We start from the raw sequence: 72,089 nt of genomic DNA, 5'->3' as shown, positions 1-72,089 counted from the left end.
GAGTATCGAGAACCACCTCGAGCCACAAGGGCTCAAGAGTGCACCGGCCATTATTGACCAAGCATACTTGGCCATCGAGGACCAGTCTTGGTCTTCGTGTCGTAAATCGATTATCGACCCGTGCGCTTGAGGCGCTAGGACATAAACGCTAAAAAATTTCCACAAACGGAAAATGGGACGTGCAATTTGGCTAAGCAAACCACTCGACTTTAGGCCAAGGGCATAAATTGGCTAATAACTGATAATCACATCGATAGATTAAGAACGAGTGGCTGTGCCCTTTTTAAATTAAAATTTTCCAAATTACCGAGACGCATGGTCCGATGTGGCATGGGATCCGAGGTAGACTCGCATATCCTGACATGAGGACGTGCCTAATTTCAAGTCGCTCAGGTCGTGATACTGGAGTCTTCTTCGGATATCTCCTAGGTAGACCGACCGCTCTTTTGGCTCTCTTGGGGCTTAATCATAACCCTGAAAGATCCAAGGTAGCCCGCATCACGTAATCTCACCATTTTCGCAAACTTCTTTTAAAATGTAAGGGCAATGTCATCGGTTCTTGATTTACCGACACTCCTGGGTTAGCATAAATGAAACACTGCTGATTGGGAGTAGTCGGGCAGCCTATGCAGGCGTAGGTTCATCTGCATTGTCCGTTTCACCCAACTGAAGTGTTTATGTTATCCTAGCACAGCTCCAAGAGCTTAAGGAATCGGACAAGAGACACGAGCGGGGACGGCCCGTGAAAGGCTCTCCAGTCCTCACGGGTGAAGATAGAAGCCTTGGTGCACTCGTGGCATTCCGTGCCCCCGTTTCCTTAAGTTTATGCGTAGAACGGGTTCTCTTGTCATAAAACACTGGATTTGACTAATTGTGCACCCGGCATAACCGAACACAGGCAATTAGGCAAAAGGGGTTAGATTTTGAATTTTCCGATAAAAATATGTTTCTGACATAATCCGTAAGAGCGATATCGTCACCATGCAGAACAGTCTAAAACAGACTCACACACAAAAGTTGACTTAGCACTGCGCATGCATTTTGGTTCTGTTTAGGCTAGGAAATTGTTTGCCAATTAATCCTGGTTCATAATTGGTTAATCACGTAAAAATGGCTTAACACACCACTTATCTACTTTTGTCAGTTTTTATATGTTTTCCTTTGCATTTATTTGTTTTTTGATGTTTGATCGCAGTTCGAGTCTAAGCCCATAGGAAACGTTTTGCACATGGTCCAACTCCCCAAAACATCGCTCATGGGTCCAACACCTATACACATTGAGCACGTGCAACCCGAGTGCGGAATAAGGTCTAGCCTTGAGTCATTGTCTTGCTTCGAGTAGTGTCTATGTGGAAGACTTGGATCGGGTGCATGAATCATGATTAGACAATCACCCGGGAGCTTGAACGATTATACGATTGTCTCGGGAGTCATGCGACTCTTCTGACATCTGTCAGTCTAGTCAAACCCGACCCCCAACTCTTTGAGCTCGCGTTACCTTAATTTCTTTTATGGTCGTTCAAAAATTTACGGTGAGGCTGAGCGAAATAATTGGCCTTATGCAAACTGACCGTGTCCATGTACTATATCGCGTCTTTATTTTGCATTTATTTGAGGGCATATTATAAGGATGTCTTTTTGTAATTTCATTCAGTCGTTGTAACGACCCCGGTCGGTGAGCAGAAGGTATGAGCGTTTCATCGAATTTATGGTGTCAAAACGGGCAAGGAGTGTGCAACCTAATACACTATGTAAATAAGTAAAAACGGCAAGCCCTAGACAAACAGAGTACCGAAAGAGTGTGCGGGATATAGGCCCGTACTTAATAGAACCCCCGCATTCGGAACTTTGAGTTCCACAAGACCATATGCCTTAGCATACTAGGTGTATCAACTACCCCTAGACCTGTGTACTTACCATCCCTCGACTTTCGGGTCGAAAAATGCTAAGTGGCCACTCCTTCTCACGCATGTCCGTCACGCGTTCCCACGGGAAGGTAGACACTCCTAAACCGTGCGATCAGCTTGCACGCATGCGTGCCCCGACGAGAGCAAATTCGGGTTCGCACAACCGCCCAGCGGATATGTTCCAAGATGATTGAGACATCCCCGCTAAGCATAGACAACCGGTCGTAACAGAAACAGAGACGACCCAATGTCATCTCTCCAAGCAAACCCAACGCCAAGCAAATCAAAATTGATTCTTTTCTGTGTCTGACGCAACTCCTTAGCACATTCGCGTTTCCTGCACATCCGAGCCATGCCCCAATATTTACTTCCTTGCCCGCACTTCCTGTGCACCTAGGATCATCTGAGTCCCATCTCTGCTTTCCTGCCAGGCCCAGTCCCACCTTTGCTTTTTTGTCGGGCCCATTCCCACATTTACTTTCCTGCTGGGCTCAGTCCCACTTTACTTTCCTGCTGGGCCAATCCCACATTTTTACTTTCTTGTTGGTCTCAGTCCAATATTTACCTTCTTACCAGGCCCAGTCCTACATTCACTTTCTTGTCAGGTCTAATCCCAACTTTTATTTTCCTGTCGGGCCTAGTCCCAACCCTAAACTCCCTTTCCTCGGTCTGTCTTGATCTTTACTTCCTTTTTTCATACACCTCTAATTCCTTTGCGCATTCTCACTATCCGTCATGATCTTTACGATTTTGATATGGCTTCACACACCCTTTCCTTCTTCCTCGTGCCTGTCACGGACTTCCCACACTCCCATCTGCTTGGTGTCGGGGGCACCCTTGACTTGCGAGAACTAAGCTCCGTGTCCTTGCACGGTCTTCCCTGAAATAATCCAAAAATGAGGAGAGGAAATGGCTATTAGAGGTCCCACGGTAATTGCCGGGTCTAAACTGGGATTCTTCTCAAAATCTTTGGTTGCATCACCTACCCGAGCATCCAGCCAAAAAGGAACAAGTTGTCAGCACCTCGTTTTGGTCCACCAGCGCTCGAGGACCATTAAGGAGGACCCAACTACATTTGCATTACCCATCACCATTCATTCTCCTAATCTTCTCTTACCTCTATTTCCTTCATCACCATCTCTTCTCATCCTCGGATCACCACCCTCTTCCTCGGCCTCTTCCTCACATTCCTTTTCTTCATCCTCTACTTCTTCCTTCTATATCACCGCCACCAACACCGTCTCATCAACACTAGCAGCTCACTATCCTCTCAATAGTTCCATCACCATCACCTTCCATCTCCTTCACTCACTCTTGTTCCCAGCTTCCCTCAATCTCCTTCTGTTATCCCCAACACTCTTGCTCTCATTTCCATCACTCTCTTTCCTTTCTTCTCCCTCTTCCATCACTCTATTACCAATCCTCCATCTTTCTTCTCCCCTTCATCTTCCTTACACAGCTGCCTCATCGCCTCCTTCATCTTCGTTCCACGGATTATTGGCCAAACGCGAACTGATGGGATCCGTTTGATGTAATTTGCATTTATTTAAGATTACATTGTGAGAAATTTATTTGTACATTCATTCTTGTATTGATCTTAGTCAGCTAGAGAGAGGTCCGAGTGTCGAAGTCGGTCAAGTCGGTTTACGGGTCCCTGAGATTAGTGAGACCGCCTGAGTCACGGGCTCGGTCCACGTAGTAAACCTGTTTCATGGTCAGGTTAACCGAGACGCAAGGACAGTGGACCGATCCATCGATACGTTTCCACTCTTCTTTTAGCCATTTAGTCCAACTCAATTGTAACTAGGAATTTACGGTGTAAAACCGAGCAAGACGAGCGATACCTAATCAAGCGGTAAAGAAATTAAAAATGGCAAATCCTAGACAAACTAAAGTACCGACAGAGCGTGCGGGATATTGGCCCACACATAACAGAATCCCCAAACTCGAAACTCCTTATTTCGTAAGACCATATGCCTTAGCAAACTAGGTATATCCCTTACCCCTAGACTTGAGCAACGCACCAGCTCTTGACCTCTAGGTCGTAAACAGGCAGTGGAGATTTCTTTTCACGCGTCTCTCCAGAAGGTGGATGCTCCCAAGCCGTGTGATTGTGCACACATAAGCGTGTCTCGGCGAGACAAAATTCGGATCCATACATGCTCGATGAAGCACGCCATCTATTTGGATCGTGAGGCTTGGGAGTGTCCACCTTCCCGGGGATGTGTGACGGACACGCGTGAGAAGGAGTCGCCACTTATCATTTTACAACCCGAAGGTCGAGGGCCGATAAGTTACCCAGGTCTAGGGGTATGAAACACTTAGGGTGTGTTTGGATTGAGAGTTGAGTTGAGTTGAGTTTTGATTTTAATTGATTTGTAATGATTGTATTGTTGAATTATAAGAAAAAGTGTGAAAAAATAATAAATAATTGAGAGAAAAATAATGATTAAGTAATGATTGTGTTGATGAATTGTGAAAAAGTAATGAATAGTTGAAATAATTTGATATTAAAAATTGAATTGAATAGTTAAAAATATTTAAAAAATAAAAAAAGTAATAATTGTGATGTTGAATTGAAGATAAATGGAGTTGAGTTGAGTTGAGTTGAAAATTATTGCGAATCCAAACACACTCTTAGTTTTGCTAAGGCATTGGTCATGTGGAATCGGAAAGTCCGAGTTCGGGGGTTCATGTTACGTGTGGGCCTATATCCCACACGCCATTTCGATACTCTAGTTTACTAAGTTTGCATGTTTTAATTATTTACCACGTGAATTAAGCTACACTCGACTCGCACGTATTGACACCGAAAATTTGATGAATTAAACGATGTCGGTTGAGTAGCCGAGAGAAAAGTAAGCCCGTATGTCGGGGAATTGGTTCACAATCTTGTGTTACAGTTCATCAAACCATGACGGTTGAGTTCCTGCGTGAACCAAAACCACGAGATCTCGGGTTTACTTTCCTTTGGACAAGCAAGAAGCCGATTCGAATGATTCGACTCTCGGACCATTTGCTTACCGACTGAGATTCTTACAAATTGAATGTACAAGATAATATCCTTACAATGCGCTCTTAAAAATAATACAACAAAACATAATTACAAATTATTGAATCTCAGTTAGTTTGCATTCGGTTATTATTCCGCTCTAACTCACCGTGAGTTTATGGAGAAACCAAAAAAACTGAAATTCAATATGCGCTCTTATTGAATAGGGCATTGGACCATGTGAGTGTTGATCAAGGCGTTAGATCCTATGATCGATGAATAGGGTGTTAGACCATGTAATGTTCGTCCTAGGGATAAGGCTCATCCCGCATGACAAGCAAGTGTAGAAAGGTAACACGCATCATGTTATTAACAGACAAAGTGTTTGTTATTGTCAAGTGTACGTGTTTTAACAAGTTGTTAATCCGGGGTATTTTGGCATGCAAATCCTATCCTAGACAAACAAGCGCGTGCTAATGTTTTTAGCATTCAGCTTTGGTTAGAGAATTTGACATCTCGGGTATCCGTAGTCAAATCTCATGTGTGTGGATTGATTTTACAATGATTCGGTGTTGTGACACTGAAGTTACACTAAATTCATCCAAACTTGTATTTTGACTCTAGATTTGGAACCTAGAGTTCCACCTAGCCATTTCTAGTGTTCGGTTAGGTCGAGATGAATAATTATTCAAGTAATTATATTTTGATACAGAATACCTAACTAACGCTCTAAACTACGCTAGTATGATAGAAACTCATCAGTGGGAATAAGAAGGAGCTATGCAGATGAACCTGCACCTAAACAGGTAGTCCGTTCTTATTCCGATACCATCGTGTTTCTATCAAACTAACCCTAGGATGTCGCCAAATCACAAATTGACGTTCTTACCCTCGATTTGAAAGTTTGTTTTTAGAAAAACGGGAACAATGCAACACGAGCCATCTCGACCTGTAACCGGCGCTGACCAATTCCTTGGATCTTTTAAGGTTGTGTGAGAACCCCATAAAAGCCAAAGACTTGGTCGATCTATCCGGAAGTGATCTAAAAGGAACTTCTATATTCCAATCTAAATTACTTGAAATCAGGTGAAACTCAAGTCAAAACATACAAGTCTATCCTAGACGTCCATGTTATTTTGTATTGCATGTTTCGAGTTTGGAAATGTGCGTATTTTGAAAATGGCATTAACACCGTTTTGTAATTCGTCGACACGAGTTACAAATTAATGTCTAATTCGTGCAAAGTTGATTAAAGTTGAATGAATTAATCGTGTGAACGTCCCGATTAATCCGTTCGTGAAATTAATGCTTAAGGTTATTACTGAATGCATTAATTATGAAAACGATTCGTGACTCGACGACCAAGACAATTCCATAAGGATCGAGGATAATTTGGTCCAATGACCGAAAATGCCCTCATAACCGAATGGACCCGAATGAGTTATCGATACCCGAATCCATGCATGTTTTGTTTAAAAAGACATTTTCTATGCGAGATTGCGATGATAACGTAAATTACAATTACACATAATCCGAGAACGGACTTAAAACGGGAAAAGAAAGCCTCATGGAACCCAAATAAGCTCATGAAGCTCTCGGCCATTATTCCTTGGAGAGGGCTGATTGGTCCCATGGCCCGAATAGGGTTCCACGAGGTTTCCCTGTCTAGTTTCGAATCATTTCTCGCATGCTCAAATAAAAAACACGATAAATGACACGATTTTTAACAAAGTCGGTATTGCCATGATTTGAATAACACATTCAAACATGCAAACATGCACAAACATGTTATTTAAGGAATCGATAAAACAATACCGACTTCATGCACGTGAGAAAACACGATGAAACTCGGGAATCGAACTTGGATCGGGTCAAGAAGATCGTTCCTTGCCCGAAAATAGCAAGAGAGCATTCAAACATGCAAACATGCACAAACATATTATTTAAGGAATCGATAAAACAATACCGACTTCATGCACGTGAGAAAACACGATGAAACTCGGGAATCGAACTTGGATCGGGTCAAGAAGATCGTTCCTTGCCCGAAAATAGTAAGAGAGCATTCGGTCACCTCCCTTGGAGGCAAACCCATGAGCTCTCATGCCTTTCCCGGGTTGGGATGTTCTTCTTGACTACAATCCAAGTGTTTCCCGACATGCTAGCACGTAAATCAAGGATAAATATGCACGATGTAACATAAAATTGCATAAAAATGTAAACTTGCAAGCAAAGCATGCTTAAAGCACCATATTACTCCATAAACACGCAATAAATATAAGGAGCCCTAACTCCTCTAAGTCGAGAATATTTTACCTAGCCTCGGGATACGAGGAAAGAGCCGGGGAAGGGTTTGAGAGTCAGGTGACTCGGTGGAATCCTCAGAAGGATGTTCGGATGCAAGGGGTGCACGTTCGAGTGAGCTAGGCGCGAGGGGAGGACGTGCGCAGGCGTGCACAAGCACGGCTAGACACGCGGGTAAATGCGGAGATGGGCGTGCAGGGGCGCTGGTGATGAGCCTATGCGGCAGGCGGACGTGCGAGAGTGTCGACGTGCATGCATGCACGCTGAGGGACGTCCAGGGCGCACGAGCGCGCGGTGACGAGCGCTAAGCGCACGCAGGAGCAGACGAGCACGCCGGCGTGCGCAGGTGTGGTGACGCCGAGCGTCTGGCGCTGGAACTGGTGACGGGTGTACTGTTCACCAGAGAGCACGATCTTCGCCCGAAACAACGAAATCGACTTGAAATGATGAGCAAATGACTTCAAACCGAAAATCTGAGTTCAGAAATGAACTCCTTGGGTCCAAAACATGTGTTCCATGGAGTTTGGGAATTTTTGGATATAAGTCGGAATAGTGACAGCCATGGATTCCGACTTAAACTGCGGTTTTGCTGCTAGAGAGAGCATGCAAGAGGAGATGTGATTAGCTTAATCACTTTATGCAATATATAGGCAAGCTTAATGAGCAATTAAGCAAAAACAAAGCACAATTACCCCCTTGATTAGCAAAAGTCAGTTTTGCTAATGAGGATGGGGATGAATATGAGCCAAGTATTCTTGATGAATAAGCGTTAAAAGCATTAATGGCATAGAAGTGAAGCGTGAATATTGTCTTCAACCTCTCCAAGATATTTTGATCTTAGAGTGAGCAAGAGAATAGAAGAAGAAGACAAGGGCGGTTCGGCAAAGGGGATGGCTGCCCTTGGGCAGCCCGTGGACCCCACGGCTCAAGAGGAAAAACTAGGAGAAAGCTCGGGTCTCGATTGGTCACGTATTCAAAGCTCGTGGTTCAAATTGAACATCGAATTGTTGATATATACGGGAAAACAGATTTAACAAGCCCAAGATTGACACTTTTCGTGGAAAAATGCTCCGAGTCCGTATGAGGCTCGGAAACCGGTTTTGCTCATTACAGGTGACCAGAGCGAAGTTGATCGCTTCTGACAGCGCTTCTTGTATCTGCATCTCACGTTGGTTATTTTGACACAAATTGTCAGACAACGTGAACAATTGACCCTTAAGCTGGTAATGCAAATGTGGTGCCGGAAACATCCTAGGAGTCCGAAGCTGGATTTCTCAGATTGCTTTCTGAGTTGCTTGGGTGCTCAGGAGATCACTATGATCTCTATTTGTCGAGATTGGATCTCTAAGGACTTGAAAAGTGCATCTGAGACCTTTAAAGCACTGCTCGAGAGGTCTAGATGAGTTGTGTAATTCATTTCGACGATTCCACAGTGAGCCTTGGGAAGGGTAGCATTGTGTAAGGTAGGCATCCAGCGTCAAGTTTCCTCAAAAAGGACTTCTGGATATGAATTTCCACTAAAAACGACCTTTTATGCTTTTCGGAGGTTACTCGGGAAACTGAAAAGGGTTTTGTTGTCTGTTTTGCCCAATTGCGTCTGTCCGCTGGAGTTTTCAGGGCAATACAGGGTCAACTTCGTTTGCCGTTATTCCATCAGACCGGTCTCCGGTTATACACTTCCGAAGAAGGGTATGCCTGTTTTGTCATTTGGAAGTCATTTAAAGTGTCTGTATGGCTTCCAAGAGACAATCTGAAGCACTGTTTATGCTCTGTATGCTTGTGGGGCATGGCCGCGTCTGACATTTGGATTTAACTTTTTTCCGGAAAACAAGTATTTTTTGACTTCCATTGAAAAATTGTCTATATACAGAAAGTTATTCCGTATAAAACAGATGATGTTCAGTAGACGAGCTATGTACATATGTAATATGCCTGGGCTAACCCAAAACTTTGGTCGGCCAAACCACAGTTTTGCTCACCCAAATTGGGTCGGCCCAATTCCCATTAGCCAATCCAAAATTTAGGGTCAACCCAAGTTCGCTTTAGCTGACCAATACTTATCGACCCATTTTTTGGGTCGCCTTTGGTCGGGTCTATGGCGACCCTTTTTGAATGGATCGTCGAACTTATCCCAACTGTACGTTAGGCGACCCTTTTAGTTGGGTCAGGAGACCTAGGGCGACCATCCAAAAGGGTTGCCCCAGGTCCCCTTCTTGTTGTGGGGTGTGTGTGTGCGCGCGTATATATATATATATATATATATATATATATATATGAATAATCTCGACATATTTAGGTTAATGATGTAATAATAATAGCCTTCACACTCTCCACTCAAGTTCAAATCCCTTTGATGCCACCTACATGGCTTGTGGCTGGTTTACCTGTATTGTAAGATTGTTGCCGTTCAAGTGGACAAAGGGCGAATGAAATCCGAGCACCTTCTCCATATTAAAAATATATATACATATATTTATGAATAAATAAACATGATATATCCATGCCATCTTCAAATACAATATCTATTTCTTCTTTTTTTTTATTACTAGGGAAACCAACTCGTGCCGCAATAAATTAATTTTAAAGGTATTATAATTTTAGTTCACATTTAATTATTAAATATTAAGTTTCTTATAATCTTTTTGACATTTTATTTCTTAGTATTCGTAACATAACCTCTTTTAGGATTTTCTTTTAATTTTCTCATACTCATACCACATCCTATATAGTCCAAAAAAGTATTAAAAAAATCTAAGTAAATGAAAATATACTTTTAATCTAAAAACGAACTATTAGGAAATCACTTAGGGAGATCATGTGATTCTCAATTATAAGTTCCCACTCTTAAGTGGTTCACTTAGATAGTGCTTGTGAGACATAAATTAATCTCCACTTTGTTCGATTTTTCGTGCTATAATGAAGCTCTAGGAGAACTTATATGTGCTATACACAGAGCTCAAGTTTCAATCTTTACTCCAAGCAATATGATTTTATCGATCTTATTCACACTCGCGCAATAATATCACGTGCATCAACAGATGCGATATCGTCAAGTTATTTCGAGCTCCCATTGGTTAAAATAAAATTATGAGCTCCATTGGTGCACAGAAAGCACCTAATAAGTCTAGGCATCAAGTAATATATAATATCTCAAAGTTGGGTTGTAATTAAATTAGCAATTGTCTCATTCCTTAATTGATCAATAGTTGTGGCCTTCCCATGACCTCTTGGTGGTTGCGTCCCACCATATATATATATATATATGTATGCCTTTTCATCCTCTACAGCAGCTCAAAAGCCGAATTCCGTGACAGAGGTCGACCAATTCGCTAATGGGGAATCGCAGATCAAGGAATCAGAATACCCATCCGATTTCACCACTGTAAGTAATCGGCTTTCTATAAACGTATGACAACTGGCTGCGTAAAAGCATTATAATTTGAAGTGTGTATTTATTATAATTTGCAGCTGCTGGGGGAGGAGCTCTGCAAAGGATCGGGAAGTTGAGACGAAGAAGAGTGCTTGATTAGAAGAATAATATCAGAGGCTCACTTGGACAATATTTACACTCAACGCCATAAGCCTTGAGAGTTGAGTTTGAGCCTTAAAATTAGCATTTTAATTAGATTCAAATTTTATGGCATGCCTTCCAATATTAGTGAAGTTAATCTAATATATGTTGTGCATTATATTATATATATGTATGTATATGCGTAGTATGTATGTTAGTAGGTGTCTAATTTCTCTAGCTAGATTCCTCAGATATATGTTCTGTGATACCCCAGGAATTTGAGATAGACGTTAATCTAATATAGTCACATTTGGTACGATAATATAAAAATGTATATATATGTATATATGTATATATGAAAGAGAGATTACTAAGTTTGCTTGGAGAATCTCAAAATATATGGCACAAACAAGCCGATAATAATATTTCCGGGATATTGTTGTAAGCACAAGAAATACTTGTGGTTTGTCTCCTCCAAGAAAGCCTTTGTGTACAATATATATATGATTTCACATTGTGTGTGATAAGACTCAATAAGGAAGTTCATTTATTTATTAATTTTGGATGAATAAAATTTAGTGATTTATTTATTTGGTGAAAAGTTTATTTATTTTTTTAAATAACATTATGTCATATATCAGAAGTCCTCTGTGTGAATGTGTTTAACACTTATTGATTTGTGATATATATACCGCGTAGTATATTCATTACATCTGAAACTTTCTCATCCTCAAGACTCAAACCATCATTCTTTAAATAATGCTTTCGTTGAGTGAAATTGACGCAAGAATGAATCTTTAATCTCTGATACTCGCTTTGAGCTCTTGCAAACAGGGGAAAGTGGGATTTTGATCCCGGTTTCCTTTTCAAGGCTTAATTCAGTAATTTTACAATAAGCTCTAACCGATCAGTATCCTTACAATGTAACTTACTTGAAATCTATTTTCCAACTTCCAAAGTGTGTATTGCGGTACAGCCATGTCTTCTTCCATCCCACAAATAATTCCTTTTTTATTTTATTTTTTTGCCCTTTTTGCATTGTTTGTGATAATGCATAATCTGATTGAATGACTTAGGTCGATCCTACAAGAATTTCAATGTTAAAGTCTTTCATTTCCTTCTATATTTACGGGAAGTTCTGTTCTCTTAGGTCATGTCCTGCTAAATCTTTTCTTCTTGTGATGATCGATCAGAGGATCAAGATCAACCTCCTCTCTCCTTAACAAGTTTAAAAAGAGAGAGAGAGAGAGAGAGAGAGAGAGAGAGAGAGAGATTTTGTACGATTCTGGGAGGATGCTTGGATATTGGAGAGCACTACCCTGTCGTTTCATACGATGGTGCCTATTGATCCAGCCTATGTAATTGGGTTGTTGCGGGATTTGTTAGAGCTGATGGCTTTTGGAACTGGCCTACTTTTAGTACGTTCCTGGACGATGAATCAATGTTGCGTTCCGTGGCCTCTGTTCGTCCTCCCCAAGCAGCTGCACCTCCTGATAGACTCTATTGATCGAGGAAGCTTCGGGTCTCTTTTCAGCATCGTCTGCTTATCGATTGCTCGTTGAACACTCACTAGAAGATAGGGATCCTATATGGCATGTAATATGGAAATGGCTAGGTCCGCGAAGGATTCGTCAATTTATGTAGCTTGCTACGCATACTCGTCTTCTTAAAAATGAGTATCGTGTTCATATACGAATGGCTTCCATGGCTCACTGCTCGGTCTGTCCTGGCCAAGTGGAATTGACCCTCCATGTTCTTCGAGATTGTCGGAAGGCTCGAATGGTTTGGTTGAGGTTTGTACCTCCTCATCTATGTGACACATTTTTCTCGTTGCCACTATAATCCTGGTTACTCGTAAATTTGCAGAAAGATTTGCTAGGTAATAAAAGCTCGTTAGGCTGTTACTTTCGGAACGGGTTGTTGATTGTTAAGGAATTGGAGAAATGGAAGTTTGTTTGATGATTGGTCCTCTCCACCGGCTGATTCAGCTACAGCTGTGCATCATGTTTCGGCTACAGCTGTCCCCTTCGCTGCGAGTCGTTGAAGCCATCCTTGAGAGCTTCTTTCCCTGGGTGCGAGTCAGAACAAGCATACAATCACTGCAACCGATGGGTCCCATCAGGAGTGCCAAAAAGTTATTCCGGTTGAAATGTTTCGTAAGAACTCTCCAGCACACGCCCGTGGCAGTTAGGTTGCCAGGCATGTCAGGATGCAGTCCCAAGGTCGTGAGGTGACGGAACCACCAGCCGTCCTCACCAGTCTAGTGCGTAGCACCTTGGTTCATGAGATCCTATAATTGCCCTCATCGAGATTGAAATCTCTATATGATCAACTCTTTTTTTCGGTGTGAATCATGGTATTCGAAAGCTCAATTCAACCCCGATTATTCCAGTCAAATCAAGTCGGCTCACTAAAGGGTAAAGCTATCCTAACGTGAATTTTCTACGTTCACAAGGACTCGAACCCGAAACCTTACTTAAAGGAAACAAATATCAAACCGCTTGAACCGATCCACATTGGATATACAATCAACTCTTTGTCAATATTGGCAAATTCTTCTCTTTCAATATAATAAACTAAACAACCATTCATAAGGGCATTTCCCTTTCGGCTCCGCTACCTATTCTTCATATTATTAATCCCTAGAAAGAACTCTCTCCATGGTTTCGAATCTCAAGTGGACTTCCTTTTATAATTTCTCTCCATAATATATTAAAGGGATTTTTACCCCAAATGGTTCATGGTTTCTGCGTTTTGTCAAATTTATCATATGTTTTTTTTGTCAAATATATATCATGGTTTACATTTTGCTCGAAATCTATCCCGCCGTTTTTATTATCCGTTAATGAAACGTTAGTAAGCTCCAAATATGTCATATGGTTTCAATTTTCTTCCAAATTTATCCCATGGTTTTAATTTTTTCTTAAATTTATCCCAAATAAAAGGGGTTATTACAACAAAACCGTTAGACGTTGACGAAGATATAATGGCGGGATAGATTTGAAGTAAAATATAAACCATGGGATATATCTAACAAAAAAAACATAGGATAGATTTGACAAAACGCGTAAACCATTGGCCATTTGAGATAAAAACCCAATATTAAAAAATGACATGAAATTAGTGCCTTTATATTAGGGTTTCAATTAGTCAATGGAGAGAGTCCACAAAATAAAGTCTTTATAATTGTTTATTCTATCTATGTTCTAGATAGTCAATACGATAAAAATAGCTACAATAGTATCATTGAAAACAATTATTTGTAAATTAAAGAGTCATGAGAGATAGATCGATCAAGATTGATAAAAATTAAAAGGAGAAAATATACATGCGTTAGAAGACTGCACCGTGTTCGAATTGCTCTCGCCTATGAATTTTTTTAGCCGATTCCTATCACCAATATTTTTTGGATGCACCCTAAAATTCCACATCGTGTCACCGTTATTTTTTTGGACCTAAGGGTGTATTTAGGAGTTGGATTTCAAGGAAGAGGGAGGGAGAGGATTTGGAGGAAGATTGTTTACCTTGTACTTGTTGATCGGCTAATGGTTTTTTGTCACAGCTACAAGATCAGTTGCAGCCCACCGAGCATTCTTGACACTTGGCTGATCATGTCGGGCAATAGCTTCAAGTCCAACTACCACCCCCGAACGTTCTTGAAACTCGGCTGATGATCCCTGGTCATACTCAGTTGTGTTGGAGATGTGGATCAGCTACTGTTTAATTTACCTGTGTATTAGTTTGTGTCTTTAAGACTTATGTTGTCTGTCTTGTGTTGTTGATTAACTGTAATTTAGCAGTTAAGTTAGACAGGTTATATTTTGAATTTCAAATGTTCTCCAGTGGGAAACATTTATCTTCAATCAGTTATGACTTTATATGTAAGGGTCAATGATGTAAGTTAGTGTGTTATGTGTTAATGAAGTCTTTTTCTTTCTCAATCCTCTTATGTCCATCTCTCTGTTGTTATGTATGTGCGTAAGTGCAGTTCTGCAACAACTTGCAGACAAGAGTGCATATACTGAGTGAAAGTGAGAGTTTTTCTTGTTCTGCAATACTTGCAGACTTTAAGAAACTGTTGAATCAGTGAGTTTAGGAAGCATCAGTGGTATCAGAGCTGTGAAGAATCTTAAGGGATCTGTGGAGCAGGAGGAGAAACGCAAGAAGGAAATCAGTTGAAGATGGAGGCTGCTACTTTAGCATCGGGATTCTCCACCATAACACCACATGTGTTTGATGGAGAGAATTACCACGTGTAGGCTATGAAGATGCAAACATACATGAAAGGGGCTGATCGGTGGGAAGCAGTAGAAGAAGATTATCAAGTGGCTGCTCTTCCAGACAACCCCAGGGTGAATCAGATAAGATATCACAAGGAAAGAGTAACGAGGAAGGCTAAGGCAAAATCATGCCTTTATGCTGCTGTAACAGCCACTCTCTTCACCAGAATAATGAAGCTTCAGTCTGCTAAGGCAATATGGGATTACTTGAAGACCGAGTATGAAGGAGATGAGAAGATCAGAGGTATGAAAGTTCTTAATCTGATGAGAGAGTTTGAACGATTGCAGATGAATGAAAGGGAAACGGTGAAACAGTTTGCAGATAAACTTGTGGAAATTGCAAATAAGATAATGGTGTTGGGAACTGAGTTGAGTGATCAAAGGTTGGTGTAGAAACTACTTGTCTCAGTACCAGAAAGGTATGAAGCAACCATTGCTTCATTAGAGAATACGAAGGAACTATCAGAATTGAAATTTGTTGAGGTTCTGAGTGCTTTGCAAGCACCAGAACAGAGAAGAATGATGAGAAAAGAACAACCTATAGAAGCAGCTTTGCAGGCAAGGTTGAAGTTTAATAGTGAAGCAAAAGGGAAGAAGGCTTATCAGCTGAGAAAGCAAGGAGAAGCATCTTCAAAAACTGGAAACACTAGTACTGGTAGCCAGGAGAGAAAGTGGCAGAAGGTTCCTTGTCAGCATTGTGGGCGAAAAAGTCATCCACATTTCAAGTGTTGGAGGAGACCATATGTTAAATGCAGAAGATGTCACAAGATTGGTCATATGGAGGCAATTTGCAAAGAAAAAGGTCACCAGCAACCAGGAGAAGCACACAATGCAATAACAACAGCTGATCGTTCTGTTGTAACCAGCCTCTCCACGACCAACTCCAAAGAAGATGAAGTATTTCCTTTAATCGCCGAATTTGGACATGGGGACACATCTTACCATTAATGAGTAGCCCCTCGAGTATTATCTTCACTTCCTCAGCCGTTACGTATTGCTCGTTCTCAGGCTTTCACTTAAACAAAATAGACTTCAAGTTGGCTACTCCAACAAGCACACTAGCCAAGGCGAGGAATGGGTCCGTGTCTATCTTCATTGGCTTTTCAATAATGGGGAATATTTCTAGATTGATCTTGTCTTGGATGACATTGCGTGCCTCGAAGAACCATAGAAACGATAAAAGTCTTTGCTCTTTAATTCTTCTGCTGTTAGGTGCTTATGATCCAGGCCAAACTTAACCGAGCCTGGTTTAACAAGATGATCGGAAATTTCCTCAGTCTTAGAGACATCGAAGGAATAATATTTCACTTGGTCGAATGCATTTGAACTTTCATATTTTCCTCCTTTTGCTCGAACAAGAGGCAGACATGCTACGGGTTTATCGGCGATTATTTCAGCCGAGCCGATCTCATAGTCTTCATTATAGTCGTCGAAAACAGCATGGACTCTTCATTTATCCTCCAAGCGGCCATATTTCTTCTCGGAATTTTCACCAAGAAATCACCTGTAACTAGCTGCCTTTGTTGACAACTCGTAGAAGTCTCGAAAATCTACATCTTGAAACTTCATTTTTAGCCTTCGCTGGAAGTCGTTCTTACACATCCGAACAAATTCATATTTAGGTAGATAAGTTTGGCACGTCTACTTTGCCAGCTTCAATCGAGCGACATATTCCTCAACCCTCTCACCTGGCTTTTGAGAAAGGTGAAACAAGTCGTTAAGAATTGTCTCCAGTTGAGTATGGTAGAACTAGGTGTGAAACTTTGCCTCCATGTCATCCCAATTTGTAACCAATTGGGCCGGCAAGGTAGAATACCAATTAAAAGCTGTGCCGGTGAGCGAGTTAGAGAACAAACACAATTTGAGATAGCCGTCTCTAACCACCTTGCTCCACTGGCTAGTGAACCTCGCAATATGTTTGACTGACAATTGCGAGCCATCACCCGACAAAAGAATAAACTCGGGTATCTTGAAGTCTTTAGGAAATGGATGGTCTCAGTCAACCCATTTGGTAGAAGGTTGGTGATAAATTGGCTTGTCCACACTATTCAAGGCCAGCCCATTCATATCTCGACTGAGGTCTTAAAGTTAGTCCAAGTTAATTTGTGGCTGGAGCCACCTGTTGCCCCTGCAAATTATGGAACGGCACGTGTTGCGCCTACTTTTGCGAATATATAGCCGCAGCCAACGGCTGTGGCACTGATTGATATATCGCTGTCGGCTGATACTGTGGCAGTTGATTCACTGGATGATTGATTGAAGCCGGTTAATGCGATTGCAGCTGTTGTACCGGTTGTTGTATCGCAACATGTTGATTCATCGTGGCTGGCTGATTCACCGGTTGATTAGTTTGTAGCCGGCTGATGATGTTGTGGCTATTGTATAGGCTGATTAGCTGGTGCTGCCGGCGGTGTTTGTGGTGCTTGCCATTGCTTTCCAGCTGGACACATGGGTTGTTGTTGCACTGGCTGATAAGCGGCAGCAGCTGGCTAGTTTGTCCTTGCAGCTGGTGGCATAGACTGTTGCACTGATGCACTACCAGCTTACTATCCAGCAGCTGTGAGTTCAGTTAGTCTGTCTGCTAGCTTCCCCATGAATCCCAAAATGACACTGTTGGCGACGGAATCTCTGCTTTTAGCTGGGCTGTTGATCGAGGAAAGAAAGGGGCGAAGGCGGAAATGATAGCATCTGCTCGGGCATGTCGTAGGGAAGCTGAAAATCCGCTAACATGTATGAATGCTGCCCATAGGGAAGATAGTTGTAGGGATACAACGGACAATTCCATCCGCCGTTGCATGCCATGAGTGGCCAAATTGTAGTGTAGCAGCAAACCAAGGCGAATTTCCTTGCTCTATTCGCTCCACATGCTTCAGCAGCATTTGTTGTTGCGGAAAGCTTAAAGGCATGAGCTGGGTATCGGTTTCATCGACCTCTCTTGTCTTGTTTGTCCATTGCCTCCGTATTTTTCTCCATACTTTTCTCCACTCGAGATAGCCGGTCATTGAGATCTGTCGAAGCAGCTGGATGTCCGCTAGCCATTCTATCTCCAGCTGTGTTGTGTTCGACTATCTTGTCTTGGGATGGGTATTCAATACTCTTGTCGCTCAGCTCCTCTTCGCTGCAGGTTGTTGAAGCCATCTTTGAGAGCTTCTTTCCTTGGTCGCAAGTCAGAACGTGCATACAATCACTGCACTGATGGGTCCCACCAGGCATGCCAAAAAGTTATTCCATTCGAAATGTTCCGTGGGAACTCTCCGGCACATGCCCGTGGCAATCAAGTTGCCAGGCATGTCGAGGTGTTGTCCCAAGATCATGAGGTGACGGAACCACCAGTAGTCCTCACCAGTCTAGTGCGTAGCGCCTCAATCCCTAAGGTTCGAAAGACTAGCCAGTGGCTGGGATTCCTTAGAGATGAGTAAGTCAGGTGCATGATGGTTGAAATCTCTTCAGACAATGTCAAGGCCATGAGGGAAAGGCCGCTTTGGCTCCCCCAACGCGCGTGTGACTATGTAGCCCGACTTTTGAAAGGAGATGGCCCGGAAGCCGATCTCGTAGCTGGCGAGTTACAGTCCAAGGAGACCCGTGAGCTAGCGGGTTTAATCTACGAATAGACAAGATTATCAGTGAAGTCTCGCACGTGAACTTAAAACTCTAAATCAATCTCAACAATTTCATCGTTATATTGATATTTTTCGTTATGAGTAAGCAGGTTTAATTTCATGAGTTTAACATGTAATTTCATGAGAAGGAAGAGGAAGAGGAAGAGGAGAGCAGAAGATCGGAAGCCCTTTTTCATGATATATATCAACCCTTGATTAGAGATAGAGAGAGATGTATATATGTATGTTTACACTCATTTTTTGCATTTCGCGGTAAATGGGGCCCAAACGTGTAAGGCCCATGAGTTTGACCTATGAGAGGAGGATAGCTCACAATTGAAGCCGACGACAAGCCCAATCCGAATTAGCGGCAATACCCAACTCGGACCGCCGTGAAATGGGTTGGCGGCTCATGGACGGAAATTGCAGATCTTTCCAAACTTGACAACAACGAATGTGGACGATATATTGGGCCCGTACGTAAATTAAGTGTGCCACAAGTAATTTCCAGGCGATGGATCATTATAAATGGCGTCAAAATAAGCATGAAGTGGAGAGGATGATAATGTACATCATAATTTGGAAATGTCTTATTTTTTACTTCATGGCAATGGATTGCATGGAAAATATTGATGTGAGCTCTCTGTTTGGAAGTTGAATATTCTTCACATGGAAGAGATGTCCATGGACATGCTACCCCCATTTATATTCTATTTGCTTTCCTTACTTTAGTCTGCTTATTTAGGTAATAAGTGGAAGACATTTCCTTACAAAGTTCAAGGTATGACTTAGTTGCTTAAATTACTAGATTGTTTTCCCTTTTTTTAGTCGTAGGCAGCACTCATGTGTTAGCCTATTTAAGTCGATTTCATCTAACCCGACATCAATCACAAAACAGTTCTACGCCACGTACCTTTATCTTTATATTTACTTATCGCACTCGTACCTTATATATCTACTTTTCAAGCACCTTTCTTTATCATGCAATAGCATTCCGAGACAATCTCGTCGATCTTTCGGCATATTCCTTCTACCCTACTTGGATCCCGATCAAGGAGGTTTCCATGAGCTAATGTGTCTGGCCAAAGCTTACCCTTTTCAACTCCTAATAGCCGAACCAAGTGCTTCATTTTACTTCCGGCTAACTCAGCCGTGAAGCTATCCAACTCCTCACAAGCCATCTTAGGCCGTGAGCTATATCCAAGATCGGCTTCTAACCGTTTGTCAACGTCATCCGATTGTTAGCACTCATATTAGGGAGAAGCCTAGCAACTAAATCCTCAGGCCGCGTAATCATCTAACCAACATCATCAACCACTCCAATAATATCTCTCATAAATCCAGCTACCGACTAGACCTACGGACTTCTATGCCATGGAGCTGTGCTCTAACTCGATGAGGTCGGCTGGTGGTTTCGCAACCAATCCTTAGGATTGCGCCTTGGCACGCTTGGCAACACCGATCTCGTAAGAGATCCGCCAAGCATGTGTGCCGAAAGTGGGATTGCGTGATTTTACAGCGAAATAATGTACTTGGGGGGAAGCAACCTCCAAGAGGTCACATGAAGGCCAGAACTATTGATCTATTAATGAATGAGACAATTGCTAATTTAATTACAGCCCAACTTTGAGATATTATTTATTAATTGATGCCTAGACTTATTAGGTGCTTTTTGTAGCACCCATAAGAATCCTGACTCAAACAAAAATTGTAAGTAATATCTAATTTTAAATATATTTATATCTAAATTAAATATAATACCTAATTAAGATAATAATATTTTCAATTTATGGATCAAGACATCTCATCTTCCCCTTCCACATCACGAGAATATTTCCTTGATATATCCAAGATATGCTTCTTTGGGCTTGGACTTGTTGATACAGATATGGGCTGAAAATCCTCCGCGTCATTCTCCCCCACTTGTGAAAAGCTCGTCCTCGAGCTTTCGATATGCTTCGAGTATTGTAGTCACCATGAAGTTGAATCGCTCGTATGATTGGATCTTCATTCACCACAGCTTCAAATTTCATATGTGGAAATGTGAATACCGATGACACCTTTGGAAACTTCTCTTCAAAATATAAATTCTTCACAATCAACATAGGCAACTCATGTGATTTTAGAGTTAACTCGTTCTTCACCTCGATATCTTCTTTTTTAGGACTCTCAACAATCTTGGAAATTTCCTTAATCTTCTCCTCCTTGCAATCGATTGGCGTTAGTCTCTCGTCTTCCTTTTCGTTTCCATGGTTACTGTTCGGAATTTTCTCTTCCATCGCTGGATGAATATTCGCCTTATCACTAAGATTTACCTTAACCCTTTCATGATGATGTTTGGCAAAATTAGCAAAATTTTCTCGAGTTTCTGTTCTAATTTGTTCCTTGAATTGCAATTCGGCCTTAAAAGCTAAGCTGCAAGCTTCAGATAAAGTCGAAATCACCTTATTCCCTGTTCTTTCTTATATGTCAGGATTTAGGCCTTCTAGATAACGCCTGATTTTGACATCTTCACTTTCCACTAGTAGAACGCATTCAGTCAAGTGAAGGAATTCCATGGTATACTCTTCAACCGTCCTAATGCCTTGAGAACTTTGCTGGTACAATTGAAATAAGTACTCTTCATACTCCAAAGAAAGAAATCTTGCCTTTAGAAATCTCTTCATACGCCTCCATGTAAAAACTGGATCTTTGCCATCTCGAACGCGATCTTGTTGCAATCTTTCCCACCAAGAAGAAGCTTTACCTGTTAAGCGATAAACCACCCAATCTACTCAGCTTCCGTTATCAGGGATATCATAGTAATCAAAGAAACAATCCACTCAAGAAAATCCTCGTCACTTACTCTTCCATCAAAAATAGGAATTCTTGTAGGATGGTTATCTTCAGGATCCCATTGAAATCTTCCGTTGTCGCAATAATTCACAACTTGATCGTATCCTCCATCTTGATATGGTCCAGCATCGACTTGGAGTGTACGATTGGTCAAAACGTGTCGAACAACAAGCTCTTCACAAGGAACAACTCATATGCCCGATGTCTGTCTTCCACGTTTTGACCAGCACGTAAACCTAGAGCACCAAGCATGACACGCAGCTCCTCAAACCTCTGGTCTAGCCTCCGCTCCAACCTCTGTTCGAGTGTATGTTCCATCCTTTCAATCCTCTGCTCTCATGCTTGAATCGCTTCCGCCTCCTGCTCTTCGGCATTATGGTGGTTGTGAATCGCCTCGTTCGCCATGATCAGATTTAGACAACTCCTTCTCTAATACCAACTGACGCAGCGTGGATCACGATTTCTCGCGCCTAAATCTAAATTTAGACTCGAAGGGAATAGAATACGGCTAAACCCTAACGATATGCTAAAAACAAAGAGTTATAGCAAACTCAAAGTATCATTCATCAATAGCTGTTTCTGAGGTATCTTTACAATGAGGTTAATAGCCTATATATAGAGGGAACACACATTCCTTGACTCTAGAATAGGAAACTAACATCTATACTCCTCTAGATTACTTTCCTAAAATGGAACAAGGAAATAATCTGAAACGGGAAACTTTATAATCCTGACTCAAACTAAAATTGCAAGTAATATTTAATTCTAAATATATTTATATCTAAATTAAATATACGACCCAATTAAGATAATAATATTCTCAATCTATGAATCAAGACATCTCATCTCCCCATTCCACATCACGAGAATATTTCCTTGATATATCCAAGATATGCTTCTTTGGGCTTGGGCTTGTTGATACAGATATGGGCTGAAAATCCTCCGTGTCAAAAACGGCATTTCCCTCGTGGCTGCGACATCGTCTGAAGAGGGTTCAACCATCATGCAACCGACCTACTCATCTCTGAGGAAACCCAATCGTCGGTTAGTCTTTTGAAGCTCAGGGACCGAGGCACTATGCACTAGACCGGTGAGGACGGCTGGTGGTTCCGTCACCTCATGACCTTGGGACTGCATCCTGACATGCTTGGCAGGGGCGAAGCTAGGAAATTATTTCGAGGGGGCAAAATATAAAACGAAAATAGACGTATATATCTCAGGGGGGCAAATACTTTAACAAAGGCATATTTTATAATATGTGTTAAAGTATTTTATAATACTTTAACATATTACTCCTCCCCTGATGCCTGGCAATCTAATTGCCACGGGCGTGTGCCGAAGAGTTCCCGCGAAACATTTCGAACAGAATAACTTTTTGGCACTCCCGGTGAGACCCATCAATTGCAGTGATTATATGGTTGTTCTGCCTCGCACCCAGGGAAATAAGCTCTAAAAGATGGCTTCAACGCAGCGAAGAAGACAGCTATGGCCGAAACATGATGCACAGCTGTAGCTGAATCAGCCGGTGGAGAGGACCAATCATCGAACGAACTCCTATTTCTCCAATTCCGTAACAACCAACAACCTGTTAAGAAAGTAACAGCCTAAAACGAGCTTTTATTACTTGGTAGATCTTTCTGCAAATTTACGAGTAACCAAGACTACAGTGATAACGAGAAAAATGTGTCACATAGATGAGGAGGTACAAACCTCAACCAAACCATTCGAGCCTTTTGACAATCTCGCAGAACATGGAGGGCCAATTCTACTTGCCTAAGACAGACCGAGCAGTGAGCCATGGAAGCTATTCATATATGAACACGATACACATTTTTAAGAAGACGAGTATGTGTAGCAAGCCACAGAAATTGACGAATCCTTCGCGGACTTGGCCATTTCCATATCACATGCCATATAGGATCCCTATCTGCTAGGGTGTGTTCAATGAGCAATCGATAAGCAGATGATGCCGAAAATAGACCCGAAGCTTCCCTTAATCAATAGAGTCTATCAGGAGGTGCAGCTGCTTAGGGAGGACGAACAATACGCAATAATGATTCATCGTCCAGGAACCGACTAAAAGTAGGCCAATTCCAAAAATCATTAGCTCTAACAAATTCCGCAACAGCCCAATTACATAGGCTGGATCAGTAGGCACCATCATATGAGACAACAGGGTAGTGCTCTCCAATACCCAAGCATCCTCCCAAAATCGTACAACATCTCCTCGACTGACCGCCCAAACAGCACCTGCAGCAACTTTATTCCATGCACTGCTTATAGCACGACACAGAGAATTTCTAAAGGGCCTTCCTTTTTTTTTAACTTGTTAAGGTGAGAGGAGGTTGATCTTGATCCTCTGATCGATCATCACAAGAAGAAAAGATTTAGTAGGACATGACCTAAGAGAACAGAACTTCCCGTAAATATAGAAGAAAATGAAAGGCTTTAACATTGAAATTCTTGTAGGATCGACCTAAGTCATTCAATCAGATTATGCATTATCACAAACAACGCAAAAGGAGGGGATCAAAAAGATATTAAAGGTGGGGATCAAAAAGATATTTGGAAGAAGACATGGCTGTAAAGATATTAATTGGTAAGAGCTTATTGTGAAATTACTGAATTAAGCCTTCAAAAGGAAACCGGGATCAAAATCCCACTTTCCCCTGTTTGCAAGAGCTTGAAGCGAGTATCAGAGATTGAAGATTCATTCTTCCATCAATTTCACTCAACGAAAGCATTATTTAAAGCTTGACGGATGAGTGTCCTCGACGAGAAAGTCTCGGATGTAATGAATATACTACTATGTATATATATCACAAATCAATAGGTGTTAAACACATTAACACAGATGGCTACAGATATGTGACATAATATTATTTAAAAAAAAATAAACTTTTCACCAATATAAATAAATCAATAAATTTTATTCATCCAAAATAAATAAATAAACTTGCTTATTGAGTCTTATCACACTATGTGACATCATAGATATATATATATATATATGTATGTATGTATGTATGAGGCTGTCAGTTTTTCATCCGAGTCCCTGTAATGGCTTGAGCGGATTAAAGAATTAGCAGAGGCCAATATATAAATATACGAACTTAGCAGTTTTTCAACATGGTACTTAGAATGGCTTAAGCAGATTCAAGAATTAGCTATGGCCAATTTGTAAATATACCAACTTGGCAGTTTTCCATCAAGGTCCACTTCAATTATGCTTTTGTTTTCTTTCTAAAGAAATTCATATTACTAAGACTATTTATAGCTTAAATAAGCTCCAACAGACATTACAATTTGATGGAATCTGTCAGCACCCCATTTTGGCTCACCAAGTTGAACTACATTATCAGCAGTGATCCATGTCACGACTTGAGCATTATCACAGAAAACGGCTCGACAGAGCAACAAATCACTATTCATTCTCAAGTCGGCAAAATCGAGCAGATGACATATGCATATGACAGAAGGACTCCAAGGGTCACCAAAAGGCAACAAAGTGATCAGAGAGCTCAACAATATCCAAAATCGGCATTTCCAGTATACCACATGGACAATCCTATTTTCCGATAGTTCGCTCGTTCATCGGAAGATAGTCAATATTGGACTTCAAAAATCCACACCAATGCCAAACAGATGAAAAGTGTCTTTAAACGCATTTCGCAAATCATCTGCCTTATACAAAACAACTTTTTGTATACAGACAACTTTTCAGTGGAAGTCCAAAAATGCCGGTTTCTCGGAGAAAAGTTCATTCCAAATATCAAATGCGGCCATGCCCCACAAGCACACAGAGCATGAACAATGCTTCACATTGTCTTTTAGAAGCCACTTAGACACTTCATATGACTTCCGAGTGACAAAACGGACATACCCCGCTTCGAAAATGTGTAACCGGAGACTGGTCTGATAGAATTACAGCAAACGAAGTTTATACTGCATTGCCCTGAAAACTCCAGCGGACATTCGCAATTGGGCAAAACAGACAGCAAAACCCTTTTCAGTTTCCCGAGTAATCTCCGAGGAGCAGAAACGGCTATTTTCAGTGGAAATGCATATCCGAAGATCCTTTTTACGAAAACTTGACGTTGGACGTTCACCTTACACATTGATAGCCTTCTCAAGACTCAATGTGGAATCGTCGGAATGAATCACACAACTCATTTAGACCTCCCAAACAGAGCTTTAAGGGTCTCATATGCACTTTTCATGTCCTTAGAGGCTCAATCTCGACAAACAGAGATCACAATGATCTCCGGATCGCCCAAGCAACTCAGAAAGCAATTTGAGAAATTCAGTTTTGGCCTCCTAGGATATCTCCGGCTCCATATTTGCATTATCGGCTTAAGGGTCAAGGGTCCACGTGATTTGACAATTTATGTCAAAATGATCGACGTGGAATGCAGATGCAAGATATGCTGTCAGAAGTGAATAACTTCACTCTGGTCACCTACAATGAGCAAAACTGGCTTCCGAGCCTCATATAGACCCGAGACATTTCTCCACGAAAAATGCCAATCTTGGGCTCATTAAATCCGTTTCATCCCATATATCGACAATTCGACGTTCAAATCGAACCACGAGCTTCGAATGCGCGACCAATCGAAACCCGAGCTTTCTCCCGATTTCTCCTCATGGGCCGTGGGACCCACAGGCTACCCAAGGGCAGCCGCCCCTTGCCCCAAATGTTTCGGCCTTTTCCTCCTTCTCTCTTGCACTCACCTAGCCCAAAATATCTAAGGAAGTTGAAGACAACACTTCAACTCCTCTTCAATGCTCATCAATGCCCTTGGCTCTTCCTCATCAAGAACACTTGGATGACATCCATCCTCATCTTCATTAGGGCAACCGACTTTTGCTAATGAGGCCCCTAATGGTGCTTTGTTTTGCTTAATTGCTTAATTGCATATTTGTCATTAAGTTAATCACTTCTCCTCTTGCACACTTCTCACTAGCTTTCTCCCTCTAGGAAATGCTCTCAACTCCCTAGCAACCAGCAGCAAGCTCCAGCTCTAAGAACCGAAATATTCAAGCAAAAGCCAAGCCAAAAATCCTTAGAGTTTAAGTCGGAATCCATGGCGATCACTATTCCGACTTAGATCCAAAAATCTCCAAACTCCATAGACCACATGTTTTGGACCTAAGGAATTCATTTTTGAACTTATATTTTTGGTTTGAGGTCATTTGCTCATGATTTCAGGTTGTTTCTATCATTTCGGGTGAAGAACGACGTCTCGGGTGAACAGTGCACCCGTCACCCGCCCGTACACCAGTCGAGCGCCGGTCACCATGCGCATGCCCGTGCGCACGCTCGTACAGCGCCAATCACCGCGCGAGAGTCCCTGTGCCCGTCATGCATCCCGCACATTCTTCCGCGTGCATGCATGCACGCATGAGCCCGTGACGTGCCGAGCGTCTACCCGCGCATCCGCGCGCTTGTTACCGCGCGTCCGAGTGCCCTTCACCGCGCAATCGAGCGCCTGATCGAGCGTCCGCGCGTCTAACGCCTTCCCGCGCGCCCAGCCGTGCATTCCACGCTTTCCTACGTCCACTATCGTCCATCCAAGGACTCCACCGAGTCACCCGACTCTCGAACACTTCCTCGACTCTTTCCTCACATCCCAAGGCAAGGTATAACATTTTCGACTTAAAGGAGTTAAGGCTTTTCATATTTTGCATGGCTATAGAGTAATATGGTGTTTTATACATGTTTAACTTGCAAGACTTAATTTTTTATGCATTTTTATGTTATGTTATGCATGGTTACTACTTTATAACTTGCTAGTATGTCGGAAAAAGGTTTGGATCGTCGTTTGGAAGACCATCCCGACCCGAAAATAGCAAGCAAGCTTTCGGCCAAGTCTCTAAATGGGATGGCCGAGACTTAATTTGCTCTTTTCGGGTTAAGATTGGTCTCCTTAGCCGATCCAAGTTAGTTTCAGAGTTTCTTTTTATTATTCCCGTATGCATGAAGCCAGTATTATTTTATCGATTCCTTAAATAACATGTTTGTGAATATTTGCATGTTTGAATACGTTATTCAAATCATGGTAATGCCGACTTTTGTTAAAAACGTGTTATTCATCATGTTTAATGCTTGAGTATGCGAAAAACAATTAAAACCGAGGCAAGGAAACCATTTGTGACTCGAATAGAGCCATAAGAGCTTTCGGCCATCCTTGAGAGGGTGAGGCCGAGAGCCTCTTGGCCTTTCTCGAATCAAGAGTGGTTTCCTTATCTCGAGTTTGATTCGTTTTCTCGGATTGTGTGAAATTGCAATTTCAATATCATCGCAAACCCCGCGATAAATATGTCTTTATAAATGTTATTTCTCAAGCAAACATGCATGGATTCGAATATCGATAACTTAGTCGGGTTCATTCGGTTATAAGGGTATTTTTGGTTGTTCAACCAAATTATCCTCAATCATTGTGAAACCGTCTCTGTTATCGAATCACGAATCGTTTTCACAATTAATGCATTCGGCAATAACCTTGAGCATTAATTCAACGAACGGGTTAATCGGGACGCTCATACGATTAATTCATTCAATTTTAAACAACTTTGCACGAATTGGACATTAATCTGTAACTCGCGTCGACGAATTACAAAACGGTGTTAGTGCCATTTTCAAAACCCTCATACTTTCAAATCCGTATGGTGTTGTTTCCCTTTTCTGAAAACAAATTTTCAAATCAACGGCAAGAACATCATTTTGTGATTTGGCGTCATCTTAACATCGTTTAGGGTGCTAGTCGGGTATTTTGTATCGAAAATACAATTACCTAACTAATCATTTCACTCGACTTAACCAAATGCTAGAAAATGGTTAGGTGGAACTCTAGGTTCCAAATCTAGAGTCAAAATACGAGTTGGGTTAATTCAGTGGTAATTCAGTGTCACAACATCGAATCACTGTAAAAGCAATCCACACACACGAGATTTGACTCTCTTTGTTAGATTTTCAAACAAAAGCCGAATGATAAAACATTGGCACGTGTTTGGTTGTCTAGGGTAGGATTTACATGCCAAAGTACTCCCGGATCAATAATTCGTTAAAACACGTACACTTGACAATAACAAACACTTTGTCTGTTATTAACATGTCTCGTGTTATTTTCTGTACTTGTTTGTCTCGCGGGTCGAGCCTGATCCCTAGGCCGAATAATATTATGGCTCAAACGCCCTAATCATCGATCACAGGGTCCAACGCCCTAATCATCACTCACATGGTTCAATGCCCTATTCACTGAGAGCCCACTGAATTGCATTTTTCGGTTATTTCCTAAATTCACGGTGAATCGAGTGGAATATTAACCGAAAGCGAACCGAATGGGATTCAGTCATTTGTAATTTATTGTATTTATTCTGAGAGCACATTGTAAGGAGTTATTTGTACATTCATTTTCTAAGGATCCCATTCAGTGAGCAAACGGTCCGAGAGTCGAATTAATCGAATTGGTCTAATACTTGCCCAAAGAAAAGTAAATCCAAGAATTCGCGGTTCTGGTTCACGCAGGGATTCAACCTCCATGGTTCGATGAACTGTAACGCAAGATTGTAAACCAATTCCTCGACACACGGGTTTACTTCCCTCTCGGCTTCTCCACCGACATCGTTTAGTTCACCGAATCTCCAGTGTCAAAACGTGCAAGCTGAGAGCAACTTAATTCATGTGGTAAATAATAAAACAGACAAGCCTAGCAAATCAGAGTACCGAAAAGGGCGTGCAGGATATAGGCCCGCACGTAACATGAACCCCCAAACTTGGACTTTCCGGTTCCGTACAGACCAATGCCTTAACAACAACTAGGTGTTTCATACCCCTAGACCCTGGTAACTTATCCGCCCTCGACTTTCAAGTCGTAAAATGATAAGTGGCAACTCCTTCTCTCACGCATGTCCGTCACGCGTCCCCACGGGAAGGTGGACATTCCCAAGCCGCGCGATCCAAAAGTGCGCATACGGGCCCCGACGAGAGTCCACATTCGGGTCCGTACAGAACCAATATAAATAAACAGAAGAAAAGTTAGTCTTATTCTAAATATTTCTTTATATCGAACGGTTGTCATCATTGCTACATTCATTATTAATTTAGACTATAAACAGGAACAAAATATGAAGGTCGGCCGTGGCAAGTCATTCAAATAACCAAAATTAGTTTTGGTCAAAGTGTTTAAGATCAAATTTTACTATCCCAAACTAAAGAAATTTAGATCAATAATTTGTGCAGACTGAGGGGATGAATGAGAGAAATTTGAGTCATTGACACGTCGATGCCTATTTATTGACAAGGGAGAGAGGTAGAATGCCATGGAATAACATGTATTGAAGAGATGTGTCATTAATCAATGTCTTTTTGGGAGCTTGGGATTTTTATCTATTTGGGGATCAACCTCACTGATTCATTGATAGCTTGAGCCAACATCATAATTAGCCTAGGCAAGACTAAAAAAAGTATTAGACATAGAAATTGGCCATGATGTGTTACAAAATAGACCGAGGCCAATTTATGATGAGCATGTCCTACCACCAACTTACTCACAAGGAATTATTGCATGCAAGCAGCCAAATTTATATTTGTCATAATAATTATGTTAAACCATATAGTATTGAGAAATTGTAGTCTGAAACAGATTGTGCTACGCGCCTGATCCAAAAGTTATTATACTATTATAAGTTGTGTTTTTCCCTCCAAAATGGAAAGGAATCACTATTCGTAATTTCTAATGGTTCGATCAGCTCAAGCCGTGCATTCAAATATGAACCAATTTTTTAAAAATATCAAAATACAAGAGTACTTCTTATTCATTACCACTCGAGTGAACAATAGAGATTACAGAACTAGAACACTATATGTCGTCTAAGACACAGTTGAGCCCTAAAACTAGCTTATCCACTGATGCTCCCATTACACAAAGAAAAGATTTACATAGGTCGTCCTTTTTCTTCAAGTTCTCGATTAAGCAGTGACACTCCTTGATGCGGTATATGAGGGCATGCACCAGATAGTCGTATTAGGACAAATATTTCTCAAGCCTCTTCTTTTGTTCAAGTAACTTTGTTCTCTCTTGCCGAGTAGGACGTGCACCGGTCTTGCCCCGGACATTTTCCCTTCACAGTAGAGATATATATCAGTGCGAGTTATTTCCTTAAAATATCCCTTGATTTTAGGGAATAAAATCGTGAGAAGAGCCAAACATGTGGTTTAATGGATTTCATGAAGATATCCTTGATTTTAGGGAATATAACTGGGAAATTACATTGAGGGAAAGTGGAGCAAAAAAAAAAGCTGAGGGCCATATCGAGTTATTGATATACAATATTGCCTTAAGCCAATCAATGAAACCAACAAGACAAATAATACTATGATAATGATAAATTCGATTATTTTACAAGTCACCCATAGTTCACCCAAATGTAATGTGCATTAGTCTGAGCGAATAGTACAAAATAGTTTTAAAAAGAAAAATTAAATCAATACACGAATTAAATATCCTTGGAAAATATCAACTCATTGAAAAAAGGTTGCAAAATACCCCTTAATATTCAAGAATAAAATAAGGAAATCATCGTTGCCAAAAGAAAAATTGATCGGAGGCCAAAAAAAAAAGAGTTAGAAAGATCAACATGGTCCCGGCAAACTCTTCAAGAGTACAACGAAAAGTTTTGGGCCATTGCGTGGTTTGACAAAGTGAAGCAAAACACGTTGATAGGAATTGGCCATCATGATCCAAACCAATTTCTCGTCGCAACGGCCGAACGTCCGGCAGGAGGGCTAATTTCATATCGAATGAATCGCGAAATTGATGATAGAGTTGAAGTTTGAACTCCGATGAACTAAATTTTCAACTAAATACAAAGAGATGAGAAAATCGGTTGTTTGTGGTAGCAATTTGATGATCAAAAAGGCAAAAACATTTGTGTCAATTGCTAGATGATGATCGCACATGGTGATCGAAATTGAAAACGATAGAATGAACGGATGAAAGAATTGAAAAAACTGGTTAGAAAATGATATAATGAACCCATAGAAAATCGAACAAACGGGTTAATAAATAATACCAAATCCGATTTGCAAAAAAAAATCGGTCTACCAATTCGATTTTAATCCGATTAATTAGGGTCGGGTTGTGTCCATTATCCGATTACATGTTCGCTGCGTGTGGACAAGTGTAATGATTTGATTGGGCCACCTATATGACAAGGGAGGGACAAGTACAAACTATTGTGAGCAAAAGCCGCGAAATTAATAGTTGAAGGACTAGAATTTGATGGGCAAAATATGTAAATTATGAATAGTTAAGATTTCATGTTGAAATATCTAATAGATATGATTAGTATCTCACCATGAAACACCATTTAGTGTCCCGCTCTAGAAGCACTCTCCCCTGTTTGCAATAGCTCAGAGCAAGTATTGGAGATTGAAGATTTATTCCCACATCAATTTCGTTAGAAACAATATTTAAAGTATGACAATTTGAGCCTTGAGAACGAGAAAGTCTTGCATGATGGGAAGAATATTATCCATGATGGGACATATAAATCGATCGATTATAGTTGCAAAATGATTATCAAACTTTTAAACTTACTTTAATTGTAATCGAAAATTATGTAAAGTTTTTACTAAGACTTACTCTAATTTTATTGACGTTTGTTTGAAATTTGATTAATAATCGCTTGTAGCACGGGTAGTGTAGGAATCGCGCGCCTAACAGAGCAATAGTGGAAGCAACGGAAATCAGAAAATTCAAAATTTTCTACCGCGCGAAACCTAAGAACATGATCATACTAGAAGAATAGAGGCAAAAAAGCATACCTGAGCACAATCTTATCACGCAGAACTGATGTCGGCTTGCCAAACCAAGCGCTCCAAGTGTCACGCCTCTATCGGTATCCACGCCAACCGCATTGACAAAACTCCGGGACTGGCGGTGCTAACGGCCTATACATGAACGAAGGCGCTTGCACGAGATAAAATTTTAGACTAATGGACTCGAGTAGTGCCCTTGAGCAAGTTGTAATCATATTACAACTTACCGTGATCGAATCGGGTAATTCTTGAGCCCGGACATCAATACCCTTAACCAAGGCCCTAGACCCCTATTTATAGGCTTGGAGGGACCCCATGGAAGAGTTGTGGAATCAATGTGAGATAGCTAACGTTAGTTATCCTCACACCATGTGTCCGTCATTGGTCGAGTTCTCATTAGTCCACTTGTCAACACATGATTGATCCATTAAATCTAGTGATTGGAATCCAATCAAGCGGGAAGTTTAATCTCATTAAACTTCCGATGTTTCCGTCTTATGCTTAACCCCATCTAATCTCTATTAGATGAAGTCACCTTCATCATCCGTCGACTCGGTTGTTACGTGTGACCCTGTAGGTTTTCTATTGCGTTGGCAGTAATATTACAAATAGTGAGCGGCATCTAGCAATGCATCACTGTTATCCAAGCAATCGGAGAGTCAACTATTTGACGAACCTATGAACTATGTTACCGTGCAGCAATGTCCCTCTGTCCTCTATATCTCGATCGAGCTCAAGGCATGGTCGATGTCATCATTTGTATGGCTCAATCTCTTTTCTTGGTTCCGGGTGAGTCTGTCAGAGCAAATGAGCTCGATATCTATATCGACTTATTTGGGTATGCGCATACACTTCCAGACTTTTCCCACCAAGGGGCCTAGTGAGATATCGCTCCCGTTACAAAGGAGGGACAAATCATATTTTGGTCACTCACATTTCTTTCCATGCTCTGTGGCATATACCTAATAACTGTCTTTATAACCAGCATGTTACGGTGGCGTTTGACAGCATCAAAGTATACGACATTACATGTAGGAATCAATGGTGATATTAAGTCAAATGACATCTGCATCATAGTCACTATGAGAACTGTTATTGACAATCTCATAACAAGCCGTGTAGAAGTCTCATGACGGGTCAGTCCAGTATGCATTACTCCTAATGCATCCCTGTGGTGTGACTTGATGTCTCTACATCCATGACCTGTGAGACTTTGTCATCAATCACCACCACACTAGCCTTGTTGCATTATCGTCGTCCTAGTTAACGATAATACTTAGACCATGGACGTTTAGGAATAATGTTAATCATTTATAGGATCTCACAATCAGGTCATACTTGATGCCTATCGAACCTACTATCCGAGGATGTTATCGTGTAAAACGAAAGCGCAACCATACGATAACAGAAATGCCTCATGGTATATAAATGTCATAATACAGAATTGATCACAGATTGCCTCTAGGGCATACATCAATCCCAACAATCTCTCACTTGCACTATAGTCAATCTGGCATCTCACTTATGCCTATAGACCTAGTGTGAACCTTAAGCTTGCGCTATGCAAGAGGTTCCGCATGTGGGTTAATGATATTCCCATCCGTTGGTATTTTGCATATCTCCACATCTCCTCCGTTGACAATCTTACAGATGAGTGGAAGCTCCTGAGTATATATTTGGATCACTGGTGAGACTTGGGCTCTTTAGCCTGCGCAATGGCTCCATTGTTGTCACAATAGAGATCCACTAGATTTGTAATGTTAGGAATCACAGTAAGTTCTGTTACGAACTTCTTGATCTAAATAGCCTCTTTTGCGACATTAGAGGCAGCGATATACTTGGCCTCTGTGGTAGAGTCGGCTACTGTCTCCGGATTGGAACTTTTCCAACTCACAATACCTCTATTCAGGCAGAACACATACCCTAACTGCGATCTACTATCGTCTTTATTGGACTGGAAGCTAACATTGGTGTAACCTCTTACAACGAGATCTTTTTTGCCTCCATATAAAAAGGACATCTTTTTAGTCCTTCTTAAGTACTTAAGAATGTTTTTTATTGTAATACAGTGTCTCTCACTTGGATCTTATTGGTACTGACTCGTCATGCTTTGAGCATACAAGATATTAGGTCGTGTGCATAGCATAACATACATGATTGATCCGACAGTTGATGCATATGGAATCTTAATCGTGTGGTCCTTCTCCTCCTGAGTAGAAGGATTGAGCCTTCAAAAGGCATATGCCATGCAACGCAAGCAGCGATCCTTTATTGGAATCATGTATGCCAAATCACCAAAACACTTTGTTTATGTATGCACTCTGACTTAGGCCAAGCAATCTCCTAGATTTATCTCTATAGATCCTGATACCTAACACGTTGGTAGCTTTGCCTAAGTCTTTCATGGATAAATATCTGCCCAATCAGGTCTTCATAGATTGTAGGGAAGGAATGTTATTCCCAGATCCAACTCCAATCCTTTGAAGGTGAGACTACATGATGTTCAGAAAATAAATAATAAGCAGATTTTATGGAGTAGAGACCATTTGAAGGCAGTCTCCAGACCACCCGATCTTTCCCCATGCCCAAAGAACTCCTCGGGACACTACAAGAAATCTTCCAGATTCCGATGCCCAAAAAAGGTCGGAAGCAGTTGAGATTCCATCGGAAAGCACGAGTTCCCGACGATATTTCTGATGGACAGGGTGGCGTCGGAAAATGTGTTGTCAGCAAAGTTTTCGACGCCCTTTCTGGTTTGAACCCCTACTGGCACAAATGGTATTGGACACCATCAGGTGGTAGCAAGCTTCCTTTATATCGACAAGCACGATTTCCTGATCGAGATTCCATCGGAAAGCACGAGATTTCCGATTGAGATTCCATCGGAAAGCATAAGTTCCCAACGATATTTCCGATGAACAGGGTGGCGTCGGAAAATGTGTCGTGGGCAAAGTTTTTGACGCCATTTCTGGTTTGAACCCCCACTGACACAAATGGTATTGGACATCATCAGGTGGTAGCAAGCTTCCTTTATATCGACACTTCGTGCATGAACATCAAATCATTCGCTCCTCCTCAAATAAGTTCAAATTGTGACGATATTCTAAGAATTCCGTAACCTCATGCAGAAACTCTAGTTTAAGGGTCTTACGATCGGGATAAGTCCTATCATACATCTATGACCTATGTGAAGATATAACCATCTGTTTCACATGTATATAACGATTTCAAGTTACAGAGGTCAGCCACAGAAAAAACACTTTCGTGTTCCAGTAAAGGCCCCGAAACAATGCTGCGAATGGGGCTGTTGCCCACCCAAATATCCTCCCAAACATTGACATTATGACCACTCCCAATAGACCACTTAGAACCAACAGAACAAACCTCGGCCCCAGTGATCACGGCTCTTTTACCCAGAGCATTGCCCTTATTCGCTAAAGGGCCAGGTGTCTGATACTTACGCCTGATAACCCGAGCCCTCGGCCTATTATCCTCTCGAGCTCTCCATGCAAAGCCTCCAAGAAGGGCTAAATTTCGACCCTCCGTTCTCTTAATTCCCTGACCCCTCCTCTTTAGGGTGAGTCAACGTGTCCCAACTAACCAAATGGATCTTCTTGTGATGCTCAGAAGAGCTCCACAAGAAGTTCCAGTTTAGTCGATCAATGGCCTCGCATATAATTTTGAGGTAGGAGAGTACACTGATAATGTGACTGGAAATCGAACTTAATACCAAATTAATGAGAGTGATCCGACCAGCCATAGAGAGAAGGTTTGTCTTCCATCCTGTTAGGTTCTCCTTAAACTTATCAACAAGGAAGCTAAAAGAGGAGGAGCGAGCAACAGGAAAACCTAAATATTTCTCAAATCGTTCGGTTTCAGGGATTTCCAGGTCAAGAGAAATCTGATTTCTGACTAGCCTGGGAGTATTTTTAGAAAACACAAGTCTGAATTTAGCCACATTCACTTTTTGCCCTGAGATGGAACAAAGCAGATCTAGAACACGCTTGATAGAAGCACAAGTTTTTTTCATTTACCTCCCCAAAGAGAAGAATATCACCGGCAAAAAAGAGGTGAGAATTAGTTAAAGGATCCTCTAGCAAGGGAGATACCCTTCCAATCCCTTCTACTGATCTCACCATCAATCAAAATTGATAGGTACTCCATACCCAAGATGAAAAGGTAGGGTGGTCTCCCTGTCGAATACTGCGGTTGGCGAAAAATCTGGCTAATCTCCCTCCATTAAACAGGACACTAAATCGAGACGAGGAAATACAATGCATGACCAGCTTTGAAATATCAGGAGGGAAGTGAAAAAAAATCCAAAACATTACGAATAAAACTCCACTCCATTCTATCATAGGCTTTTTCAAGATCCAATTTCAAAATCGTGACCCCTTTATTCCCCTGTTTGTTACGAACTTTGATTAATGCTTCACGAAGCAAAACAACATTATCTGCAGCCCTACGAGACCCAGAATGAAACTTGAATGAAAGGGGGAGATAAAAGCTGTCCAAAAAGGGTCTGAGACGATTCACAACAGCAAAGTTTGTTTTTATGAGCCAAGGCTTGATGCTTTTGTATATTGAACGAGAACCTCTCCTTCTTCAAGGTTCTTGCTTTGCAACAGATCTGATATTGACAAATCTATCTATATCTATACATAATATATAATTGACAAGAAAATTGCCGTTACATGTCATTTGTCTAAAAACATAAAATGGGAGTTTCTCGTTCACATACTTTTCATATCCATAATAGTTTTGTAACTTCCATAAGAAAGATGACAACCACTACTATTATAATAATGTGAGTTTTGGATAATATGAATTTATATAATTTACTAGCTTATGTATCTAAAAATATCTTAAATTTTACATTAGTATATCAGATTCAAGTAATTATTATTTTAAGTTAAAAAATAAAATAATCATAAATATTTATATTATAATTAAAAAGAAATGAATTACTCAAAAATTGTGAATTTTGAATATTTTAAAGTTATATACTTTACTCTCTTATATATATATATAAAAATATGTCGAATTTTAGGTTAGTATATTAGAGTGAAATAATTTACAAATTTAAGTAAAAATTAAAATATTTTTTTCACAACTAGTTACTTGCTAAAAATATAAAGAGATTTATATAAAAGTTAATTACTTCGAGAAATTAAAAAGTCTCATTATTAAGAAAATAAAGATTCTAAGTATATTAATATTTTTTGAGTTGGAAAATTCAAATTATATAATTGATTGATAAGTATTTAGAAGATGTGAGATTTATAAAATCAAAGTGACTTTTACAATATTGACATTAAAAATTTAAAAGTCTTTATAGAATATAGAAATCTAATTATTTACCTTAATTTTAATTAAAAATAAACTTATTAATTAGATTACATTAATTTATTTAGAAAATATAAAAAAAATTTGTTATTTAAGTATTTTAATAATGTCAATTCAATGCGATATTTTAGATTCAATGTTAATTTGAAATTATTAAGAAGTAGATTTTACATAATTATAAACCAATTAATATTTTATAGTTTAATTTAATTATAGAATATACTAAAATATGTCATAAATAATAATTCCGTGCATGACATAGATGGATTGGCTAGTAATAGAATAATGACAAAAATGATGGAATCCCCATGACCAGTTGCTCATCTGTGACCCATTTTCACACCCGCAAATGAGAATTTCCAAGTATGTATGTTGGACTTGGGCCCGTAGAGAATTTCCATGGGCTATACTAAAGGGCCGAAGCAGTACACTTATAAAAAAACAAAAAGGTTTCGTTGACAAATTGAAGCATCTCTCTTTCAAAAGATTAATCTATTTGGTTTCACAAAATTTTTCAATTTTACTCCACTTTAACTCCACTTATTTTCAATTCAACTACACAATTATTACTTTTTCCTTTTTCTTTAATTTTTTTAATTATTCAATTCAATTTTTAATACTAAATTCTTTCAACTATTCATTACTTTTTCCACAATTCAACAACATAATCATCACTTTTTCTCAACTATTCATTATTTTTCATATTTTTTCTCATAATTTAACAACACAATCATTATAAACTAATTAAAACTCTATTTAACTCTAAAACCAAATACAACATCGACTTGATTTAGGAGTGTTGTTATTGAAATAAAAGTGCTGAACTACAATTGTTGAAAAATAATTGTCGATTTGATAATAAGTAAAAGGACAAAATTAACAATTTGGTCTCTGAAAGTCTTATCTCTCTAAAACTTGGTACCTTAAAGATTTTCCCTATACAATTTAGTCCCGCCATTTGAAGTTTTAGAACAAATTGATCCTTCTGTTCATGTTTTCAATAGGTCCTAATGTTAAATGCTGATGTGGCCCATTATCCGCTGATTTGGCACGTTAAGTGCCACATTGGTCATAAAGAGTCCAGAAAACAACGTCGTTTTTCAATTTTGTTAATTTTTTAAATTTTTTTAATTTTGAAATTGGAGTTCAAGGGTCGATCTGCCCCCACCTCCACTCTCTTTCTGCTATTATGAACCAGAAGAGAAAGGGGGGTAGAGGTAGAGCTATAAATAAGTAGGCACAGGTGGTTTTTCTTAAAATATTTCGGACCGATTTTTTAGAGCGAAAGGACAACCCAAAGACCAATTGATGGTATAAAAACCCGACCACTCATAGTTTCGGTTTTTCAGGGACCGAAAAATAAAAGAAAATATGTCTAAACTACTGTTAAATCTAAATTATGTTCTCCAAATCTGTAATTGTAGAGGACAGCAAAAAAGTATTTATCATATCGAAAATTATTATCTAATATACTTATACTAATTAATTGGTAGATATATACTTCAACTTATCTTGTAAAATTTTTATATTTATAATTAATTGTGTATATATTGAAATATATAATTATATTTATATGAATTTAGTAGTAATTTTTTTATTTAAAAGAATTTATTTATCATATTGAATATTATCTATGTAAAATATGATTATATTAATTAATTGAGTAGATATTTATATAGTAGTTTTTGTGTAAAAGAATTTATTTATCATACTGAGTATTATCTATGTAAAATATGCTTATATTAATTAATTGTGTAGATATTTAGGGTGTGTTTGATGGTTGGGTTAGGGATTGGATGAAATGGGATTTTAAATCCCATGGGATCACAAAATCCTAATTAAGTGTTTGGAGTATGTTTAGGTTTAGGATTAGGATTAGTATGTTGAAATAGATATTTTAAATTTAAAAAATAGAAAAACTCTTTTCTTGACCACAAAATAAAAACAAACTCTGGAAATTAAACTTAATCACAATAAGAATTAACCGGCCAAAGGAATTATTTAAAAAAAAAAACAGAATCGAAAAGATGAACAGAGGTAAGAGTAGGTGGCGGCGGCCCGGCGTTGCACACCACTACCTGGGCAAGGTCGTGGGCAACCCCAAAGGTCGCCGGTGACCTCGTCTTTGTAGTGGTGGCCGACATCGGGCCACTACCGCCCGGGATTTTCATGAAAATGCAAAGAAGAATGAGAGATGGGATCGGGGTTGTAGTGGCCTAATGCCGACCACCACTGCCCTAATCAAGGTCATCGGTGATCGGTCGGCGTCGAGCCACCACAACACCGATCTTGTCTCTCCCTCCTTTCTGCAATTTTATTAATTTTTGGGCAGTGGTGGCCCGACGTCGTCTACCATTGTCTCGGCGTAAGGTCGCCAACGGCCTCTGAGGCTGCCGGCGACCTGGCCCATGTGTTGGTGTCTAGCACTAGACCACTACTAATGCCCTCTCAGGTGAACCTCAATTCTAACCTCAAAATGGCATAATCCAAAAATTTAGAAACTAATCAAGGGCAATTTCGTCTTTTAAATAAATATCATAATCCTAATCTATCTTTATCCCACCCCTCAATGGGGTAATTCCCTTCATGTTTTATCCTACCTTATGCCAAACTCAATCCCAAACCTAGTGTGTCCCAAACATAATATAAGGATATTTAAGATCCAATCCTACCTCTTATCCTCACAATCAAACATGGCCTTATAAATTTACTTTGTTAATTTACGATTCTACTCCTATTTATTAGTTTGTAGTCAACTTTATAATATGTAATATGATGTATATATATATATGGAGTGGAACAGTGGATTTTCAATTTCATCCATTTCCATTCTATTGCTGAGTACCAAAGGGGACATAAACGAATGGGAAATCTGAGCTTGCCATTCCTGCTGTAAGAGCTTCTGAGCTCAATCTAGCAGGCCTTGAATACGTGAATGTACTCAAAATTTTTGGTTCTGGATTAATTTGAAAACGACCACGGAAGCGCCTTCAGTAATGACAGATCTATGCCCAAGTGACTAGGCAAGCTCGAGTCAAGACCAGTCTTAATACCCCAAAGCTCGGCACATACAGCGGCGGCAACGCTAATATTTTGAACAAAACCTCCAAGTCAACAGCCATTGGGATCTCTGATCAAGCCCTCGGAGCTTGCATTGCCTAGAGTGCCTCGAGCAGCCCCGTCCTTGTTTACCTTATAGCAGTATCAAATTTAGGCATGCGATTCCCAAACTATCTAACTTATAAATTAAAAATATATCGTGATCTCATTAAAAAAAAAAAAAAAGTTGTTTCTTAGATTGACGTCGGCATCCAGGTTTCCCACTTCCCGCATTCGGCCCACTAGCGATACAGCGAAAGATCATGGGCCGTGGCCCCATACGGTAAATGGGCTTTGAAGCAGGCCCAAAAGTCCCCAACTATTGAAAACCCTAGCGGCCGAAAGAGAGAGAGAGGAAAAAAATAAATTCCGCGTCCTAAGCGTATTCTACTCTCTCTCTCTCCGGTTTCGATCCTCTCTTATTTATAAAAATACGCCATTAACTCGCTAAAACCCTCACTCAAAACCCTGCTATCGTGTTTGCCGCTCTGTCCCTCCCTCCAGCCTCTCCTCCTCGCCCTCCCAAACCCTAGAGAAACCTTCGCCTGCTCTGCCATGGAGTTCTGGGGTGAGAACTCTGCCCTCTCTGACCACGTCGTTTTCGCCTCCGGGAATGCTATGCTAGATTATGCTTGGATGATAGGTGTTAGGCTATCAAGTGTCCGGTGCTGTTTCATTTGTTGCTGTTTGAGCTTCGATATGCCCATGTCTGCACACGATTACTGTCGTTTTATGAAGTGTTTTTGTATTCCTTTGTTTGTCCAGTCGCAGTTAGTAGCAGTAAACTGTGGTGTACATTTGTTTTGAGCTCGTCGCTAGTTTTGTTCTTGGATACGTCGTTTGAAGTTTGATCAATTCTGAATGGGTTTCACCTGTCGGTCTGTCTGCTGGCCTCTTCTTGTTACTTCCTCATCAGTTTTCCGAAGATGGAACAACAGGAATTGAAGCTTCTCAGTTGCTTCCATGGCTGGAGAGAAGCATGTCCTTAATTTTCTGTCTTTGGGAGGAGTTTTATATGTGCTCTGTTCGGTTGATATGTGTGGAGCCAACGTTTCTAGTTAATTTCATTACTCGGTAGAGTGTTAAACTAATTTGAATATGAACTTCGTTTTCTTTCTGTTTCGTTGCCGTGAACATACCACATCAGTGCATACGTATGTGGATGGCTCACTAATCACTTTTTCATATTTCAACGTGTCCTGTGTATTCATTGCATGATGATAGTGATGAAAGTTGGAGTGGTTCAGGGGGTGGATTCTAGTGGTCCCTTGTTTTCTAATAACTTCCTTGTGTTGAGAAATGATTCTTGCAAATTGCTTTAATCAAGGGAATGTTAATTAATTGGTTATTGCGTTTCCCCCAGGTGTTGAAGTAAAGGCTGGACAGCCCATTAAGGTTGAACCCGAAGATGATGAAATCATCCATATTTCGCAGGTTAGTACTGTTTGCAATTGATTAGTGTGGCTGCAGTTTAAAGCTTTATCAGAACCATAACAATTTTCTTTTCTCCAGGCTACCCTCGGTGAATCAAAGAAGAAGGGAGATGAATCTGTGCCTCTTTTTGTTAATTTCGACAATAAGAAGCTGGTATTGGGAACTCTGTCTGCCGATAAATTTCCTCAAATCTCTTTTGATTTGGTTTTCGAGAAGAAGTTTGAACTTTCACACAACTGGAGTGGTGGAAGTGTGTACTTCATGGGGTACAGGACAGCAATAGCGGAGGAATATCCTTTCAGAATATTTGACCTTTTGGTTCTTTTGACTTTGAATTTTAAGATTCTCATTTGTGATAATATCTTTATTAGCATGGGTCCTGAATAATCTGACCTTGGTTGACAATTTGAACTCATTCATTTTTTCTAGTCGATTGTGGGTGAAACTTCAGCGACATGCAAAATGTGCTAGCCTAAGTTAGTGCTTGGAATTTCTTTGATATGTCTATGAAACATCTGCTATCTTTTCCATATTTAATCTGTCTTTCCTTGACTTCTATGCGGTCTTCTCTTTGCACGAATGATTTTGATGGTGGGTCTTGGAATGCCTTCTTCTCAGTTTTCTCCCATTATGATTCTTTTTAAGGGCATTTTGCTCAATATCTGTTTTTACTGACTGGCAATGTATGATTTTTCCAGATATGGGAACTGATTCAGAAGAAGAGGATGATTTCCCGATGAGCCTCGAACGGAATGGTACTTATTTGGAATTGATTGTGTTTGTTCACTCCTTTTTTTTTTTATTTAAATCCAGCAATGAATAATTCATATGGTTTTAATATTTTGATTCAGGCAAGGTCGGTCCCGGACCTGTGGCAGCAAAGCCAGCCTTAGGTAATGCTAATGCTGCTAAGCCTAAGTCTGCAGAGAAGCCAAAGGCTGCAGAAGCAGCTAAGGGTAAGGGAAAGGAGAAGGATGGTGATAGTGATGAGGATGAGGACGAGTCAGCTGAGGATGACTCTGACGAGGAGGTAAATTCTACCCGAGTTCTTTTGAGACCTTTCAGAAACGAGTTCTTTTAATATTTTGGGTACAAGTATCAATCTTGCCATGGTTATATCTCGGGATGTTCTTAGACGTCATCTTAGAACTTGCACATAGGTTCCATATTAGTTGATATATAGATGACATATAGCATAATGAGTCTTAAAAAACAGTGGATGCCACTACCGTTTCTCATTTTGCTCTCTTGATAAAGTACTTGATTCTGTTCAATTTTAATTCCAGGGGAAGAAAGGATTGTTTTCCTTTTCTCCTTGGGTCCTGTGTTTGGTTTCAACTAGAACTAATGGAACTGTTAATTTGTTGTCTGGCATGATCATGGCTCCATGAAAATTGTGACTACTTAGCCTTTGCATTGGTAATTTACTTGTGTGTGTTACTTGTGTTACATTGTCTGTTTTTGCACCCGAACTGGAATTCTCATTAAATTACATGTCTTGGGGGCGCACAGTTTCATGTCTATGATTTGTTTAGTCTTATTTTTGTCATCTCCCTATATATCTCTTGCATTTTGCCCTAATGTCCTTTTTCCACTTCCCAAAGGAGGAAACCGATAGCGAGGCTGATTCTGATGATGATGAGGACAGTGACGAGGACGAGGAGGACGAGACTCCGAAGAAGGTACTTTCCTCACAGTGCTGCCAATTTATCTTCTAAGGGAAGGCTAATTTGAAGCGGGATTAATATTCTCATGCACTTGTTAAATGATACTGTGTCCATCAGGCTGAAGTGGGCAAGAAAAGATCCAACAAGTCTGCTTCCAAAACTCCTGATGCCAAGAAAGCAAAATTGGTTACTCCTCAAAAGACAGGTGAAACTTGCTAGTTCTGTGTGTCATTTCCTCGCTTAGAGCATCCCTACTGATCATTCTGCTTGTAGAATATCTCTATTTCTTTATGTTCCCTTTGCTGTTTCCTGGACCTCTTTTGTCGACTTTGCAATCAAAGATTGTGTGTACATTATTTGGAAATTTTGCCTAAATTGGAATGATATTGTTTTGCAGATGGAAAGAAGGGTGGCCATACAGCCACTCCTCATCCTGCCAAACAGAGCGGGAAGACTCCTGCCAGTAACAAGAAGCAGCAGCAAACTCCTAAGTCGGGTGGCTCAGTGACCTGCAATTCTTGCAGCAAGTATGTATTATTCCCCTCTCCGTGATACGTTTCTTTACCTATCTTCTTTGCCATGCAATAGCTCTTATTGTGGCCCTCTTGTTATGTGGTCTGAGCAGGACTTTCAATTCTGAGACTGGACTCCAGTCTCACTCCAAGGCAAAGCATGGTGCCAAGTAGAATGCTCGTACCTACTACATATTTTGATATGGTTTCAAGGCGGCATATTTTTGCGTGTGGTTACTTTTAGTAAAAACATTTCTTGGTGGGGTTGGACTCGTATTGGGAAAGGCTGTGCCTTGAAAATTTTGGTAGGTTTCTGATGAGGAGTCTTTGTAACAGAGTTGGACAAATTTATATCGACTTGAGCTTGGTCTCTAGTGTTTGGCATGTTCATCACATCCAGTTTCTTTCCGCTAGTTTTCCAAATATGAAATGAGAATGTTGTGCATGATTTTTAAGTTTAATCCGTTTCCATTGATTCATTGTCATGAAGCTTTTATTTCGACTGGGGTTTCTTCTGCGGGGTTTCTAGTCTTGGCAACTGGCCAGAGAATTAGGGTGTTGAGCATTTACATGTATTTTTGAGGCAGGCCTTTGCATATATTACTAATTATACGATGCTATCAGAAATTCAATTTTAAAAACTTGCGCTTTCGCATATTTACAGTGCAGGGTGAGTAAACTCGTTATAGAAACTTGAATCTAGATTCTCGTAGAAGTTTGAATTTATTTAGTAAATTGAAACTTGGGATTAAAATTTATTATCTTCCACCCCCCCCCTAGGAACCCCATTGCTGCTGCCACTTCTGATGACCTACGGCAGCTGCCACTTTTGCCTCGGTAACCGGGGCGCTTCGATACGATGTGGTGAGGCTCCAGTGGAAGCCATTGTGTTCCCGATCGAATCTCAAAGGCTTCGCTTTGATTTCGAGGCTCAGATGCTTCGCACTTAGATTTGAAATCCAAATTAGAGTGATTAGGGTTCACGTGTGGCAAGAAAGAAGAAAATTAGGCGACGATGGCGATGATTGCTAGGATGACAGTGACGACGGCTAAGAGGCAGTTATGGTGGTGGCTATGTTGGTGGTTGTGGTGGTGGCGACTAGGAGGTGCTACTATGGTCAAGGGAATCTGCACTGAAGATAAAGGATAAATTCAGAATTTAAGATTATCATTGGATGGTAATCCGCATACCTAAACCACTTGGGAGGCAATCCACGTTAAAACATTACCACTTTGGTCGTGTTGGAAATTATTAATGTCAATTATCGAAAATGTGTGAATTGAATTTGAATTTTTTTTTATTAGAGTGTTTTCAATGGGGGTTCAATTACCGGAAATGTGTGAATTTAATTTGATTTTTTCATTAGAACGTCTTCAATGGGGCCTCCTCGAGTGACCATGCCAATGTGGCAAGGAGAGGACTCCGCCCGCCCCCATTGGAGAAGGTCCCTGAAGAGGGCCCAGCGCTCTGTGCAGGGACGATGCCCTCTTGGGACCTAACGAATCAAGGGCCTACACCCGGAGGCTCTTTGGTGCTATTGCACTGCAACAATAGCTTTTATTTATTTACTGTAACAGCTCTTTGCTTCACATGGGCAGGCCATGTGGCGTTAAGGCCACGCGTGGCCCGCCCAAAAGCTTTCCTTCAGCTTAAAAAAAAAATTATAAGTGTCGGATCACAACGGGGACTTAAATTGGAACCGATCATTGGAGGAGCCAGTCCTTTTTTTTCCGGGGCCTCTTCAGATGATGTGGTGCTTACGCGACTCTTGATGGGACCTCAATGGGAACTCAAAGAGCCCACTATTGTAGATGCTCTTAGGAGAGGCTCGTACATATCCTGCAGTATCAATCATGGTAAAGAGTGGTCCTAGGTAATTAAAAATCAGCATTCCTACTAATCCCGATAGATTGCTGCATAACATCCCTAAGAAAAATACATAAACTAACTTATAATTTCTTATATTATCACTTATTTTGTTGTAAAATTGACATTTAGAAATTATAAAAAGAATGTTTAGTTTGTTGCGGGATGTATAACGGTCCTCAATTTTATCTCAACAAGGTTGTTACTCGCAAAATTGTATAAAATTATCTACTACTCGATTTAACTTTTGATTTTATGAATCCTTCACCAATTCAACTTTGAAACTCAATTTTGACTGCCTTGCATGGCATAAAAGCGATGGGCTTGACCTAAAAGTTTGCCTGATTTTAAAATCACTGCAAGCCCATTGGGCCTTAAGATGGGCCAAAGGCCTTGACCCCTTATTTATAGGCTTAGGGGAGGACCCATGGAGGTAATGGAATCAATGTGGGATAGCTAAAATTGATTATCCTCATGCCATGTGTTCGCCACGTGTCGACTTCTCACTGGTCCATTTGTCATCATATGATTGGACCAAGTGTCAACGCCCGATTTGTCCAAATTTCAATTTATGATTTGGCCACTTGTCATCATATGACTATGCCACATGTTGACACATGATCAGTCAACTTATTCAATCCATTAAGTTTAATAATCATAATCCAATCAATCGGAAAGTTTAATCTCATTAAACTTACGACATTTCCGTCCTGTGCTTAACCTCATCTAATCTTTGTTAGATGATGTCGCCTTCATCATCCCCCAATTCGGTTGTTGTGTGTGACCGTGTAGGTTTCCGATTACATTGGTAGTAATATTGAAATCTCCATTTCGACTTTACAAACAGTAAGCGGCATCTAACAATGCATCATTGTTATCCAAGCAATCGGAAAGCCAACTGTTTGACGAACTTATGGACTATGTTACCGTACAACAATGTACATTTCTCCACAAAGGACTTAAGTGAAATTACCTACGTGTTAAGTATCAGGATCAATAGAGATAGATCCAGGAGACTATTTGGCCTAAATTAAAGTGCATACATGGACAAAGTGCTTCGGCACTTTAGCAGACAGGATTCTAAGAAAATGGTCGCCGCCTATGATGCATGGCGTAAGCCTTTTGAAGGCTCAAAATCCTTATGCTCAGGAGGAAAGAGACTGCATTAGTAGGCTTTCATATACATCAGCTATTGGATCAATCATATATGTTATGCTATGCACTCGACTTGATGTCTCATATGCTTTGAGCAGTACGAGTCAGTACCAATTAGATCCAGGTGAGAGACATTGGATCGCAATAAAGAATATCCTTAAGTATTTACGATGGACTAAGGAGATGTTCTTGGTATATGGATGCGCATAAGAGCTCGTTGTAAGAGGTCACCAATGCTAGCTTCTAGTCTAATAAGGACGATAGTAAATCGCAATCAAGGTATGTGTTCTGCTTAAGGTGCTGTGAGTTGGAAGAATTTAAAGCAGGAGACAGTAATCGACTCTACCACAGAGGCCGAATATATCGCTGCCTCTAATGCCGTAAAAGAGGCCATTTGGATTGAGAAGTTTGTAACAGAACTTGTTGTGGTTCCTAGCATCGCATATCCAATTGATCTCTATTGTGACAATAATGGAACCATTGAGCAGGCTAAGGAACCCATGTTTCACCAACAATCCAAACATATACTTAGGCGCTTCCATCTCATCTGTAGGACTATCGACAGAGGAGACGTGGAGGTATACAAAATACCAAGGGATGAAAATATTTTTGACCCACATGCGGAACCTCTTGTATAGCGCAAACTTGAGGTTCACACTAGGTCTGAAGGCATAAGTGAGATGCCAAATTGACTCTAATTCAAGTGGGAGATTGTTGGGATTGATGTGTCCTCTAGAGACAATTTGTCATCAATTTTGTATTATGACATCATGAGGCATTTCTATTATTTTGTGTTTGCGCTTTCATTTTACACGATAACGTCCTTGGATAGTAGGTTCGATCGACATCAAGTATGATTTGATTGTGAGATCATATTAATGATGAACACTATTTCTAAACGTCCATAGTCGAAATATTATCGTTAACTAAGACAACGCTAATGCAACAAAGCCAGTGTTGTGGTGATTGATGACCAAATCTCACGGGTCATGAATGTAAAGACATCAAGTCACACCACACATGCATTAGGAGTAATACGTATTGGACTAATCCGCCATGAGATTGCTACATGGATCGTTACAAGATTATCCTTAGCAGTTCTCATAGTGACTATAGTGTAAAGGTCCTTTAACTTGAGGTCATCATTGATTCATACATGGTATGCCGTATACTTTGATACTGTTAAACGCCAACCGTAACAAGATAATTATAAAGACAGTAATTGGGTATGCTGCAAAACGTTGTGAGGAATGTGAGTGACCAAGATATGATTTATTCATCATTCGTAACGGGAGCAATATCTCATAGGGCCCTTGATGGGTGAAGTTTGAAAGTGTATACGCATACCCAAATGAATCAATATAGAGATATCGAGCTCATTTACCATGACAGACTTACCTGGAACAAAGAAAAGAGATTGAGCCACACAAAGGATGACAAAGACCATGCCTTGGGTTCGATCTAGATATAGAGGACAAAGGGACATTGCTGCACGGTAACATAGTCCATAGGCTCGTCAAACAGTTGACTTTCTGATTGCTTGGATAACAATGATGCATTGCTAAATGCTGTTCACTGCTTGAAATATTGAAATTGAGATTTCGATATTATTGTCAACGTAATCGGGAATCTACAGGGTCACACGCAATAACCGAATCGGCAGATAATGAAGGTCACTTCATCTGATAGAGATTAGACGAGATTAAGTACAAGACGGAAACGTCGGAAGTTTAATAAGATTAAACTTACTGATTGATTGGATTCTGATTATTAGATTTAATGGATCAAATAAGGGGGCGAATCAAGTAACAACATTTGGACCAATCATGTGATGACAAGTGGACCGATCATGTGTCAAAATGTGGCATAGTCATGCGATGACAAGTGGTCAAATCATAAGTTAACACTTGAACAAATCGGGGTGACGACACTTGGTCCAATCATATGATGACAAGTAGACCAATGAGAAATCGACACGTGGCAGATAGATGGCGTGAGAATAACCAATTTTAACTATCCTACATTGATTCCATAACCTCCATGGGTCCTCCCCTAAGCCAATAAATTGGGGTCAAGGGTCTTGGCTAAGGGCATCGATGTTCGGCTTCAAGAATTATCCGATTCGATTACGACAAGTTACAATATAATTACAACTTGCTCAAGAGCCTTATTCGGATCCATTAGTTTAATAATTTTATCTTATTTGAGCGCTTTCCTTCGACTATAGACCGCTAGGACCCATGAAGGTTATGAAATCAATGTGAGATTGCTAAAATTGATTATCCTCACGCCACGTGTCCGTCACGTGTCGACTTCTCATTGGTCCACTTGTCATCATATGATTGGACCAAGTGTCGTCGACCGATTTGTCCAAGTGTCAACTTATGATTTGACCACTTGTCATCGCATGACATGTCCAAATATTATTACCCAATTCGCCCTCTTATTCAATCCATTAAATCTAATAATCAAAATCCAATTAATCAAGAAGTTTAATCTCATTAAACTTCCGACATTTCCGTCTTGCGCTTAACCTCATCTAATCTCTATTAGATGAAGTCGCCTTCATCATCCGCCAATTCGATTGTTGTGTGTGACTTTGTAAGTTCTCAATTACATTGACAGTAATATCGAAATCTCCATTTCGATATCACAAGCAGTAAGTGGCATTTAACAATGCATCATTGTTATCCAAACAATTGGAAAGTCAATTGTTTGATGAACTTATGGACTATGTTACCGTGCAACAATGTCCCCATTTTCCTGTCCGCCTTACGAGGCCTCATCACTTTTCGATCTTTTTCCTTTTCCCCACTATAAACATGTCAATGTTTTCATAATCTTATGATGATATCGATGATTCGAACCTCCGAATTGTTGTCAAGCTAATTTAAATCCACCGGGCAAAGGCATAGGCACCTAGTAGTTCCCATACCTTTCAGGAACTGCGGAGACTCTACAGAGCTTTTCAGGAAATGCAGCGCAGAATCTGCAGAGCTTTCCAAAAAATGCCTACAATCCACCCCTAAGATCAATCCATGTTTTCTTCTTCCACCCTTAATATCCACGAACAGTCATATCACACGAACGATATTAAGGTTCAATATATCACTAAGGGTACACTAAGGCCATTTAGGTCTATCATATTCAACCAACATTGTTACGTTCTCGGCAGTAGTCACGTGAAAATCCAGACGGGCTAAGGCCAAATATTTCAACATCATGCGGTACTATGAACCAAATTCGATGATTAAAAAGGCTGCCAAATGCAAGAGAATGTAGGATGTCCAAGAGGACCATGAAGAGGTCAGGCCTGAGGAATCGTTGCACGCATAAGTTGAGGTTTCTTCATCTAGTGGCATCACCAACCACTTGCAAATGCAGAATAGCGAAGCAGTACTTAAGATCAGTGGCATTGTTGGAGCAAAGCAGGGATACCAGAGCTTGCAGCACCAGGCACACAATAAAAGGGAGTAGATAGAAGACAAAACCATCAAAGTCAGCAGAAGCTTTTCTTTTCGATCAGCAATTGACATCCATGTGCGCTCACGAGTCCCCAACTGTAAGCTCAAGCACTATTTTGCTTGTGTTTAATAGAAAAGACATGTCACACAAGTTCAATTGCACGCACTAAAAAATTTCACTGAGAAGCTTATCATGGAAAAGGGGAGTACATGTATAGATCATAAACGATTAATTCATCACAATGTGCAGGTCACATGATTTTCTTTTTTTTGGATAAGTAGGTCACAATGATTTTCAACCAGTAACCATAATTAACTCCCAACTCTTAAGATCTAATACATCGGAGTATGCCATGGTTACTCACCAAATAGAGCAAGATTGTCTATACTGGACACTGAAAATGAAGAAATTTAAGTTGCAATATTGTTTGTTGGATTCACCCTATTACCCAACTGGTTAACAGAATAGCTATTTGCAGTATGCATGAGAACAAAAGAAAAAATGCCCCCATAAAAGTTGGAAAACATTTATGGATTTTTTAAACTAAGCCAATCCAATGCTAAGATGCAGTTTAGATGGAAGCCAAATATGATTATGGAGCCGCTTCAAGTTTTTGGTGCAAATTTTCCTCTATTTGTAAAGGGGAAGAAAACACTTCAAATCAACAAAGAACATTGAACCTGCACTACACCTGCAAAGAGGAAAATGCGTAGTAAGACTAGCTAAAACGAACTCTCTCGAATTATTGCCGATATGCTGTGAGGTGAGAAAAGAATTACTTACGAACGAGGCACTTCACTAATGAATTAGTAACCATATACCCCGTCCCGTGGACGCTGCTGCTGCTGGCCTTCATAAGCACAATGATCTCCTACACGCTCATAACCTTTATCATCTTCCATGTTATCCTTATTGAGGCTTTCGGAGTAGACTCTGTTGGCATTATTCCGCTGTGCCCTTTCTCTGTTCCACTGCTCAATGCTGGCGCGCCTCTCCTCACTGCCTTCACTAACTGGACTGCGATCCCTTCTTCTTGCTGGGCTCCTACTTCACCCTCTCTGACGATCAGGACTAGTGCTCCTGTACCTTCTCTCCTACTATCATAATTGTCATCATCGTCATACCTCCAACCATGATCTTCATGGCTACGGTGCCTAATAGGACTTCGGCTTCGGCTCCTACTCCGACTACGTCTTCCCCAATATCTCCCAAACAATTGACGCCTCAACTCCCTATCAATGATCAGATATACACAGCCAGATGAGGATAACACACAATGCGTAGTCCAGCGAGCCGATCAAGGCAACTAAAAGCTAACCTGCTGATTCTTTTCAGATGCATAAAATTGCAGTAGCCGCCACGGTTGCAGTTGTTTTCTTCATACTGCCTGCAAGTGGTTTCCCGGAAATCTGTCACTGGAGAAAATTCCACTATTATGGAATGCCCTGCAGTACAGCATAGAAACGTAAAACGAGTAACATATTGGAACCAGAAGAAAAGAGTTCAAAAGTTTCAAAGATTTCATTATTCTGATCAGCATAATATCTTCCAGACAGGCCCCGAAGTGCATTGGCAGCTTGTTCTTCCTCTCGGAATTGTACGTTAAGATAACCACCTACACAGATGAAAAGCACAAGCTCCGACATCGAGGTTAAGCCGTGAATGCAGGTGAAATTACAAAGAGTAAGCCAAAATTCTATGTACCATATGGTCAGCAAGGTTATCGCAGACGTTAAGGCTTTCGATGTCACCATACTTGCTCAGCTCCTAGAAGAGATCCTCATAAAAATCCTACATTTCCGCAAAACATGTATTAGAAGCAGTATTCAGTCAAAAATTGGCACAAACGCAAATAATCAGCGCAAACTACGCGGAAGAGGACGATCGAATAACGAGCAACGGGAGAATCTGAAGCAGCACAATCTAGTCCACCCACGAGAGAGGAGGGATGGGAGTCAAATGGGTGGGTGGTCACCTCGAAATTGCTCCTGGATTTTGCAGGGGGTCAATGGGCTGGCCATTGGCGTCGATGCCGGGGGTGATCATGTCGGGGCGCTGGTACATGTTGGAGAGGAGGAGGGTGGGGCCGATACTGGGCCTGGTGTGGAGGCGGGAGCATCGATCGCCGTGCCTGCACTCGCCGATCTTGAAGTAGAAGGGGCAGTTCACTCGATCCTTCTCCGTGCCGAAGATGGAAGCGAGGTGCTCCGCCGTTGCCGCCTTCATCCGGTCCGAGTTCCGATGGATCGAGCCCTCTTCTTCCTTCCCCTCGTCTCGGTCTGTGTCCGCTGTGTTCACCTCTTTCGCGAGCGAGCAGGTAAAAAGCTAGGGTGGTGCACAATCTTTTACTTTGTTGCATAACTCTTTTTTTTTTTTGAAAAAGATTTAAAGTTTGGTAAATTGCACCTTGTATTTTTATTAAAGAATGTACTCCATTAGACATAGTGAATTACGGTATTAATTTTTTTTTATTTTCAATTCTCAATCTTTTAACTTTTTAATCATTTTGATTCTAAATTTTTTTCTTTTATCATTTATATTCTAAACTTTTCATTTTGTTTCATTTTAATTCTATAAAGAAAATCAAAAGGGAATGAGGGGTTGGGACCGTCAATTGGCGACCCCGACCTCTCCACCGAGGTCGCCGGCATCCATCAGTCAGAGGTCCTCGGTCGGTTCGAGGTTGGAGCCATCAATCGGCGACCTCGAACCCTCCACCGAGGTCGCCGGCGTCCTCTGTGGGTGTCGGCGACCTCAGTGGAGGGTTGGGGTCGCTGATTGACGACCCTAACCCCGAATCGACCGAGAACCTCCGACTCGGAGTCTCAATTGATTCGGGGTTGGGGCTGCCAATCGGCGACCCCGGTGGAAGTGGAAGTTGCTGACGTCCTCCGTAGGTACTGGTGACCTTAGTGGAGGGGTCGAGATCGCCAATCTTTCGATTTTCTTTGTAGGACTGAAATGAAACAAAATGAAAAGTTGAAAGAATAAAAAAAAAGATTTAGACCCAAAATGATTAAAAGGCTAAAGATCAAGAGGGCTAATTATCTCTAACAAAAACACATGATGCAATTTGTCCCGACCTCAAATTACGAGGGGATTTTTGTACTTTTCCTTTTTTTTATAACAATTAGAGTGTGTTTGATTTTAGAGTTGAATTTTGATTTTAATTGGTTTGTAATGATTATATTATTGAATTATGATAAAAGTGTGAAAAAGTAATGAATAGTTGAGAGAATTTAGTATTAAAATTTGAATTGAATGATTAAAAAATTGAAGAAAAAATGAAAAAATAATAATTGTATTGTTGAATTGAAGATAAGTGAAGTTAAATGAAGTAGAGTTAAAAAATTATTGTGTTGCCAAACAGGCCTTTATGCAACAATGTACGCTTATATTTGATAATTAACAAGTTTTGAATTTAATACTCATCGTGTAATTATTTATATTCTTTTATTAATTTTTAAAATTTATATTTTTTTGTATTAAATTGATGAATTTTTTTATAATCGAAAAAAATTTGTCTAGAGTAAATTGGATGGACCCTCTCACCTGCCTTGAATCAAGTTCAATTTACACCAAAAAGACTAGATGGATGTGACCTCTCAAATTTGTATAGTTTTATCTGTCGACCACGGCCGTGTTTTAGAAAATAATGAAAGAAATGTTTATTGATCAAGATATGAGTGGATGATCCTACGTCGTCACGTAATATGAGAAAACACTAATTAAATTACATAAAATAGAGAAATTAGTGCTAATCATTCGAATAATTATCATAGTTATTTTTCATTAAACAATTCTTATTGATTCTATCTCGCTATATCAATATGAGATAGGATCATTCAAAATTTTCTCCTAGTGGTCTGATTATTTACAATGACCTGGATTGATTGGTTTCCTCCAGATACCTTCCTCGGATAGTTAGGGTCAACTTACCATATTCAAGCGCATCAAACCAATTCCCTTCCTATTTTGTTTAATTATAGGAGTTTGCGATATGACAACTATCATGATATATATCAATCGTTTATGCCGAACAAAATTTAAAAATCACGGATGGACGCGAATCTTGTGTCTCCTTTCCCCGTTCCCATCATATGTCCATTTTATCAGGAATTGACACGTGTCCTATTAAAAGATAAATGACTAATTATTTTTTTCGGTAAATAGATAAATGACTTATCTAAGTCCAAAACATTTGGCAACACAATAATTTTTTGACTAAGTCCAAAACTTTTCAAAATGTTACAATTAATTACTTTCCGTTAACCAACTTCTGACATGACGTGACATTCGACGTGTCAAAATAATACTGTAAAATTTTAATTAATATAAATAAAATAAAAATCAAATTAAAAATACTCTCTATGCCCTTTCTCTCGCAGAGGAGCAAACGAAAATGCAAGCAGACCAATCTAATTCAGCAAACACAACCCAATTTAAGCAAATACAAACCCATTTAATCTAAATGCAAATGCAAGCAAAAGCAAAATTAGACTGAAGCAAAAGCAAACAGAACTCGTCGAACCCAATCTTCGTCAAAACAGATCGGAGAGAACAGCGACAAGAGCATAAGCAAGTTGTTTAGAACCCTTCGGAGCACCACCCTCAATCTTCGTCTTCCCCAGCCCTATCTCGAAAGAAGGACTTGCACTGGTTATACTTGTCACCGACCTTGTCGGTGGAGATGGAGCTGCTGGAGAGGTGGACGGCCAACTTGCCCTTTTGCTCGGTAGAGCGGCGGAGCTGATGATGCAGATGAACCCGTAGAGACCGAAGGCAAGGAGCGACGCAATGAGAAGAGCGCAAGAAGATAGAAAGGGCAGACGAGAGAGAACAGAAAAGAAAGATGTTTCTATTATTTTAATAATTTAATTTTAATTAAAATTTTGAAAATATATAATATATTATGGTATTCTTTCTCCAACATTGGATGCCAAATTACAGGTGGGATACCATGTCATAAAATGCTGGCAGTGTTGGTTGGTAGTTGACGGAATATAATTGATTGTAATATTTTACAACATTTTACACTCAATTGTTAAAAATATAAAAGTTCTGCACCAAAGTGCGACATCCCTAAAAAAGTTTTGTACCACCCAAGCTCTTTATTCCTTGGCGTGCTCTCTTGAATCGAGTAGTAGCTTCTAGGACAGAAGGATTTTATTCGGTGCTCCACAGGCTAGGGCTGTTGTGGTGCGTCCGACCAGCGTGATTACGTCCGGTTCATCGATTTTCAACTTTTATATAATTAAATAAACTATGTCGGATTTGTAAGAGAGAGAAGCTGGTTTGCCCGAGAGGTTAAGGGGGAAGACTTAAGATCTTCTGCACATAAGTGCGCGTGGGTTCGAACCCCACAGCCAGCACTTTTTGTTTTCTTCTTCTTAATCTTTATCAACTATTATTTTTGTCTATTTATAAACAATATAACCTTTTTTTTGTGAACTAAAAAATGTAACTTATTGTTTCTGATCTTTGTAGTGATAAAAATAATAATATTTGAAATATGAAATTTTATTCCGATCATTAACTATAATATATTATAGATATAGATTATAGTCGATTTTTTGGTGTGATTAATTCTACTTTTAATTTAACCCTTGTTTTTTTTTTTCCTTTGGCCTTCTAAATTTTATTTTCTTTTGAAATTTACCTTTTTAAAGAGAATTAAAATTAAAAAAGTAATACCAACATGGATTAGTTTAAGCGATTCAACGCTTGTTCCGCTGAAGTAAGGTATCGGATTCGAGTATTTATGAATGTAGAAATTCACGCCGAGAGAGGTTTAACCCTTAAGACTTCAAGAATCACGCTTTCGGATACCAGGATTCACACCGAAAAAAAAGTATTGAAAATTCTACTTTAATTTAACCCTTGTTTTTTTTTTCCTTTGGCCTTCTAAATTTTATTTTCTTTTGAAATTTACCTTTTTAAAGAGAATTAAAATTAAAAAAGTAATACCAACATGGATTAGTTTAAGCGATTCAACGCTTGTTCCGCTGAAGTAAGGTATCGGATTCGAGTATTTATGAATGTAGAAATTCACGCCGAGAGAGGTTTAACCCTTAAGACTTCAAGAATCACGCTTTCGGATACCAGGATTCACACCGAAAAAAAAGTATTGAAAATTCTACTTTAATTTAACCCTTGTTTTTTTTTTCCTTTGGCCTTCTAAATTTTATTTTCTTTTGAAATTTACCTATTTAAAGAGAATTAAAATTAAAAAAGTAATACTAACATGGATTAATTTAAACGATTCGACGCTTGTTCAACTAAAATAAGGTCTCGAATTCGAGTATTTATGAATGTAGAAATTCACACTGAAAGAGGTTTAACTCTTAATGAGTTGACTTCAAGAATCATGCTTTCGGATACCAGGATTTACAACGAAAAAAAAAAGTATTGAAAATTTTAGGAGCATAAACGGGCAGTGTTTTATCAGGCGCGTATCACTGGTGATGCTCTAGTCCACTTAAATCATATTTACATGGCCTATAACAAAAGACGAAACATCTCGTCAATCAAAACAATCCTCTGAAACACGAAGAGCTGCTAGATGCATGCTCCGGCACAGACTGATTTTATCGATAAAAATCTGTTAGACATTGATGCTATCATTAAGCACATTGATCAAAATTCATTTAAAGGGTGTATTTTAATTTAGAAATTTTTTTTACTCAACCCAACTCAACTTACTTTCAATTCAATAACATAATTATTATTTTTTCTCTTTTTTACTTTTTTTAATCATTCAATTCAATTTTTAATACTGAACATCACTTTTTTCACAATTCAATAACACAATCATTACTTTATCTTAACTTTCATTACTTTTTCATATTGTTTCTCATAATTTAACAACACAATCATTACAAATCAATTAAAACTAAAACTCAACTCAACTCTAATACCAAACACATTCGAAATGTCATTGGGTACGACAATATTGTGTCTTAGACGTTCAGGTTAGTCTTGGAAACCATACATCCCAATGAGGAGGACAAATGGTTTTATGGTGTCTTAAACTGATCAGGTGCATTCTACGGATACACAAGGTCTCGTGCAGTTTATGATCCCCGTATGTTGCGGTTTCCTGCAGCTGCTGCAGTCCCCTTTTAAGTGGTCTGCTACTTCTGTTGTCCACGGAAAAGCATGTCACCGATAACGAATGTCAGCAGCAACTGCGGGAAGTACCAATTGCAAAGGAGCTCCTTCCATCTCCTGGGAACCTAAGGGAAAGAAAATAAAAACAGGTCATTTAAAGAAACATCATATACAGATCACGACTACAATCATCCATGGTAAGAATCGAGTCAGAGAATCACCTGCTCTGTATCACCGACGGCGGCTAAGAGGTGGTCCTTTGTGTGCTTGACATTTCCTATACTCCACACAGCTTCAATCTTGAGTTTTGAATTCCTACCCGCGAAACCTAGAATAGTATCCAAGCAAAGCAGTACGCAGGATTCTCCTCACTCTCTCTGATAATCGTTCACAATTGCCTTGGTCTGATCAAGATGAGCAATATCCCATTTCCTATCAATCGACAGGGAATTTGAATTGACATCATTCACTTTAGTATATGGGACACTCAGAATCCCTATTCTGTCATTCTGAAGCCTGAGGCCATTTTGTACGAAAACAAGGTCCTCCATTATCTCTGCAGCAAGTGGAACATTGCCTGTTTCCCAGATATCGAGAGACACACCAATACTTGAATTCTGACTCAGAACTCTAATGGCTACTGTCTGCAAGTGAGGTGTCTCAAACCCGAAGTTCTCCCACCAAGCAACTGGGTCCATCTTGTCCCTGCAGTCTATTGCATCTTCTTCCCCAAACGAGCCTTCGAACCGCCAGTAGAAACTGAGCTCCTCTCTCAGAACCCGTCTTGCTGTACTCTCACTCTCGTATTTCTCAAGCATTGCCTTCCAACCCCTCATTACGATTCTGTCCTTGTTCTGGCCTCTCCCAAAGAACCTTGGGTTAAGAATATATCCCGCAGCATGGAGTGGAGAGAAAAGCTCATCCCATCTTCTATCTATTAATGCTTCCAGTTGACTCAACATAATACCGTTGATTCCTGCAGTACTCCTTACAAATTCTAGTGCTCGAACACGAAAATCGTGAACATCCCCTAGAGTTGATTTTTCTACATTGAAAGTGGAAAGTAAAGTTAGAAAGGGCTCAAATAGCTGCATGAGAGATTGAGCTCTGGTCCAAAATTCATCCCCGAGGATAGCAGCTTCCATACTTAGAATATCCTGGGTCATGGTTGTTTTCCACATCTTCCATTCTTCACTAAGAACTGCCTCCTGAAGAGCTTGCTTTAGCTCAAAAATCCTCTGCAGGCTTCGATAAGAGGCCATGAAACCAATGGGAAGTGACTCATGATTGTTCTCTTCTAGGTTGTGTTGGGTAAGCATGCATGAAGAATGCCGCTGATAAGCAATTAAACACTGCTCGATCTCCTTGGAGTACAGAAAGATCTGTTTTAGACAGTCAAGCTCCGCTATTTCCTCCATCAAAATGTGAATGGAACTCGAAGTACAAGGAGACCAAAATATATGGGGAAACCTCACCAACTGAAGGGGTTCCACGAATTTACTCTCTCGGCTGAGATTTGAGATTATCTGGACCACATTTGCAGGCCCCACTTCAACAATCACATTGCCCAGGATGCCTGCAAGCTCATTCTGCATATCATCCCCACAGTTTATCCCATCATTCATATCAAGCGATTTCATGAATGCCAGTCCTCTGGGACCCCCAACGAATATTTTAACATGTAAGCAGCCTGTCGTCCCATCTGGTCGGCCCACACATGATATTGAGCAGCCTGTGTGGGGCCAAGACTCTCTAATGAGAGCCACGGACTTCTCGATTCTTTCCTTCTGTTTGCTCAGCAAAGAACCTGAGAGCATATCCATTGAAGGGAGCTCATAAGTGGGGCCAAAAGTTGCCATGGCCTTCGTCATTTCCTGAAAGTAGGGTGAATTGATAGCATTCACATTCAACCCCTCAGCATAGAAGAATCTCGCCACGAGATCGTCCACGGCTTCTTTACCTCCTCCCTTCTGAACAGAAACATGTCCATTCTGCAAGTTCTTACCACGCATGGAAGGATTCTCGCACCCAGAATAACCTCTCTTCTTCTTCTTCCGAGACAGCCGCTCCTCCTCCAGGACTTGAAACGCTTCCCTCAGAGACCGGTCGATTGCAGGGCAGCTCTTGACACCGACACCGGCAAAGCCGAGAAGGTGGGCCCTCACGCGCGAATAGGAGCCATTGTATCGCAAGTTACAGTGATTGCATTTCCAGCGCTTGGTGCCGCTTCCTCTATCGAAGCCACCGAACACACTCACATGCTTCCACCCCCACTTATCCGATTCTGATGGCATCGCACTTTCGAGGTCAACAGCTACACATTACACGCAAACGAAAATGATCAAGTCCAGTGTCAAATCCACCGACAACATAGTCACATTCTACACCAACACACGATCAAATATACTAAATATCAAGATCAAACAACAAAAGGTTCACGATATGCATATCTACGCTCGGGTTTCTTCTTCATTGGGATAAATTCTGCTGTACGGCTTAGAATTTCATGAATTTCACAGGTGAGATATGATTAAGCTTCATCAATGCACGGTGTCGGACAAATATTTATCCGACCCAACAGATAATTAACGTTAGCCAGTGCTAAATCAATAATGCAGACAAATCATCAAAACAAAATCAAGCAAAAACGGAGCTCGTCATAGATGATCCCAAATCGATCAAGAGCACAATAAGCATCAAATTTGCAGGGATCTTGCAGAGATTTTCCCGCTCGATTGGAGATTGAACGAAAGACTGATCATTATATGTCTTTACCTGAGAGGTGGGAAGAAGGGAAGGGGCCGCCGTCGTGTCGGGAGCCGAAACCCGGCGTTTCGTTTGAGGGTTTCTTTATCGAAGATATGGCAGAAGAAAGAAACTCCGGAGGGCAATCCGTTTCTTTCTGGGGCTTCCCGTTTTCCAGATTTACTCGTTTCTGTCGGACATGTAGGGACGTTTGGCTGCGGGCATAAGGTGTTCCGTCCAGGGGCATGAAGAGAACTGTAGCAAATAGGGAAATTCATATGGCCTGATTGGCCCATTGGTGGATCCCATCACTTTTTGAGATATTTTATTAAAATTAAATGAAAAAACTAACAAAATGCTTAATGAAAGATTTTAAAACTAACTACCACTCGAAAGATTTGTCTAACAATATAATCCTCCATAACATTTTGGTCGCATCGTCAAATTTCCATAACTATCGCTACAAAAAAAATGATATGGACGCTTATATGACATCTAGTAGACTAACGACCCCATTAACGTTGATCTTCTGCACGAACAACATCGTTTTTGTCCTCCCTTTAATCCGAAAACGACATCGTCACTCCTTAAAAAAAAAAAACGTTCTCTGATCCTTTAACTTTCCCCACCGAAAATGACACCGTCACTCCTCTCCTCTCCCCCCACCGAACGATGCCGTCACTCCTCTCCCCTCTCCTATCAAACGACGTCATCACCATCATCGTCACTGACCTGCACGCTTCGATGAGAACTGATATCCCACCATTTGTAGAGAATTCCCCATGTGCTTTCTTTCTCTACCATGATCGATTCCACTGCACTCGCGGCTTTCTCCTTGAGCGGAATTGAAGCAGTCTCGAGTACTCTAAGCAGAAGGACCAATCCTCCTCCTTCAAGGACATGCTACCTCGTCTCGTCGTTTACCGAGGCCAGAAATGAGATCGTTGCAACGGCTTGTTCAGAGATTGAAGGACAGTGATGGAGATCGAGAAGTTGGATGAGGTACGCAATGTTGCCTTCTCTCGCTTCTAAACTAACTGATTTCTCATTGTTCGAGAGAAGCTAGAGCAAAGGCTCAAGAGCATTCTTCTTAAATTCGATCCATCCAATCTGGAGGCGAGTGAAAATGTATATGATGAAGAGTTGGACGTCTATTTTGTTTGAGTCGAGGCGGGGGTGGGACAGAACAATAGCAATTGATTGGCAATGGAGGACACCGGATCTGAGGAGCAAATGCACGTCGTGGAGGTGGTTGGATAGAGAAGAGGAGACCATGTCGAGGTCACTCTGCATGCGGAGCTTCCTACCATTGAAGGAAGGATCCGCACACTGGTTAAGGAGTGACTTGAGCCGATGAAGGGTAGAGAGGAGGTTGAGGAGGATAGGGTGGAGGAGGAGAGGGTTATCAGCCCAGTAGGAGGAAGAAGAGAGATAAGCAAGAAGGGAGTACAGAGATGCGAGCTTAGAACGTAAGAGTTATCACCGATCGGTGAACAACCGGAGATTAAGGGTGACGATGATGGTGACGATGTCATTTGATAGGGGAGGGGAGAGGAGTGACGACGTCGTTCGGTGGAGGGAGGGGAGAGGAGTGATGACATCATTTTCGGTAGGGGAGGTTAAAGGATCAGAAATCTTTTTTTTTTTTGAAAGCTATGACATCATTTTCGGCTTAAAGGGAAGACAAAAACGGCATCGTTCACGAAGAAGATCAACGTTAATGGGGGGTTGTTAGCCTACTAGATGCCACATAAGCGTCCATGTCATTTTTTTATAATGACAGTTACGAAATTTTAACGATGGGACCAAAATGTTATGGATAAGAATCTTTAGAGGATTAAATTGTTAGAAAAAATCTTTCGAGTAGTAATTTGTTAGTTTTAAAATTTTTTAATGAGCATTTTGTTATTTTTCTCAAGTTAAATTTGATTTAACTTGATTTAGGTTAATTTGAGTAGATGAAAAAAAAAGTAATTGAGAAAAGTATGTGGGAGATTTTACCCCATATATCTCATGGTTTAACCTCTTTTCAAATATATCATATGCTTTAAAAAGTGTCAAATATATCCCATGATTTACATTTTTCTTCAAATCTATCACACTGTTATATTTCTGTCAAAATTTAACGATTTTGCCATTGTGACCCTTTTATCCGAGATAGATTTGAGAAAAAAAATTTAAACCATAGGATAGATTTGAGAAAAAAATTAAAACCATATGATAGATTTGAAGCCTACTAACGTTTCATTAACAGAAGATATAACGCGCGGATTAGAGTTGGAGAAAAATATAAACCATGGGATATATTTGACACTTTTTAAAACATATAATAGATTTGAAAAAAAATATTAAACCATAGGATATATAGCGTAATTTAACGATAAAAAAGTAATGATTGTGTTAATGAATTGAAGAAAAAATGTTGAAATTGAGGAAAAATATTAAATGGTTGAGAAAATTTGGTATTCGAAACTAATTTAAATAATATATAAGAAAAAGTATGAGATATAATTTGAAGAAAAAAATAAGAATAATAATGATTGTGTTGTTGAATTAAGGGAAAAATAAGGTTAAGTTAAGTAAAATTTGATTTATTTGCAAACATACCAAAACTCTTCATTTATTTTCTTTTCTGTTTTTATTTTAGTGTAGCTAGAGATTTTTCTTCCCTCGAAAGTCTAGCAAGAAATTATAAAATGGATCTCAAAATATCTTGGTTTTAAGATGAGAACCGGTCATAAACGTATAAAACTCTCAAAATTTGAACATGATATTATGCCACGGGAAGACATAGTGTGTAGTATTTTTGTTTAAATATTTAGTACTTCTACTATTCATCATGAAAAGCATAACTATTTATACCATTGTTATTCGAATCGGATCGGATCGGCCGATTCGACCGATCAGATCAGGAACCAGCACCATGTCCAGTCTGATCTGATTAAAAATCCAAGTTGCAAATTTGAACCTTCAAACTCATTCAACTGGCCGATTTTTAGCAAAATTCCATTGAACCGGCCGATTTTATGGGTTTTATGGGGAGTTGGCCAAATAAGGCCAGGAGGAGGAGGAGTCGGTGCCTGACACTGTCCCTGAGCCGGGAGGGATCACGAGGAGCAGAGTGAACAGATCGCCCTTGTTAGCAACGTGAGTGAGTGCCCATATCATGGCGTGCTTGGAACGGGAGGTGTAGCCACCACCATGACCCTCTTCCTTACTATGGGGGAAGAGGAAAGCCCGCAGTAGGTGAATCCCTCCATGTGGGTGAGGCTTTGGTGGCAACCCCAGGGGAGTTTGTTGGTGCTGGAGGAGCTGAAGCGTTTGCTGTTGCAGACGACGGCCCACCTCTTGGAGGTCGATTTCGTGGGGGGTTCATTGCCTCTTAGATGCCTTGAGAAGGAGGCTGCAGTGGGCATTCGTCTAGTTGCTCTGTTGTTTTGAGGGAGAACAGTGGGTGGGTGGGCGCTTTTTGCACAAATACGGTTGAGGGATTCGTGAAAGGGTATTTGTCTTGTTGCTCATGATGTTAATTAATTAATTTATTTTAATTTAACGTACGGTCCGACCCATCGAACCTCCGATTGGACTCATAAATCCATAAACTCATAACCTTTTTAGTTTATCATCCGGTCCGATTCTGATAACACTGATTTATATTCATTTTCCGCACTTGGTGGGAATATAGATTTGAGGTGTGTTTAGGTCGAGGGTTTTCATAAAGCTGACAAAGTTTAACTTATTACAGCCCATTGGAGAAAGTTCTATTAGAAGCCTGTGGAGGAAGTCGAACCCACTCCTTGGACGTTTGGATTTGCATAGAGGCGGTGGGAATTATAGATACGGCAGCCGAGTTTGCATAGTAAGCAAGGAAGAAATATTACGGGCATATTTGATTTTAGGTCAAATGGCAGTTGGTGAGGTGACTTATCGAAGTAATAATAAGTAACTTATTATTATTATTATTATTTTGTTACAGAGTATCCCAATTATTTAGTATAATAAAATAAAAATTTTAATAATTAATAAAGGGATACGGGTAATTCTATCGAGTGTTGAACCTGGAATCTCTTGGTTACCCGGTGAGGACGTGTAACACTACACTACATTCTCTTTGATAAATTATTATTTAAATTGGGCGCATCATATCAGCATTATTGTACCGAATCACATCAGAACTCCAAAATTAGACATGCACTTATCAAAAAACAAAACTTAGGTTGCGTTTGGTTTCATAGTAGGATTTTAAAATCAGATTTTGATTTTGATTTTGAGTGGAATAAATGGGACCCACCCTTTGATTTTGTATGAGTTATGTTGTTTTGTTGTGGAAAAAAGTGGTATAAATGGGGGCCACTCTTTGACTTTGTATGAAATATTTTGTTTTGTAGTTGGTATAATTAAGTTAGAATTGTGATTCTAAAGTAGAATCTTGAAACCAAACAGGCCTTTATTATTTAACTTGCAATTCATTATATCGTTATAACTTGTCACTAGCAATCCCGGCACGATGTTGTGGTTTAAAAAAAATTTCTTCAAAACAAATCATAAGGTATTTACGTCTAAAAATTATAATTCCCAACTGATAGTAAATGACCCACATCCTAATTTTTCAAAATATTGTACTTCTTAATACTTCATACGTACTGTATAGCTAATATTTTTTTCCGATAATCTTCGTTTAAATTTTCCATATTCCTAATTGGAAAACCGTAATGCAATATAATAGGCCTTCCATACCCCTAGTCTACATGGACCAATTTTACTTATAGTAAGGGCTCGATATTAATTAAAAACATCTCGTTAGTCTTCGTTAGTAGACTAGTGTAACCTTGCATTTCACCCAAAAATATAAGAATATTTATAACATTGCAAATAAAAAATATTACTTAACTTGGTGATAAATTGAAATAGGTTTTTTATTGACATAGGTTGATTTTAGGTGATTTGACATTTATCTCTTTAAACAAGGTCTTAAGTGCGAGTATTGTGATTGGAGAACATCCATGATTCGAAGACCTTTAAAGCTTAGCGAGACGATTTCTCTCGAATCTAAATTAATCGTACCCGTGGAACTCGAAATACCGGGTGATGCACATCAAGGGGAGTAAGTGTTAAATTGAATAAAAATTTTAAAATTTAAAATCTAATATATACACATATATAAGAGGAAGGTGGTTCACCGCAGGTGGAGAGACCCACCCTACTCGCTTTGTGCATGTTATAGAGGAGCTTGGGCTTTATATGTTTTATAAATTTTAATTGAGATTTGGAAAATATAAAACATTTGCGTGTACCATGAAAACCCCAGATTTCACAAGTATACCCGGCATCTCTTCCGTATTTTATTGACATGGGATTGCTTAGAGTATTACATAAATCCCCCGTCAGGGACTCAAGTCCTTGCTATCCCATCATCGTTCAACTTTTTATGGAAAATGGCTCTTATACCAATTGTAACATCCCAAATTTTTTTTAAATAAAATCCAATAAATAGAATCGATAATGCATGACTTTTTCCATACAAATTCCAAATATTTGATAAATACAAACATGATCTAAAATATATAATTCTCAAAACAAATTTGATAAATATTACGAAATACAAATTTCACCGAATACATGAAATCCGAATAAACAAGTTTCCATTGCCGCTCTGACCTGTAAAAACAACTTAGGAGTATATTTTGGTGGGTGAACTTGAAGCCCAATAAATAACCACAATCTAAACCATTTGGATCATGCACAGATTCAATATTATAATAATCGATCATATAAAATACATCCATGATCCGAAATATTGATATGACTATGACAATGCAGTTCTAGAAAATACTTATGTAAAGATAATAAAAATACCAGTGTAGGAATAAATTCATCACCATAACTATACCCTAGAATATTATTGATTTCTATTGCGTTTGGTAATAAAATTAAGTTTGATTTAGTTTTTGATTTGAAAAGATGAAGACAAAAGTGGTCGGAAAAAGTATGTGAGAGAATTTGAAGAATAAGATAAAAAATAAGGATTGTATTGTTGAATTGAACAATAAATGTTGAAATTGAGAAAAAATATTGAATAGTTGAGAGAATATAGTATTAAAAAATTAAATTAAATAATAAATAAATAAAATTATAAGAGAGAATTAGTAAAAAAGCATAAAATGTAATGATTCTATTATTAAATTGAAAAAAAAAGTAAAAAAAGTTATATTTTATTACAAAAAAAGCAGTCGATTTTTTTTTTCTCAAATAGGCTTCCAGCTCCCTCGAACTCAAGTTGGCTTCTCTCGCTCGTTCAAACCGTGGGAATGAAATGGCTTATGCTAGGAACCCAAAGTATCAATCCTATTTACCAGATGAAGTCCACCTCCATCTTCTCTATTATAGTAATATCCTTTTACTTTAGAAATCTCTCTATGGACATGATGTGCAATCACATACTTTTATTCAGATTACGATAATTTGATATGAATATCCCACAAACTTTTATAATTATTTTCTAGGTACTCTTAAATTCTAAATTCAATTCTCTATTTGTTCTCTTGCACACTCTCATCTAGGTATCGAAAGAAGAAAATCGAGATTCCCTCCCGATTACCCATTTGTGCAGGTTGATCGTGCCGACTTTGTAGAGGTTAGAGATTCATGGGACACACAAGGGAGGCATACGTTCAAGATCGGATTTTTCCAGACCGTAAAAGCTTATAAGCATGAAAGGCCATTTTAAGGGGACAAAACTTTGGCGATGGAGGAGAAATATACGTGGCTATGGGTTGAAAGGAAGAGTGACACTTGAAAAGCTATTTCCAAACTCATCATATATGCACATATATCTATTTAAAAATTTCAACAGATAGTCATTAAGAAAATTTGTTGGATACGTATATATACAATCATGTATAAGCAGTTAGAAATTTGAGATTTGCTTATATATCCAGCATCCCTTTTGTGTTTTTTTAATGTGGAATTTGCTTAAAATATTACATATATCTCACTCTAGGGTCTCAGCGTCCTCGCTGGTTGCCCTACCACCATTTTTAGAATAAGAGCCAATTAAATAGAAAAGGAATTTAAATACGAATTTTATGTATTCAATCAATATTAAATTCTGAATATTTTACATGATCAAAACATTTGATAAATACAAAATCAATCAGATAACTAAAGATCCCGATAAATCTTGCATTTTCACTTACATTTGACGCGTAAAATAACTGAAAAAATATGTTTGAAAGTATACTTAATGTCTAAGTGGTAATAAATAATACAAAATATTTAATTTTTAAAATCTCCCTTTTTTCTTCGTGTTTTTTATTCAAGCCATAGTTTTCCACTGTTAATGACATCACATGTGATGGGGGCCTCTCTTGTCTCCACTAATATAGGCAAATTAACGATGACTTCTTTTCTTAAACGGATTTGAAGAATTATGATTTTCAAAATAGAGATAATCTATAGCTATATCAATACTATTATAAAAAGAAGAAGACCCCTTTGGTCTAACATTTACTTTCTCAAATTCCTATATTACATATAATTGGATTAATAATAACCATAAAATTGAGGCAAAAATAATAAATTTTATAAGCATGACTACACATTAATTCCTAATCTCCTCACTCTTCCCCTATTTTTTTTCTCTGCACACACTCTCTCCTTTCCCCTTTACTACGTCTCTTTGCATCTAACCAATGTTATCAAAACCGAACCGAATATTGAACCGGTAAAGACATGGTTTCACGGGTTTATGGATTCAATTGAGAGTTCGATGGATCGGATCGCACGTTTAATTAAAAATTAAATAAACAATAATATTACCAATTAAAATAATTTTAATTTGATAAATATGCAATAATTATAATATTACTAAGAAAAACAATTAAATGTGACTATGAATAGACATTTAGGAAGGTCACCTAGATAAATAATAAAGGAATGGTAAAAAGTGCACAATAAAAAGTTGATAGCTTAGTGGATTAGTGGGTGAAAGACTTCATCGCAATAGCTTGGAGGTCTAAGGTTCAATTTCATCACTATAATAGCTATTTTGACATTTTTTAGAGAACCCATAAAATTGGTCAATTCACGTGAGTTTCCTTGAAAAATTGCCCAGTTCTTTGGGTTCATGAGTTTATTCATACACTTTGAGTCCAAGGTAGAATTAGACTTGACATAGCGCCAATTCCCGATCAGACCGATCCGCCCCGTCCAACCGGTTCTGATAACAATGCATCTAACTAACGGAAGCATTTTTTTCCCCTTTCCCTACTGTTCTTGAGTATTGTTAATATATAATGAGTATTTCATACCATTTCCACGCAGTTTCCTTTAGTTATTCATTAAATGCTTATCAATCAATATCAATAATCAATAATTGAAACTAGAGTCCAGCTTTTGCGGGAAACTCATTGAATAATCTACCAATTTTAACGAAAATTTAAAGATGATTTTGTGTCACCTTGACACAAAGTCTTCCACCTTGACTTTGTTCTTATTCTTTTCTTTTCTTAATGAATTTAGGGTTTCAAAATTTAAACAAGATAACAAAATCGACAAACCGGAAGGGGAGAGGGGGGGGGGAGGTGGTTGGGTGGCTGGTTGCCGATGACCACCACCGGCCAAGCGCCCTCCCCTCAGTTTCATCTGCGATATTTAAAAAAAAAAAGGCTTATCTGAATTTTAATTTTGAGAAAACAGAAAGTTACGCAAAAAAATTACAAGATATTTTTCAAAAAATAAAACATACATTTTTCAATTTATCTGAATCTTAAAGATAATAAAAAAATTCATCCAACACCTAAATGTTATGAGTAAAAACTTCAAATAATTATAATAAATTAAAATTACATATAAAATTTGCAAAATTACAACATTCTTTTTTGAAAAGAAATATATATCTGAAGTTTTAAGAGAATAAGAAATTTTTGCAGGAAATTATATAAAGAAAATTTTAAAATTTGCGTTGAAAATTTTAAAAAATTATAAACAACCTTTATATATATATATATGAATAAATTACACTGGTGGTCCAAAAAGTTTTAATAATTATCAGGTTGGTCCAAAATATTTTTTTTTGCTACTTGATGGTACAAAATGTTTCAAAGTTATAACATGATAGTATAAACCGTCATCTCGCCATTGACGTCGTCAAGCCGACGCTGATGGTGCAAAATTGATTTTTATGGGACGTTACATGATGGTGCAAAATGTTTTGAAGTTATAACTTAATAGTACAAAATGTTTTACGTAAGTTACATGATGGTGTAAAATTTACAGTCTTGTAAAGGACGACTTGACGGCGTCAATGGCGAGATGACGATTTGTACTATCATGTTACAAACTTTGAAACGTTTTGTACCATCAAGTAGCAAAAAAAACTTTTTGGACCAACCTGATACATTATTAAAACTTTTTGGATCATCAGTGTAATTAACTATATATATATATGAACTTCTAATAACATAAGAGGAAAAAAAATATGACAATTTAAGAAAACATCCCTTTTCATGGAAAATGTTGGGTATCCCTCCAATTTAGAGGGATTTGGGCTCAAATCATGTTGCGGTTTTATCGAGCTTTAATAGACTCAAGAACCCACCTTTGTGGGGTTAATTTTCAGCAAAATAGCTAAGCAAGGAGTCGAGTTATTGAGGGACGAAAATCAATAGAATGGCATAACACAAAGAAGCAACAGAACGGCAGAATACAGAAAAGTAGCAAGGAAGTTTTTTTTGTCCGGCCAGCTAGAGATCAAACCTCGATCGGGATGATAAACGAACTCTGATCAGGATGAAACTTTGGCAGCGACTTCATCACACGTGGGGCTAGGTTCTGAACGGTATGAATTCTTATTCGAGCTCTCTAGGTGCTGTTGTGACTGGTTTTGTAAACCACCCTTGTGGTGACGAATTTTTGTTGTTTGGGCGATCCAAGAGAATGTGTCTCTTGAGTTTGGTCATCCAAGAGTTTACTCTTGATGAAAAACATCATGTAATCTTCATTGATAGTAGATCGTTAATTCGAAGTCGGTCTTGTGATTTTTTTCCATGTAAAATTCTCAGTGTTCTTTTTCGTTATTACTTGTTGATTAATTTGATTGGTTTCTATCTCGATTACATTAGTAATGGAGGAAGATTAATTGTTGCATTATTGTATGTCCAAGCACACCATTCCCAACAAGTGGTATCAAAGCCTCGGGTTAAAGAAGTTTGAGTTTTTCAGTGTTTTTGAGATAGAGGAGTCGACGGGATCTATATTCATGTTCATTGCAACCAACTACTCTATATGGAAGTCTTGGATGGAAGATCTTCTATTTGTAGGGACAGGTACAATCCCATTGAAGGGGATTCGGCGAAACCAAAAGATAAGGATGACAAAGCTTGGGAACAAGCAAATCGGAAGACCATCGGTTTAATTCAGCAGTGGATAGACAATAGTATTTATCATCATGTTGTTCAGGAGACAAATGCAAAAGTTTTGTGGGATAAGTTGGTAAATCTCTACGCGAGGAAGACACCACAAAATGAGGCTTTTCTCGTGAAGAGGCTTATTCACCTCCGTTACCGGGATGGAGGTGATATGACTGTGCACATGAGTAATTTCCAGGATATTGTTAACTAGTTGACGAATTTTGAGATAATACTACCTGATGAGTTACAGGTTTGTATACTTTTAAGGACTCTACCGAATAATGGGGACACACTTGTGGTTGCATTGAGCAATTCTACACCAAATGGAAAGTTGTTGTTGGCCACGGTGACAGACAGTTTATTTAATGAGGAGACTAGAAAGAAAGGCTCTGGAATTTTCATTCGGTCTAAAGCTTTTGTTACTGATTAATGGGAGAAAAGTCATTGCAAAAATTCTTCTTCCAAGCATGGTAACTCATGTGACAAATCAAGAGGCAGATCAAAGTCGAAGACAAGGAAATGGGTCACTTGCTATCACTGTGGAAAAGCGGGACACTACGAAAGGGAGTGTAGAGCTTTGAAGAGGAATTAAAATGCAATAGTGAGAGAAAGGAGGAAGACGACACTCAGTAGTGACATTTAATGGAGAGACCTACATTGTTTGTGATGAAGCTTATGTGAATATGACGTGTCAGGACTCCACTTGGGTTATAGATACATGTACCTCGTTTCATGTCACTTCTCATCTTACAAAACCGGGGACTATGGTTATGTGAGAATAGGAAATGGATAGTCATGCAAGATTTTTGGTATTGGTTATGTCTGTTTAGAAACCAAGCTTGGCTGCAAGTTGTCTCTGAAGAAGCTGAGGCATGTTCTAGAAATTCGCTTTAACCTAATCTCGATGGGTCAGCTTGATGATGAAGGCTACAGTAACGAATTTAGCGGTGGGAGATGGAAGCTCTCCAAGGGTTCGTTGATTGTGGCATTGGGTCAGAAGACCGACATTCTCTACAAGCTGCGTGCCAGGAAC

General features: G+C 39.5%; 2 protein-coding genes, 1 long non-coding RNA gene, 1 other non-coding gene and 1 pseudogene across 4 annotated transcripts; 3 read left to right on the top strand and 2 right to left on the bottom strand.

Moving 5' to 3' along the window:
- The first annotated feature begins 10,416 nt into the window (after positions 1-10,416).
- Positions 10,417-11,301, top strand: LOC116200787. The gene is made up of 2 exons (XR_004155738.1): positions 10,417-10,582; positions 10,669-11,301. It is a non-coding gene; the product is annotated as an uncharacterized LOC116200787 (long non-coding RNA).
- Positions 11,302-41,078: 29,777 nt separating this feature from the next.
- On the top strand, positions 41,079-44,766 carry LOC116201528 (histone deacetylase HDT1-like). Its single transcript, XM_031532790.1, has 10 exons — positions 41,079-41,260; positions 42,056-42,126; positions 42,205-42,416; positions 42,704-42,717; positions 42,825-42,881; positions 42,978-43,156; positions 43,731-43,808; positions 43,911-43,998; positions 44,191-44,320; positions 44,419-44,766. Exons 1-10 carry the CDS (start codon positions 41,248-41,250, stop codon positions 44,477-44,479), a joined length of 903 nt encoding a protein of 300 aa, XP_031388650.1. The 5' UTR covers positions 41,079-41,247; the 3' UTR covers positions 44,480-44,766.
- Positions 44,767-50,979: 6,213 nt separating this feature from the next.
- Positions 50,980-52,292, bottom strand: LOC116201579 (annotated as a pseudogene).
- A 3,789-nt stretch (positions 52,293-56,081) lies between these two features.
- On the top strand, positions 56,082-56,164 carry TRNAL-UAA. Its single transcript has one exon. It is a non-coding gene; the product is annotated as a tRNA-Leu (tRNA).
- A 1,445-nt stretch (positions 56,165-57,609) lies between these two features.
- LOC116201475 lies at positions 57,610-60,849 on the bottom strand. Its single transcript, XM_031532722.1, has 3 exons — positions 60,678-60,849; positions 58,124-60,216; positions 57,610-58,027 (listed from the first exon to the last, which is right to left on the bottom strand). The coding sequence occupies exon 2, from the start codon at positions 60,194-60,196 to the stop codon at positions 58,271-58,273; it is 1,926 nt and encodes a 641-aa protein (XP_031388582.1). The 5' UTR covers positions 60,197-60,216; positions 60,678-60,849; the 3' UTR covers positions 57,610-58,027; positions 58,124-58,270.
- Positions 60,850-72,089: the final 11,240 nt, after the last annotated feature.

Source organism: Punica granatum, chromosome 3, assembly GCF_007655135.1.
Source record: "Punica granatum isolate Tunisia-2019 chromosome 3, ASM765513v2, whole genome shotgun sequence".
Classification (NCBI taxonomy): domain Eukaryota; kingdom Viridiplantae; phylum Streptophyta; class Magnoliopsida; order Myrtales; family Lythraceae; genus Punica; species Punica granatum.
This window is presented reverse-complemented; position numbering and strand designations above follow the sequence as displayed.

Excerpts from the sequence above, each read along its gene's own strand:
- LOC116201528 (XM_031532790.1), top strand. Across the intron at positions 42,127-42,204 it reads AAATCATCCATATTTCGCAG|GCTACCCTCGGTGAATCAAA; the intron begins GTTAGTACTGTT and ends TCTTTTCTCCAG. Across the intron at positions 42,882-42,977 it reads GATGAGCCTCGAACGGAATG|GCAAGGTCGGTCCCGGACCT; the intron begins GTACTTATTTGG and ends ATTTTGATTCAG.
- LOC116201475 (XM_031532722.1), bottom strand. The coding sequence starts at position 60,196 with ATGCCATCAGAATCGGATAAGTGGGGGTGGAAGCATGTGAGTGTGTTC.